General features: G+C 31.6%; 3 protein-coding genes across 5 annotated transcripts in view; 1 reads left to right on the top strand and 2 right to left on the bottom strand.

Annotated features, from left to right (window-relative positions):
* Positions 1-6615, top strand: part of LOC134695790 (regulator of chromosome condensation-like) — a 21256-nt gene extending 14641 nt beyond the window's left edge. For all 3 annotated transcript variants that reach the window (XM_063557218.1, XM_063557209.1, XM_063557201.1), the window contains exons 5-11: positions 1-30; positions 413-484; positions 1084-1242; positions 1499-1618; positions 2554-2709; positions 3202-3307; positions 3843-6615. The exon at positions 1-30 is cut by the window's left edge and continues 115 nt beyond it. In XM_063557218.1, the coding sequence (XP_063413288.1) occupies positions 1-30; positions 413-484; positions 1084-1242; positions 1499-1618; positions 2554-2709; positions 3202-3307; positions 3843-3903 (704 nt within the window). In that variant the 3' untranslated portion in view covers positions 3904-6615. The remainder of the gene's footprint in view (positions 31-412; positions 485-1083; positions 1243-1498; positions 1619-2553; positions 2710-3201; positions 3308-3842) is intronic.
* Positions 6616-13529: 6914 nt separating this feature from the next.
* Positions 13530-16563, bottom strand: LOC134695778 (membrane progestin receptor beta-like). The gene is made up of 2 exons (XM_063557192.1): positions 16134-16563; positions 13530-15063 (listed from the first exon to the last, which is right to left on the bottom strand). Exon 2 carries the CDS (start codon positions 15054-15056, stop codon positions 14034-14036), a length of 1023 nt encoding a protein of 340 aa, XP_063413262.1. The 5' UTR covers positions 15057-15063; positions 16134-16563; the 3' UTR covers positions 13530-14033.
* An 82-nt stretch (positions 16564-16645) lies between these two features.
* LOC134705611 (uncharacterized) lies at positions 16646-58875 on the bottom strand. Its single transcript, XM_063564336.1, has 6 exons — positions 58800-58875; positions 27624-28795; positions 25293-25350; positions 19626-20638; positions 18578-18704; positions 16646-16947 (listed from the first exon to the last, which is right to left on the bottom strand). The coding sequence occupies exons 1-6, from the start codon at positions 58873-58875 to the stop codon at positions 16646-16648; spliced, it is 2748 nt and encodes a 915-aa protein (XP_063420406.1).
* Positions 58876-72089: the final 13214 nt, after the last annotated feature.

Below are 72089 nucleotides of genomic sequence, written 5' to 3'. Positions count from 1 at the left end.
TTACTATCAAAGGGGAAATATTTACAGGAGGTTGGCATATTATAACTTGTCCTTTAACATGGAATATCTTAAAATAACAATACTGTGTATGAAGACTTATTAAAAAGTAATTGCAGGCTGATTGATACTAGATGTACTAAATGTAGCTGATGTTTCTGTATTTGTGATGTAAAATTGCAAGTGAAATATGAAAGATCTTGAATATTTTCAAATACAAATTTTGCACAAATGTTAAATTAAAAAAAGGTTTTATTCCTTCCAGTGTTCCAGCCAATAGGAACATTGTATTGCAATCCATTTTTATCACATTAACAGTAGAAGTGCTATACAATAATTTAATTTCATTTGCCTTTTTAACTTATGTATGAATGATGATGAATTTACAATATATGATTTTTGTTTATTTTTTTAGGGTGTGCAGAACAAGGCCAGTTAGGAAGAGTAGCTGAGTGCTTTGCTGGTCGAGGCAGTAGGAGAGGAGTAGGTATGTCACTCATATTAAGGGTGGTATTAACTCATCTTTTAAAAATAATAAAGATTTGAGGGCCCTGAGTATTTACTTCAAATTAATCAAATATGTTATCTTTTGTTTCTTAAATTTAAGATTACTGAACCAGTAATTTTGTTTGCTGTCCAATATATATATATTATATATCCAACAAGAAGGTAACCCTTCCCCAAACGAAAGCTGATTTTTATCAGAGGAGGAAATGAGACACCTGCGCAATGCTTGGCAGTGTTGTCGTAGAAGTATGAAGTGAAAAGTACCCTTTTCAGCCCCTGTCAGGGAGGAAGTCAAAAGATTGATTCTCAAGGTTCTATTAATATTACAACACCTTGTTTTTCTTAATCAAAAGAAATTTGATGGACAAGGTATAATTTACAGGTGTCATTACAGAAAGGCAGAAATACATATACATTTCAAAATAAATCTAATAGAAAAAAAGAAATATTAAAACAATTCAATTTAATTAACAGCCCTGTACTATTTTATTGTGTTTATGCTATCTAGATTTTCCTTGTTTGATATAATTAACAGTAGCTTTCAAAACATTATTTTTCACAAAAGTATGTTTTTTTCAGATTCTATATTAAAAATGGGGCCTGTACGGTGCAGAAAACACAGTAGTAGAAAGCATGCCACATTTTCAGACATCTGGGCAGGACAGTACGTCACCTTTGCAAAAGAAAAAGAGTCCGGTGATATTTATTCTTGGGGACTTAATAACTACTTTCAGATAGGTTAGTATGACCAATCCATTCATTGTACACAAAGAAAGAAAACATGATACAAGTTAGAGGTTATTAAGGGTTTTAAAATGATTTAATAAACACATCATGATTTTGTTTTATTAGCAGATTTATTGTGGATATAGAGAAATTTATTGTATGACCATGTAAGTGTGCACATTAAGGTTTTTCATGGAAGATAAATAAATAATAAGGCGACTAGATTTAAGTATTGTATGTAAAAAGCTAATAAATATTTTAATTTCAGGTTTTGATGATATGCAAAACAGATTTATACCAGAGTGGATTCCATCATTTGCAGCTCATAATAAACAATGGACCAAAATCCAAGCTGGCCAGCACCATACAATGTTGTTAGATGAGGAGGGTAAGTATATAACAGATAAGGAGGCAATAAGCATAGGAAATGCCTCACGCTACCAATTATTAAATGTAACAGCTTCTTGTTCTGACACATACTTATTTCATCTCATGAACATTAATTTGAAAAAATAGATAGGGTGAAATCTCTGGGTGCAGGAATTTCTTGTTGCATGGAAAACCTGTTGGTACCCTTCTGCTGTTGTCTGTTCTATGGTCGGGTTGTTGTCTCTTTGACACATTCCCCATTTCCATTCTCAATTTTACAGTTTGTTTTTTAGTTATCTTTAATTTTTTAAATCTCTTGTAAAAAAAAAATGGATGTAGAAAAGATTACAATGGTAGCATTTGCACCTTGTATGTGGGAGGTAATGGGTTTTATCTGACTGGGCCATACTAAAGACAAACAAATGTGTATTAACTGCTTTTCTGCTAACCAAGCAGCAATAAAGAAAAAGTAGACCAGTTGGGTTGAAGTATGAAAAGAGTGCTTAGATAGGGTGACATGTCTTCCTGCGAGCTATCACACTTATAATCTGACTCAACACAATAATAAGAATTGCATTCTGGAATCTGATACATATATCAGTATGCAGCTTTTCCTATAATCACAATAATTAATCTAGCATTTTTTTTCAGTCTTTATATATCTTATTACATGTATCAGAGTGTGAGTTTTGTATTTTCATGATAATCACCAGGTCACATTTATTCACATTTATAAAGACTAGCAATAATTTTTTAACTTGCAGTACTCTTTAAATGTTCCAAAAATATACATTACAAATAACCCATAAATAATTTACAGTATGCACAATTTGTTGCTGACATTAATCAATCATCACAAATGCAAATTACTGAATAGACAGTTTTTTTAATTTTCTAGTCTTTTATTGGGTCAAATCATAAATAATTGACTAATGTGCTATTTTATGGTTGTAGGAAAAGTGTATACCATAGGAAGAGCCGAGTATGGCAGGTTAGGACTGGGTGAGAATAGTGGAGAAATGAAAGAGCCTACACTAGTAACAAAATTAAGTGATAAAATCATAGACATTGCTGCTGGACAGTCAGTGTCACTGGCACTAACAGCAGATGGTAAGTTATATAATGCTTTTACTTGGGTGAGACGTTGTTTTCCTGTCTGTCTTTTTTGCTGTTAAAGTTAAGATATTGAATTTATTTCTTTAGATACTTAGATTTCTTCTTCCACCATAGAAATAACCACAGATCAGAATAGATTATAAACAAAATTTGTACATTTACAATAATAACTACAGAGGCATGAATGGCACAGCTGACTGAAGAATCTATCTCAAAAGTCAATTACGCATTCCACACGCATCAATGAACATGTGTAAATTGCTATTGATTTTTGAGTAAAGATTGCATGATTTTCAATCAAAACCCTGTTTATACTGACTTTATATCTAAATATTCCAAAAATGGAATTAAATGCATGTTAGTTTTTCTTTAAGAAAATGCTTTTCCTTTTGATTACAGTTCCACATGAATTTAATCATCTAGTTCACAAATTTAGACTCCATTATGTAAGGTTATGAAATTAACTGTGTATTCAATTTCATATAGGTACTGTGTATGGATGGGGTATGGGAACTAGTAGACAGCTGGGTACAGGAGATGAGGAAGATGTATGGGAACCAGTCAAAATGTCGGGGAAACAGTTAGAAACAAGGTAAGAACAATTAGTTGCTTCAGATAGAACTATATATTGGTCTTTATAAATTTGGTACATGTCCACAGTCAAAATATGTTTCCATTCTATTGGCTCTTTACAAGTTAGGTAAGATAGATAAAACAGATAAAACCAGAATATTTTAGTTGACAAAATACAAAATACACATTTTTATATAAAAATAAGAGAGACAGCAATTATGATATTTCCATATACGAAACAGGTTCCATTTGGAAAGAAGAAACTTGAAATAAACAGATACAAAAAGGTTAATTAAATTAAATAAAGTACTATTAAAACATTGGATTAGGGACATTTTCAGTTAGCAAGATTGGATGAATTGGAAACAATTTTTCTTCATATAGTGGTCTTTAATTGTTTCAAATTATTATAATGATTAGTGTCATGGTAAATGAATTTTTTTCTGCATGATCCATCCAGCCTCTAGTTTCTTCAAAGTTTTATGGCTTTAATTAATATTGATAGTAAATAAATAAAAGCAATTGTTGTTAAAGCATTGATATTTATTTTTCAGAACTGTTGTGGGTTTATCTGCTGGAGGACAGCATACAGTCTTATTAACAATAGACCAATAGACAACTGTTATAGCAATAGAAAGCAATAGGTCAATCTTATTTGATGAATGGAATGAATACAGGGTGAACATGTCTGTCTGGTAGGCTCATAAGACCTTGAACTCATTTTCATGGTTCTTTGGTAGATGTTAAGTTTTTGTGCTTTCTTCTGTTTTCCAGGTACTATAAGCAAAACTATTATGACCCCTGTATTATAAATATGAATTCAATCACAAGTAAAACAGGGGAGACAATTCACCATGTGCACTCTTGTTTGACACAAGGTTAATGTGTTACAATAATTTATAGTGTCATTGTTTTTATTAGTGTAGTCTGGTTATTTTAACATCCTTGTTTCAAAACGATTTTTTTCATTAACAGATATATCTTGTTGCATAGCTCCTTGTCTGTCATTAAATCTAATGTTTGCAACATGTTCATAAAAAAATTGTTTAATCATTTTAAGTACTTATGTTAGCCTGTAACTACTAATGTTTGCATCAATGCTGTTAGAAACACTTTTTAGTCTGTCATATCTTTTGTTAGCAACATGATAGTCCTCAAATCTTACATTAGCAATGCAAAGATAATCTTTTTTTTTTAATTTTTAATTGGGACAAGTGTTACAAAATATTTTAAATCAATTTGTCTTTCTTTTTTTTAAACAATACATTTTTAAGATATACATTGAAACTTTGAAGATATCAAGATTGACCATTGTTCATCTTGCAAACAATAATTTTCTGTCAAAATGTCTGTCCATATTCTTATGATAACCACATTATAATTAACATGTTGTTTATTTAAAAAATATGATGCATATAAATTCTACTTTTGGTTAAAAATCTCTTATTTATGTCAGGATAATATGTATTCCAATACAGAATTTATTTAATTAGTGTTAATTATTGCTAAACATGCTTATAAGAGTATTTCTTATTTGGAAGCTGCCATTAGACATTCTGTGATCTTATCCTAGGATTTTAACCATGGTTTTATACAGTTTTATCTTTTTACGATGTTCAATCAGAATCATACAAGGCAGCAAACACAATATAAATCAATGGTGATATTGATGATTACATAGAATGAAATGGTATTGTATGTATTTATGTATATGTGAAATGCCTTGAGTAAATTTGACAAATTTTATAGCTTTACCAAATAGTTTTATATATTTTTAGTGTCATTGTTTTCTCCAGATTTTCAATTGACTTCTGTTTGAAAAAATATTGTTTAGGCTATTTTGTTCCAACAAAAAATGTTTTGTGCTAAATCGTCAGATTTAACAAACAAAAATAAATATATGTCATACTGGATTCTAGTGACATGTTTTTCACTTAATATTTACTCTATTCAATACTATATAAAAACTGTTCGCTCTTTAAAAAGTTAATTTATATATTTTGGTTTTTGTTTCCTTCAAATGTAAAACTTTTACTGATGGCATATTTATGTCCAACTTGAACATAAGTTGTTGAACTTCTGCTGCTGCCCTAAACTAAGTTAAAAAAGAAATAATTTCTTTTAATATTCATTTGTTTACCTCTACTTCTATATGTAAGAAATTATGCTCATGTTTGCATGGTAATTTTTGTCAACCCTTGTTCATATTGAAAAGAGATTCAATTAATTTGTCTTTATTTGTTTGATTTTTTTTAAACCACCTGCAAGGAATCTATTTGTACATCATTTAGAATGAGTGTTATCAAAATGAAATTAAGTAATATGTTTTGTTTTGATTAAACCTGTCCTATGATAATTTTGTTTCTTTAACAATAAAACTTGTGGCTCAGAAAATGAGGCTGATATTTTGATACCCAATAAATTTAAAGTAATGTCCTTGAAAAAAAAACCTCAATAACATTCTGCATTTCCTGATTTTGAATATAAATTGAGATAGGTTGGAACATAAAACAAGCTGTTCTTTTAATTACCATACATGTGGATTTATTTTAATTCATATATTTTCTGTTAGTTTATCATTTACTGTTTGTTCTGGCTTAAGAACATCGGATATATTCTGACATCTCAGTAAGAATGAATTTGACAAGAATTAACGAATACATTGTATGTACCTCAGGGTCAATCATATGTCATTGTACAACATGTAAATAAGATCTTGTTAATATTTTTAATTGTCAAATAAAGTCATTTGTGAAATTGTTTGTCTACAACATTAATAATATGTATGTTACAAGCTTTAACCATTATTATGTTTGAGTAGATAGAAGATACTTCCAGTTCCCTAATTTTTTTCTGGAAAATTCCTTATAGAAAAATTATTATCATTTATAGCAGTGAAATAATTGTATGTGAGGAAGCTGATAGAATGAGTTTGTTAGCAATAATACAGCAGATATTATTTTTATAGTCCACATGTACCTTATTCATTGATAATCATATTCATTGATTGAACATGAACCACCTCTTTTAAAACATGTTTATTTACATCAATCAATTCATAATGAATTTTTAGAATTCACCTATTTTTATATAAATTTGAAATAATCTTTGCTGAAAGTGAAGATACATTAATAACTTGATTCATTTTAAGAATGTTACAATTGATGTATGTTTGTTTATTTTTGAAATCTGCTGCTCTTGGTGGATATGTAGGATTTTTTTGTCATAATTTTGCCGGTGCTCATTTTTTCCCTCAAAAATTGTATTCAGTTCAACATTGTAACGTTTTAGCCATAATGTTTTAATGAATTAAAATATAAAACACAATTATTGCATTCTTTGTATTTATTTGGAATGGAATGAACAGAAAACCATCTCATCTGTAGTCGTCACTATGCAGCCTTCGATGGATTGATACTGTGGGCCTCGTAGCATAAGAAAATATGGAAATTAATGAGTTGAAACATTTATCGGTATAAATACAAAAAAGTGAAATCACAAAAATACTGAACTTAGAGGAAAATCAATTAGGAAAGTCCATAATCACATGGCAAAATCAAATAACAAAACGCATAAAAAATGAATGGACAAGAACTGTCATATTCCTGAATTTGTACAGGCATTTTCAAATATAAAAATGGTGAAGTAAACCTGGTTCTATAGCGCTAACCCTCTCACTTTAATGACAGTCTCATCAAATTCCGTTATATTTACATTGATGCATTAAATAAACAGACACAATAAATAAAATAGTCAAAATATGGGTACATCAGTCATCATCGTATAACAATTTTAAAAGGGACAATTTAACAGAACTTAAAAACATTTACTATCTATGAACACATTCATTGATTTAAGTGTCTGAAGTCAGAAAATTTTATGCATCACATAAATTTGTCGTTCAATGTTCATACAAACAATTTAAAAATTTACATGGGCATTGTTAGCATGCAGACATTGAAGAAACTTTTGAAGAACCAAATGTTGAAAAATCACTAGTCATCATGATTGCACATATTTGTTTTTTTTCTCTGCCCACAAAGCCCTAAAAGCCCTAAACAATGTATTGTTTGTAAATTGCAAGAAGTAACCTTGGTTGATGAGGTCATCCAATTTTAATAGTTCAATTGGAATCCCAGTAAATTGTTATACCTCTAGTTATAACTATTTATACATATATGATGTACCAGTCAGTCTCACAGGTTTTATTTTACTTTGACCTCATTTTCACAGTTCACTGTTCATTCCTTAGCATGAAGTTTTTGTGTTTTGGTCTGGGTTTTTTTAAGCTATAAGTAATATGTCAACTAAATTTGTTGTATGGAAGGATTGCAAGGTGTACATGACATGGTTAAAAGGTCAATGTTGGTTTAGTCTATTTCTTAAAAACTATAAGCAACAGGTCATTTATATTTTTAATGTATTGAATGATTGTAAGTTGTACATGTATTTCTTGTTTGGTTTATATGACCTTGATCTCATATTCTTGGATCATGTTAAGTTTATGTGATATCTGATTATTCTGTACTTTTTAGCTCACCTGGCCCGGCCAAGTGATCTTATGCCATCACTTGGCGTCCGTCGTCTGTTGTCGTAAACTATTTCAAGAATCTTCTCCTCTGAAACTACTGGGCCAAATACTTCCAAACTTTAACTGAATGTTCCTTAGGGTATCTAGTTTATAAATTGTATCCGAAGTTTTGATCTATCAACAAACATGGTCGCCATTGCTAAAAATAGAACATAGGGGTCAAATGCAGTTTTTGGCTTATAACTCAAAAACCAAAGCATTTAGAGCAAATCTGACAAGGGGTAATATTGTTCAACAGGTCAAGATCTATCTGCCCTGAAATTTTCAGATGAATCAGACAACCCGTTGTTGGGTTGCTGCCCTTGAATTGGTAATTTTAAGGAAATTTTGCTGTTTTTGGTTATTATCTTGATTATTATTATAGATAGAGATAAACTGTAAACAGCAATAATGTTCAGCAAAGTAAGATTTACAAATAAGTCAACATGACCGAAATGGTCAGTTGACCCCTTTAGGAGTTATTGCCCTTTATAGTCAATTTTTAACCATTTTTCGTAAATCTTAGTAATCTTTTACAAAAATTTTCTCCTCTGAAACTACTGGGCCAAATACTTCCAAACTTTAACTTTAATCTTTCAACCAGGTGGTTGACTATGCGGTATGCCATTATGACAATTCATAGCTCTGCGTTCTTTTATGGTGGTCATTGCAGCTGGTGTAAAAGTTTGCTTACACTTGTGGTTCGATTGTTCTCACCAGTAAAAATTTTCACCGCCTTAAGTTGTACCATTTTCATGTTATGAATATCATTGGCAGTGTGTGGATCCCATATTCTATCTGTGTTCTCACAAGGTCTTATAGCAGAGTTCATTGGTCTTTTGTGTGTATATGTTTCTCTGCAAGAATACATTGGTGTTGCTTGCTTGCCTCATACTTGGTATATGTGAATTCTCCAGTTATATTTCTGTTTGAATGTTTGCTGACAAATATTTTGCGGATTCAACTTCCTCTTACACATGTATTTCATATGCTTGATCTATAGGCTTCTTGTTTTTGGTAATGTGTAGAACTTGGCAAACGTTGGGATGAAATTCAATGAGACGGTCTTTCTCGTTTGATTGAAGGGTCTCCTGATCTTCAAGATGTAGGTCTGCTACTGTTTTTTTTAATTTGCTTGTACAAGACGCAATTGTCGGCAAAGAATCATACTGATGATTTGTAGACTGTGTAATATGATAGGTCCTGAATGTATAGTAGGAATATTGTACGGGACACACGACACGGCTCTGGGGAATTCCAGATTGAACAGATGCAATGTTGGAACTACTACGAAAATCTGTAAAAATTAACCCGCATACCATAGTGATGTAATACATGCATTAGAATGATCAAGAGAAGTCAAAACAAGAACAACTGTTTTTATGATGTTATCGACTGTTTTGACAATAAGGTCCTCCTAGATGTTAGGCCATCTCTTGTTTAAAGCGATGCTACCCCACTGTTTTCCATGTGATAACTGTTAATATAGTACCAAAAGCTTTTCGGATTTTTGGAGCAATCTAATGAGTTTATGTTGGTGATATAATCATTATATGCATTTTTTACTTGCTGTTTTTATTGCAGATTCAAGTTGCTGGTATTTTTCTTGTCCCTTTATTTGTTTGAGGGTCTGAACTTGACTGATAAACGTCCTTTCTTATCCGAACGCCGTGACAGTGCTTTTATCTCTTTTTTGACCCACGGCTGGTTAAATTATCTAGGATGTTACTAGTAGTTAGTGCGGTTATAATTTCACACCACATTTTTTCTATAGACGACAGAGTGGTGTCCTTGCTTACGAATTGATGCTAAACTCATAAACATTCTTTTTTTTCCTAATGTTTATTAGTTGTCTGCTTTTTCCAGAAGATTATTTTTCGATTTACTGGTTTCCCTCGACTTCCAGATGCTGGAGATTCAACGTAGACTTCGTCAGTGTAAATCAGGAAAAGGAGAGCATCTATTTATCAGGCTTCAAAGCTAGTCAAAGAACTAGGTTCAACCCACCATTTTGTTCTTAACATGTCCGGTATCAAGTCAGGAATATGAAATTTGTTATCTACTAGTATCTATTAATTCGTTTCTATGTATTTTGACGGGTTTGTTTGGGACTTCATTGTTCCTGTTGATCCTTTGTTTACCCCTTATAAATTATGTGTTTTCCTCGGTTTTAGTTTGACACCCAGATTTGTTTTCTCTCTAACGATTTATGACTTTTAAACACTGATATACCTTTTTAATTCGAGCGTCACTGATGAGTCTTTTGTAGACAAAACGTGCGTCTGGCGTAAATTCTAAACTTCAATACTTGTATCTATGATGAGTTTATATACTACTGTTGTCTTTATTCGACGGTTTTAACGAACAAGGTCAGTGTATTGAGACTGGTGGCATAAGTGATAGTTTGCCTCATATGCCAGTTGTGGATCATGTCTATAAATAAAGACAATCGCTGTTCAGAATTTATAAATCGATTGTGAAGAAAACAAATCAAGGTTACTTTCAAATTTTAATTTATTTTTAGTTTATTTACTTTGATAGATCTACTAATTGATAGACTAATTTGTAGAACATTATAATCTTACGCATAGGCTTTTTTCCTGAATTGATGACCACTGTAGTGAAATAATTATGACTGTAAGACTACCGATGCTATGGTACATGTAACTGACATATCTGGAAGCTTGTCGTTGAACGATCTCGGTTTTAGAGGTTTTGGAATTTTGGGTCCTCAATGCTCTTCAAGTTTATACTTGTTTGGCTTTTTAACTATGATATGAGCGTCACTGACGAGTGTTACAAGCAATATTACAGCTAGAAATTTGATGTAATACCTTGACAATCCTTGTGATCCACATTACCATTGTCAGGGTCCTAGCACCTCGTTTTTTTCTGTGTAAAAGGCATTTGCAATCAACCAGCAAGATGAATAAGTATTTCTGCGCATAGTGAAGAGCGTTTGATTTCAATGCTTGTAGTACGGGGCGCCGAATGGGACTCTTGTGGTTTTGTACAAAATTCAATTCTGTCATAACAAAATCATTTTTGTCTTACAAAACTATGTGCTACAGACTTGTTTTGTGAGAACTTCAATTTTGTGATGACAAAATTCATTTGTGTAGACAAAATTCATTTTTGTCATGACAAAATTCAGTTTTGTAGACAAAATTCATATTTGTCATGACAAAAGTCAATTTTGTCTAAAAGGTATGTAAATATAAACATAATTGCATACACAATTGACTTTTGTTACCTGATATGGAAATTAAATCACAAAAGTCAATTGTGTGAGGTAAGATTCAATTTTGTCAGACAAAATTGACTTTTGTGAGACAAAATAACCTTTTGTGAGATAAAATTACCTTTTGTGAGACAAAATTGACTTTTGTGAGACAAAATTCAATTTTTTCAATTTTGTTGAGACAAAAGTCAATTTTGTTAATTTTGTTGAGACAAAAGTCAATTTTGTCAATTTTGTTGAGACAAAAATCAATTTTGTTGTGACAAAAGTCAATTTTGTTGAGACAAAAGTCAATTTTGTTGAGACAAAAGTCAATTTTGTCAATTTTGTTGAGACAAAAGTGAATTTTGTCAATTTTGTTGAGACAAAAGTGAATTTTGTCAATTTGTTGAGACAAAAGTGAATTTTGTGACGACAAAATTCATTTTTGTGACGACAAAATTCAATTTTGTAACAACAAAATTGACTTTTAAGAGACAAAATTGACTTTCGTGAGACAAAATTGACTTTCGTGAGACAAAAATCAATTTTGTTGAGACGAAATTCAATTTTGTCAATTTTGTTGAGACAAAAGTGAATTTTGTCAATTTTGTTGAGACAAAAGTCAATTTTGTTAATTTTGTTGAGACAAAAGTCAATTTTGTCAATTTTGTTGAGACAAAAGTCAATTTTGTCAATTTTGTTGAGACAAAAGTCAATTTTGTTGAGACAAAAGTCAATTTTGTTGAGACAAAAGTCAATTTTGTTAATTTTGTCTCACAAAAGTCAATTTTGTTGAGACTAAAGTCAATTTTGTCAATTTTGTCTCACAAAAGTCAATTTTGTGTAACAAAAGTCGATTTTGTATGCAAATTAGTTCACAGAAACCAAACTTAACTAATTTGAATACAAAGTTGACTTTTGTCGCCCAATTTTTAAATTAGGTAACAAAAGTCAAGTCTGTGTAACAAAAATGAATTTTGTCATGACAAAAGTGACTTTTGTCCGGTGATACATAATTTTGTATGACAAAATTTTAAATTTGTAGTATGATACAAATTTTGTTAAACTGAACTAATTTTTGTTGAACAAAAGTCACTTTTGTCCGTACAAAATTGAATTTTGAGTACAAAACCACAAGAGTCCCATTCGGCGCCCCGTATGTAGTACCTTGATTTTATTTGGCTCACCTAAGCTTCTTTTCTATAGTGTAAATACACCTATGATGGGATAGTAGTTAGATGCTTATATTAATTAGTTTTGTTTGTTGTGTAATACTTGCCCGTAGAAGATACATTATAATTAAGATGATCATTATTACTACTAAAGTCTGCAACCCTTCCCCATATACTTCACACATGTCGAAAGCCAAGATATTAAAACATGTTCATTTTTAATCAGTAATGAGAAGTAAATAGTTTCCATCTACCATAGATATAAAAATATGAGCGACAATGAGACAACTCTTCACCCAAGTTACATGTCTTATGTCGTATTAAATTATAATCCTGGTACCTTTGATAACTATTTACAATTGATAAAAGTAAACCATTTTGTTGTGCCTTGGTTTTCCACTTTTAATTGATATGTTTCCATTGTTTTGGTTTGTAACCCGGATTTGTTTTTTTCTCAATCGATTTATGACTTTTGAACACCAGTATACTACTGTTGCCTTTATTTATAGATCACAGTACGGTCTTCTACACAGAGCATTGGCTTACATATTAAGGACCCCCCAAAATACTAGTGTAAAACCATTCAAACAGAAAACCCAACTATCCAATATATATATATATATATAAACCAACGAGAAACGAGAAACACTTATGAACCACATCGACAAACGTCAACCACTTGACATCAGGTTGCTGACTTCCTGACAGGTGCAAACAAATGCATCGGGTATAAACGTTTTATTATGTACCAACCTTTGTCCTTACTTGGAACAATAGTGTAACCCCGCATAGATATCAACACTATAAAATATCAATTGAAATGGCTTAATTCAATCAAAAGACATATTAACAAAAACAAGTGAAACTGAACGAATAAATTTGATCTTTGACACAATATAAATACAAAATCAGTAAAATATAAAAGGGGTGAACAATATCAGAGAGACAACCATAACCTTGAACAAAATACAGCCAAATAAAATAGCGTACAGAGGAAAATAAAATAGTTTTGTTGTATATATAAATATGTGTTAGCACACCACATTTTAAAAGCATCAAGAGGTCCGGGTTAGCACTCGGTCTTCTTTAAGTCCTCATAAACAATTTACGGATAGATCTCATTTTGAAACACTACCACTGAGTCGGACACTAATCGCCTTCGTCGTATTTGACACACTGTCTCCTTAACTTCACTTTTGATTTGTTTAGAATCGAGTGTTACTGATGAGTATGATGTAGACAAGCTCGCGTTTTGTGTACCAAATCATAAGCCTAGTATTTCTGATGAGTTTTATTACCTTCTATTTCTATTTTATATACGAGTACCATTTAAATCTTTCAACTGCATTTTAAATATATGATATTACTTAATTCGACCAAAAAAAATCACACTTTGCTATTGTGTGTCTAGAACAGGCGTTTTTGACAAGGTACAATGATGGGCTACGTCACAGAAATTGGTAAACGATATCATACAACTTTGGCCTGTTGATACTTAACTGAAAATCCGAAAATAGAATAATGCATTTATTACTTTTATTAACATTCATAATTTACTTAACCAATACCCTGTCTGATTTTTTTCATAAATAAATTGTGTATTGTTTGAGGCTTTATGCGTACGACGTACTTAAGTGTAAGTCAAACATTAATATGATTAATCTGACCAGTCCACAATTACTGTGCTACCTATTTTTATAATGTTTTATTATAAAACCACCAATATGAGGTATTTTGTTTACCTTTTTCAAAAGCGTAAATTAATTTCATAAATAAATCCCTATTTTTTCCTCATTTGCTCCAATTTGGAATCTTCTTTAACACGATTTTGTATTGTAGGTCTAAGAAAATAAATGGTAGTAAGAACCAGCACTGTATATGTAAGCATAGCCAGTAAAATCTGATCGGCATGAGGTTTGTGATTGGTCAGTAACGGAGTCTGATACCTGATATCTATCATAGCTGCGTTAAATTGTTCAAGAGTTCCAAGTGAAACCATTATGTGGAAAATTTGATGTCCTTGTCCAATGAAATCAAATTTTCCAGGATAGAATTTCTCGGGTATGTGACTAGAAAAAAACAAAACAGATACAAGAAAATAAACAAAAATAAGAGTGTGATGATTCGGGGATAATATTGTATTATCCATCAAACTATCATAATATCTAGCAATCACTACAAAGTAAACTATCACACATTGAAATCCTAATGAACATATGCTCCATAATTTTCGCTTAAATGGATAAGGTCGTCTGTAGTGAAGTTTGGAAACGGTGCAGCAAAGGAACCCAAACCAGCTCATTACTACCACCACGGGAAGGAAACAGTTCTCCAACATGGCGTAGTATCTCTCATGACAACTACAGTAGTATACGAGTATACAAGCACCTAACGCGTAGTATCCTATTCCCATGTAGTCAAGAGTATAACATGTATAGTGATATGTAGGAGATTTGGAGTGTAAGGTGTGCGCAAGGACGCTGAACAATGTGTACATGATGGAACCAAATGCAAAGCATAACAACACAGAAAAATATGTAGCGTCTTCTAAAGTGTTGATGACACTATATGTTTTCAAAAATACGAAACAAAATGGCATTAGATGAGTCCAAATATTAACGGTTTCATTATGAAACTGAAATATGCTCTTGAAATAATAAATAACCGTCTGGTATTCCAACCGATATCCATATAGAACTCCCGGTTCAGCGTACGTTATCGACACTTTATCCACAGTCACTGTTGGTATATGAATCAAAACTAACATTCCTTTAATGAGCTTTAGTATTTCACAGTAAGCCATGATTTTCCTGGAAATATTAAATATATACATTAAAACATTTGTTTTCACGAATAACGCTTAAATTGCTTACAGAAATTACCAGAATAATTCAAAATTGCAAACTAGGGTAGAAAAAAGGACGTTAGATAAATCTGTGCGGTCATCATTTTTTTTTATAGAGTATCTTTTAGTTAAAGTTGCCAAGGGTATGTACGTAGACATTACCGACCGGAAAAAAATAAATTGTTCGAACAGCATTATCGATATATATATCAAAATAAGAAATTAAGAGATAATGTTGTATCTATTCCTTTGGTTTTAATGAAAGTTGTGTTTAAAATTTGTCTGATATGAGAGGACAAAAAACTGCAGTGATAACAATGGACGACGTGCTATCGTGTCTTTTGAATTTATATCAATCATCATTGTTCCTTGCAATATTTACACCGGAGGGTGTAGAAAAGATATAGAAGTATGCAGTTTGTGCTTCTCAAACATTTTAAAAATCATTCCGATTTATAGAACAAAACGTTGAAAATGGTGATGTTTGCATATGAAAACAAGATTGTTTTATGCATTATTAGCTGGGTTAATAGCTTTCAAACTGCAGAATGCTCAAATCAGTTCAAATCTATGGCTTGCTAAAATGTTGGGGCATTTAGTTTCATCGAACTTGTTCATAAATGAATGATTGAAAAAGTGTGAATTCATTGACATGAAGTGTTATGCTGATCTCTTCAGTAGAGTATAACGTTAAGTTGGTGTCCTCCTAACATATACACCACATCTTCATTAAACTTTTATTCTAAATAGATAAAATTATTTCGAAATCACTTAAATTATTTGTATAAAATTAAAAAAAAAAAATGAACAGCACGAATATTAATGCACTAGAGGATATAGACAAATAATGTTTCTTCAGAGATTCCAAAATATTGTATATATATATACTAATATCCAAAACCGTTTTCAGACTTTGCAGCACCAATTTAACCGAAAATTAGTAAACAGTAAATACCATCTATTTAAATATATGTGTTTTCGGGCATTTAAAAATATGCAAGTTGAATCAACACAATTGCTTTATTATTAGTTTACCTTAATCGTGTTTTCTCTAAAGTCAAGTTTGGTTCCCTTTCACTGGAATATCGCTGTCCGATAATGGTTCATTTCAGATCGTTGTTTGTGTACCATTCGTTTATTTTTCATTAATATTTTAAAGTTATATCCTTGGAGTCACACAGTAATAAGTTACACTTTGTCAATGGAACAAGAAAAGGTCGATGAATCGAAATAAACAAACTATATGTTTTTACTAATCGCTGAATCGTATCAAATAAACTATATGTTTACAACATATATATAGGGTATGGTTTGTATGTATGATTTCCTTTTAATATTTGAATAAGACAGGAAGGAAACATGGCAAGATATAGATACTTGTCTGATTAATTACAAAATATCGTTGTCATTTTCACCAAAACACACGATAATCTGTGTAATAGGATAAAAAATTAACAATCGTAAACACAAATCTCGCATACATACAATTAAACAAATATTTGTTCATTCAACAACGACTTTGAAATTAAGAAATAATAGAATATAAATTATTTTTTGGATTGGCAACGTTGGAAGCCTTCCATGCAATTTGCTTTTAGAATTTTTAAATGTGAAATAACCATAGGGATGTCAGATATGAGAAGAATCACAATTAAAGTGGCCAAAATGACGGCAGCCACAGATCCTATGCCACGTGAGCTTGGTCTGGGGTCAGCGGCAGAAATCTTTGTATTTTTATAACTGGAAAGCGTTGTTTTATCTATGGATAATTCTTTCACCAGTTGATCGACCTTTTCCTGAAGTGTTTCATTGGATTGTTTTGGAGTCTTGTCACAGTTACATTCACAGTCTATCAAAAGAAAATACATATAAATGACTATTAGTATTTTTAACATAATATATTTATGTTATTTGAAATACTTTAGATATTATTAGACATCAAACTTAAGGTTCCATGTGAAGTAACGTAAAGCACAATATTCATTTTTTTACACTGTAATGAACTGCTAATTTGTCTTATTGTCTTATTTTTAATTCTCAAACCACACAAATTCAGTTTTAAAGTTAGCCTGGGCTTTGAGTAACTTGTTTTAATTATGTTCTGATTGTTCGTGCTTATTATTTTTAACATTTTTAACTGGATATTTTTTCTTACAGGTTATCAACCTAATACCGTAGTACAATCTTTAAATATTGTTTTATAGGTCCTGACATCAATTATCTTTAAGAAAAATTTCTAACAAAGTACTACAATGTATTCTGTTTAATTATCACACAGTTATTTATAAAATATCTACGTATTGCTTTGATGAGAGAATGGAAAACGGAAACGAGGAATGTCTCAAAGAATCAGTGACTAGACCAAAGAGCAGAAAAAGCACAAAGCTACCAATGGTAGTTTTATATGTATATTCGAATACATGAAATTTAAATTTCTTTTAAATAAATGAAGAATGAACACCAAAATCAAATAAAAGTTATTTATTCATTTTTGTTGTTGTTGGAACATACAAAAGAACGAAGGTTCTTTTTTTTCCCTTATATAAATCAGAACACGTGCTATGTCATTGATAAATCTAATAAATAGTTATCATTGATGTAAACAGGAAACACTTATACCCTGTTATATTTTTTTATGTATTTTTTTTTACCTTAAATGTGGTATTAAGATTTTCCATAGCAAATGAACTTTAGAAAAATTTCCAAATATGATTCTTCAAAAAAAAAAAAAAAAATCAAGTCAGTGTTTACTGTTGTCAATGGCCATTTGAAAATAACATTCATATTTTTTCTTTTCCCCCTATGTTTCTATTGTAGTTATTGTACCTTTGACTATGGGTTGGTGATAAAAAAAAATTTATAAAAAAATCCAATTTTCGTCGCATTTCACTTTTCCAAAGCAGTTAAAAATTGATTAAACAATTTGATTTACAAGATTTTTTTTTTTTAAATCAATGTTTTCTGTTTTTGAAATGCATACTCCAAACATCCGTTCGACCGATGTCTTATGTACAGTATTCAAATAGATTGACATAATAGAAAGGTTGACTTGATAATAGTTTCTGCTTTGCCCACTTTCATTATTTAGAAATGACAATTGGTAATTGTTATTGAAAGATTTGATACAGAAAAATGTATCAAAATGACGTATTTTGTCAATGAATTTGATATGTACCGTGGCCATGATATATTTCGATAAAAAAAATGTACAACAGAATAACACAGATACATTCAAAACAGAAGTTATGTCAATTTACCAAAATTATGAAAACTTGATGTAAATACAATACGATATATCATGTGTCATAATAAAATTATATCTCGGTGAGCAATTTAAAAATATCAGAGTATTTATAAAAAAAAACTTAAACAACTTGGGTTATCTCGGTTGGAAAAATGCTGAAATATACTTCATCTAAACCCTGGTGGTTTACTGATACACTGGCGATCATACCATATATCCTTATTTTTATAGTTACCTGTATTGTTGTTATTTATTGCTGTATTGCTGTTATTAATTGCGGTACTGCTGTTATTATTTCCTGTTCCATAGAAACATCCAACAGTATCCAGGAGACCATTTCCTATTTTTGTCAAAGGACATGCCTAGTAAGAAAAAAGCAGTCATAACAATTATATAATCTTGTTTTATTCATGGATAAGTTACACTTGATGAATAAATGAGGGAGGCTTTAAACGTTTAGTAAGAAATGAAATGCACATAGGGACAGTAACATGTTGATGTGATATGAATAAGAACTCCGCTTTGCATTCGTTCAAATTTTTAATTTGCTATTTATTCTTTTCGGACACATTCTGATTCCGAACTGACACATTTATACTCTTAATCCTAAATGCTTCATGCTTAGGAAAAACGCGTTAACTATCGATTTTCACGTCCTAGTACACCCGAGACGGGTAGAAATCTACAAGACTGGTTCTAGATCACTGAAAAAAACAAGACAAAGTGATGTCCGTCCCCTCCATCCGCACTCTACTCTGAAGTAATTATATTATAACAAAGTCATCGTAAGACTTTCTTTGAGATATTATGGTGTCTGAAAGTAAATACTCAAACAAATGACAAAGTTCAACTAATCCCAAACAGAGCAAATATATACTGATACCTATTTCATTGTTGAGCCACAACTCCTTTGAAACCATACCAAGTCGGAAATATTTGTGATATGACACATACATGCATTGTTTTGTTCTTTCTTAATTTGTCTTTGAAACACCTTATTTCAACAGAAAACGCCAATTTTTGAAAATTTTCAAAATAGAAACAAATCTGGGATTATTAATGATATTTTTAAGAAGCAAAACACAAATTTTAATTTTCTTTCCCTTCCGATTCTTCTCTAAATATGAAAAGATACGTTCAAATCACAGTGTTTAGAAAGACAAGACATACACACTAACCGTTTAGTTGTCGTGAAGTAAACACAATTATTTCAGCGGATTAAATAGAAGGTATAGCCTTCCCAACTCCTTGATATTATCTTAATAATTATGAGGGATTTTTACCAAAGTGTTAATCTGTATTGCTGCAATATGCGAAGCGACCAGTAATTCATCCCGATAAAACAAAATCTTGCGTCTTCGAATTATGCTTGTAAAGTTGTCGTCGGGCGGCTTTTGGGGCGTCACAGTGAGTTGTTTATTTGACGGTACTAAAGACAATGAAATATCTCCACCATATGATCTACAAATAAGCACCACAAGAATAGTTAAGTTTGATCTAATATATTGTTCTACTGGAAACAAGTCCAAGTAATCCGCGCGGTTGACGTGATAGTTAGATATATCTCCGTTTGCATCCTCGATTTCGATCTGATTATCGGTCTCTGAACTTACTACTCTATAAAAACAATCCTGATCCGCCATATCGGAAACATCTCTCAAGACATACATATAGTCCCAGGCGTTCAGAGGAATTAGTTGTTCGTAAAATACAGAAGTTGTGGAATAACCTCCGCAATATAACTGAAAAGGTTTGTTGCCTTTGATATACATCCCAGTTAGATCAATTGTTGATGATTCTAATGTAACTGTCTCATATTCGTTTAGATATATTTTTTGTTCAGATCCCATTATATTTCCATCATAGTAAACTGCCTCGAATCCAGACTTAGGTAACACATGTATTTCAGTATTTGTGTATACAGATACAATATAACAGTTACTCCATTGACTATTATTTATGTCTGTATGATTTAGATATGAAACCACCATATATTCATATCCTAGAATATTTATTGGAAGTGCTAAATATCCAAACATTCCGTGTAGTAAATATCCAATAACATAAACAGATATGAGAAAGTTTGTCTCAATTCTTAACAGCTTACTAGAAACACTAGTTTTAACGTCAACACTGTATGCCGGCTCTGTGTTATTACAAAGGAGGGACTCATTGGTTATTTCATCATAGTATATGGTAATATTTGTCATGTCTGTACATGATAAGAACAATCTTAGGGTTGCATTTGGTGGTTGTAGTACAATAAACTCTACTCCATAACTGTCGGTTGTATTATCTGTTCAAAATAAATAGTATTGTTGTTTACAACATAATAGGTACTACAATGAAACGCATGTCTTATATTTTCACTTTGAAAGACTGACAAACTAAATACTATTGAACATATGATGAAAAACTTTTAAATTACTTTTAGAAAAAAAATCTCTGGTACGTTATTCAACTAAAATGGCGGCTTCTTCTCTTAGGGATATTAAGTAATAACTAACATACTGAATAACGCGAAACGTCATGTCCTCTGATACATTATTACTTTGTGTATTCAATTGTTTGCTAAAAGTCTCCATAGACTTTTAGGTTTAGTTCTATGGGTTACTATCTTAGTTCATAGTTTTCCTGGCATATCAAGGGTCTTTTTTATCATTTTTTTTCATTGTTATTCAAACCATAATACATGGCATGTTTTATATTAGTCAAATACCATTAAATAAGGATGGCATATAAAAATATCTGTTTTTTATAAAATGAATTGTCTTTAAAATACATAACGGATTCTTAAATTTACCTCGTTCATATTCTAAGTTGATGTTTTCCTCTTAAGAATAATTTTAAATAAGGTAAAATAACAAAAATACCGAACGACAAGGAAAATTCAAATCGGTCACTGATGAGTCTTTTGTAGACGAAACCCCTATGTACAAAATTTAGTCCTGGTATCTATGATGAGTTTATCCATTATCAAATGTCCCAACAAAAGATCAAACACGTCAAACTAATCAATAACAACAGTCATATGCTTGACTTGGTACAGACGTTTCGCCCCCGAGGGTACCACCAGCCCAATAGTCAACACTTAGGTGTTGACATGAATATCAATAATGTGGTCATTTTAATAAATTTCCTATTACAAAACTTTGAATTTTTCGAAACACTTATCCCAGGCATATATTACCTTAGCTGTATTTGGCACAACTTTTTGGATCTTCAATGCTCTTCATCTTTGTACTTATTTGGCTTTATAAATATTTTGATTTGAGCGTCAATAGTGAGTCTTATGCAGACGAAACGCGCGTCCGGCGTACTAAATTATAATCCTGGTACCTTTGATAACTATTCATATAGCTTTATAGCTAGCTAAACCTCTCAGTTGTATAACAGTCGCATAAAGTTCCATTACATTGACACCAACGTGTGAAAAAATAAACAAACATAATGGTTAAAAACGTTTTAAAAAAATAATAGGGGTACAGCAGTAAACATCGTTTCATTATCTTAATCACTATATTAAAAAACAAAATGACAATAAATAGATATAGGAAGATGTGGTGTGAGTGCCAATGAGACAACTCTCCATCCAAATAACAATTTAAAAATTAAACCATTATAGGTTAAAGTACGGCCTTCAACACGGAGCCTTGGCTCACACCGAACAACAAGCTATAAAGGGCCCCAAAATTACTAGTGTAAAACCATTCAAACGCGAAAACCAACGGTCTAATCTATATAAACAAAACGAGAAACGAGAAACACGTATATATTACATAAACAAACGACAACTACTGTACATCAGATTCCTGACTTAGGACAGGTGCAAACATTTGCAGCGGGACATGACTACAAGGTAAAATAAAAACACATATAGAAAAAAGTACGAAAGACAAGAGTACAAAATTTTACCATAGCACATTAACAGAATGAAAATTTTGGTTATTTATGCTTCATATAGAGTTGCAAAGATTAGATTAGTAGTCAGCACTTCAGCGTTAGCATACATTGACATGGAAATATTGATAAACTTTTTTTTCTCAAAAGTTTAAGTAATAAAGAAACTCATCATATACACCAGGATTCAAATTTTGTATTTGCGCCGAACGCGCGTCTTGTCTACAAAAGATTCATTCGTGACGCTCGAATAAAAAAAAGTTAAAAAGGCCAAATGAAGTACCAAGTTGAAGATCATTGAAAACTAAGCTTTTCTAAAAGTTTTGCAAATTCAGCAAGGGTAATCTATTCCTGATGTAGAAAAACCTTAGTATTTCAAAAATTTAATGCGCTGGAAACACTAAAGGAGTATGTCCAGACAGACCCCTTTTTGGCCCCAAAATATAGCTGTTTATAAAATTGTTAAAATGTAAACATTAACCTATTAATTGGAAAGTAGAATACTTCTGTTACCTAAATATTAGCTGTTTTTGACAATGCAATGCACATATATATCGGATACTTGCATCATCAAGTCATGCTATATTACCGAAATCTTTATCACTTAAGCATTTGAGTAAAATTTCAGACGGTTTCTGTGTTAAATATAAGTGGCCGCATCTGTGTTCATTATCCATATTTAAATGTAAGTTGTATTTGATGATAAAACATAACATATATAAAGGTTGAGGATGAGCTCGGAGTCGGCCACTTTCATTTTTTACAAAAAACATCTGAAATGTGACATATTATGGCATATTTGATAGATTTTTTTTTTTTATCCAAGCTTGAATTTGAGAGTTTTTAATGACAAAATCAGTTCATTCTTCACACAAACTAATTGATTAGACTGAAGTAGACATTTAAGTGTTTAAAAAGTGTCCAAAATCTTTCATCAGACGAACCTGAAATTTGAGGTCAAAATCGGCCCTTACCGGACCGGTCCTACTCCTTTATATTAATGACCATATCAATAATGATTTATGACAAATAATTAGTGCTGAATACCTGGCTGGTGACGAATTGATTGAAAAAAAAGGAAATTTTTTACCCAAGGAGAAGATTACCTTAGCTTTATTTGGCAAAATCCGGCGTAAGTTTTTGTTCTCAATTCTCTTCAACTTTGTTTTTAAGTTGTTATTTTTAACCTTTTTTTATTTGAGCGTCACTGAGGACTGACGTTACAATTTCAATCCTGATATCAAAGATTATATATGTCCATGTATACTCAGTTTATTCAATTGGTTGTTTGTAAAAAAAATCTTTGTTGTATGAGAAACTATTCTGTGGGTTTCTATCTTAGTATTTAGTTTTCCTGGTCTCACAACGTAAATGGGATTATCTATTGACTTGGGACAATTTACATTAGACACACATCATTAACAAAGAGGATTGCTTCTAAAAAATATCGGTGTTAATAGTAAATGACTTGTCCTCCATACTTTTAATTTTTACTTTTTACTATTACCTAAATTAACCTAGTTGATATCATTAGTTGTTATTTTTCTCCTTAAGAACAGTTTCAGACATTGGCTATTAACGCTTCAAATAGAGTAATAAAGATCGTTCTTTAAAAAATAATACTAGTTTTTTTCGAAGCAATACACCAACGTTTTATCGGACGTGTGTCTATGCATAATTTAAAAAAAAATCTTCGTTTCTCTTTGACACTAATTTGTATTTCATTTACAATTTGTATTATTTTATAATTGTCTTCTCTTAGAGTTCATGCGACTCCCTCCTTTTAATTTTTTTACCATCGATTTGTATCTCTACTTAATGTATTATGAGAATTAAAGATCGGTTAACTACATATGCCTAAAATGATTGAAGACTTTTAGTTATATGACAGTGGACATCATGCTTTACATTTGGATCAGTATTGACGACTGCATCACGTCTCCAAAAACAGACCACCAAACATCCGAGGAATCAAGACTATAATGTAGAGATTGCTAGGGTTAATATAGTTTAAAATTTAGACTGTATGTACAGCCCAAGGATATAAATAAAGTCAACAGTAGTATATCGCTGTTCAAAACTGATAAATATATGGACAAAGAACAAAATTGAGGCAACAAATTAAAACTGAGGGAGGATATATAAGAGGAGAACACAACATTAAATGTAACACACACAGAAACGGACTAAGCATTAGACAAAATCCGATGAGAAACTATAAGATATAATTTAGATTAGTGTAGTTGATAATGCTTGGAATTCTAAAACCTGCTTTACAATAGCCATTTAGACAAGTTTTTAAAAGGCTGTTAAAAAAATTAAAAAAAATTGGGTTATTAAATCCATGAAAGATATATAATAGTCTCACTCTAGCTTACCGATTGAATCAGTATTTTAGAGAATGTTTTCTGATGCCTACCCCATACTTAACACATGAATAAGGTTTTTAAATATAAACAAGAAGATCTGGTATGATTGCCGATGAGAAAACTGCCCACAAGAGACCAAAATGACCCAGACATTAACAACTATATATCACTGTACGCCTTCAACAAGGAGCCAAGCCCATACCGCATAGTCAGCTATAAAAGGCCCCAAAAAGACAATGTAAAACAATTCAAACGAGAAAGCTAACGGCCTTATTTGTTTAAAAAATGAACGAAAAACAAATATGTAACATAAACAAACGACAACCATAGAATTACAGGCTCCTGACTTGAAATAGACACATACATAAAAAATGTGGCGGGGTTAGAAATGTTAGCCGGATCCCCCCATAACCTGGGACAATGGTATAACAATATAACATAAGAATGTTGGAATGAAAAAGAAATACTACACTTTTTTACCATTTGGACAAGTCTTGTATAGGTTTGCCTACTATAATCTTACCTTCAGGGGTCAATACATGTAGTAGCCTGCATGATGGGGAGAATATTTCATACTTACGAATTGGTTAATATTGTAGAGATGGCTAAGGAAACAACATTCTAACAATTATTCAGTTGTATACCATCAGTTCGGTATATTATAGTCTACCCCATACTTACCATTTGGATCAGTATTATAGAGACTGCTTGGAATACTATAATCTTCTTCTATGACGACCTATCAAAATAAAAGTAAAAGTCAGATTGATTTTATATATCGGAGAAGAGGATAATTAAGGTTCAATAGCTTCTTTTGTATGCAGCACTTTTGTGAAAAAGAAACGGAAGCTCTGTAGAATTCTATCATCTTTAAGACAGACATTCTTTATAATGGCTTTTCTGGATATTTGCTTCACACAAATGGAAAGTGCACGGCATGGGTTAATCTCTTAAGTCGTAAATTTCTTAACTGATCCTCGTGTTTTATTAATATAAGTCATGTTATCGCACTTTTGTGCATTTGTCCTTTGATCTCTTTTTGTGATAATTTTTCAAATCATGCTACTCGCTAGAGATGGAAAATTATCGCTAGAAACTAAAGAGACACGTGGTTTTGGTTATGAAATTAACATGACATTGACAGCGTCTTCATAGGTAAAATAGCGATAAACAGATTATCATTAGTCATCTCAACTCCATTGCTTTTCTCGCTTTCACCGTAACGGCTCAAAAGAGAGGAACAATTTCGTTGAGACGATCAACCATAATCTATTAATATAAAACAGAATAATATAATTCAGAAGAAAGGATAGTATGAATCGCGAGAAATACCACACGGAACAACAGATCAACCACCCAATACTGACTTCTGGGGAAAAAAACAAAACAAATAAAAACAACAACGATAACTTCATAGTCCATATAGCCTGATTTGCTACAGGCAAAACTGTTTGTGGTTATACCAATTGTATGTGCGCTTATAAATTATAATTGTGTTATCATTTACTTCATAAAAATAAAATCTATTTATAACTTATAATGGCTGTAATATGATTTTGATTTTGTAACCGGTAAACAAAATATAATAGTAACGTGAGGGTACCCAAATTGCACCGATTACCCAAAGTGCATCTATTTAGCCAAAAAAAAAAAACCAACGTTCACAGTATTTATCAGCAGATGAAGTGTTTATTGAAAAAGCAAAATGTACAGAAACGTTGCCCTGCGACGTCATCAAAACGTCATCTTTTAGAATAGCAAACACAGTAGGTTACAAGTATCAATTTCTTAAAAAATGAAATGTAAGCATGGACTAATAGTCTAATATCCAATTGTTCAAAATATTTGAAGAAATTAAACAATAATTCTGTTATTCGACTTTTGACGATGTGAATTTAAGCATGGATGCAATTTGGGTACTCCTCATTACAGAATCATTTATGATTTGGAGGTCAGTTCAGTCCAGTTTTTCGATGATTCAAGATTGTGTTCTTTCTCCTCCAGACTACTAAGTTATTGATAAACAATGGTTATCGTTTTTATCATGTTCCTGGCTCTTGTGGAAAATGTTTATCTATTGTGGCATGTTCCTGGTTTTAGGGATGCTTACGCTTTCTTAAAGGGTCTCGCTTTTATCAATTTTCTACCCACACATGAGTCTTTCGATTAGCGGTATACTAATGTTGCCTTTATTTTTTTGATACCTCTAATATTTCAAACAGGATGTCATCTATATTGAGTCTAAGATACTGTTATCCAACTTATTTTCGCGGATACTTTATTACATGTTTATTTATTTTATAGTCCACTTCGCGGCGATTTAATTTCCCGATTTTCTTATTTACTTGATGAAGTTAGATTAGTAAAGATCCAAGTTTGATATATTCGCAACGATTTATATGCGCGTTATTTTTCTACTCGCGGAAGTTGCGAAAAATAAATTGCTCATGAAATTTCAATAGTTTCTAGTACTTATTTTGTTTATTAGTAGTTACTGTCTTGAACTATTGAGTGATGCATGAATCACCTATCACGTATGGTCCGTGGTTTTGTTAGTTGTTTTTCTGCTTGTATCGATCGGATGAATTCAGCCCTTTTCAACAAATTTTAAGTATGTTTTTATGTTGTATTTTAACATTTCGATCCCATGTTAGGTAAGGGTTGGTGTCTTCAAGCATGTTTAACCACGCCACATTTGTAATTTGTCTGTCAAAAGTCGGAAGCATGCATTTTAGTGGTTGCAATTGTTTGATGTTTGTAATATTTGTTTTTCGTAATTTGTTTCGTAATTAAGGCCGATATTTTTCTCAATTGAATTGTTTTTATATCGTGGTCTTTTTAGCCGGCTCTATGCTATGGGTTTTCCGCATTGTTAAAGGATGTTCGTTTGCCTTACATTTATTACATCTACTTCATTTAAACATCAGTGGATAGTAGTCCCATTGTCATTCTTACCAAATCACCTTATTTTTTAAACCACTAGATGTTCGAGACAAATAAGCAAATACCCACATGAACTCTTTGTCCCATGGTCTGTAGTAAGTAACTGTCGCCGTCAAAAATCAGCGAATATCCATAGGTTTTTCCAAATGTGTGAATCTGGCATATTTTATTATCTCCATATACCTCAGAAACTGTGTATGGTATTCCATCAATAGATAATTGTGTGTCATATCTGGTTAAACCGTTTGTTTGGTTTGTCAACTCCGTGCAATTAAATTCAACACTACCAGTGCCATTTTGAAACATGTAATATAGATAAACAGAACCATTAGTAGAGTCAAGACATGTATAAGTGTTGTTCATGGGTGGATACAGGTTAATTATCAAATCATCATCTGTATCATTGACATTACCAGAGTGAAGAACCAGTAATGGATAAGAACCTTTCACATGTAACGTGGTGCCTTGGTCAAAACGAGTAAAGATGACACTCCCAGCGTAAGGCACATTTACAGTAGCATGCCCTGACACTTTCACAAAAGTATTTATAGTTGAGGTTATAATCATCACTTCCTCGTCTATAACTGCATTGCTCATCGATAAAACACTGTATTCCTTCTCCCATGATTCCATTGGCGCGAGCGGTAATATAGTAGTATGATTATAATTATGATAAATGACAGAAAAGGCGCTTACTGGTACGTCGCTCTCTATATGGGCCCCTGTAAGGTCACAATTGCATGAAAACTCTACAGTTGGCGATGACGTAGTGAGTACCGAATAAACACTGGAGGATGATATTTCATCTCCCTCCATTGTTCTATTGTGAGTAAAAGAATTATTTGTAAAGGTTACAGTTATATGAGCTTCACCTTGGACTTTACCAATAATAAAACTGCATCGAAAACCATTGTACCGGCAAACTACATAATAAGTTACTCCAAGCTGGTCTTTTCGGCGTGCTTGATATCTTGAACTCTGTGGTGGAGACACAAAGAACTGAATATCGACGGCCATGCATGCCTCTATATACCCTGAGGTAACATTGCTGGGAAAATTTACTGAAGTGCGGCAGCAGGTTTCATTTTGGATGCATAATTGTATCTCTTCAACTGGTGATTTGTTGAAACTTATGTTTAGACTGGATATTTCTGAGTCAACTGTTAAATCATAGCTTCCATAATTTACAGTTGAGTCTAAAAGAGGTCGGTATATGTAGTAACATGACATGGAATAGTAACCTGTAATATAATTGTTTTTTTGTTAATAAGGTGGATCACACTAAAAGTAAATACGCGAATCTGTCATGTGTTTTATTGGCGGTTATTTGTCTGGTGGTATTTTGTTGTCTTTAGTCATTTTGTTATCTGTTATTCTTCATCTTGTATATTTTTGAAGAATCTGTTTTTATCTATTTTAACTAAGTCAACTGTATCTGCAAATTTTCCAGGCGTTACATTCCCTGATGAATTCAATACGACCACAGTATTTCGTAAATAAGCAAATCCAGCAAAGAATGTCTTGCATCTGGCTTCTTCAAAGAATTATTTCAACGATTTACAAATCATTTTAAAGATTTCATCTTATTTTCGAACTTTAATTTCGAGCATCATTTATATAGAAACAGTTTGATTGGACAATGTTAGGTGGAGGGTTGGGATCCCACTAACATGTTCAACCCCGCCACATTATTTATGTATGTGCCTGTCCCAAATCAGGAGCCTGTAATTCAGTGGTTGTCGTTTGTTTATGTGTTACATATTTGTTTTTCGTTAAAATTTTTTTACATAAATAAGGCCGTTAGTTTTCTCCTTTGAATTGTTTTACATTGTCTTATCGGGGCCTTTTATAGCTGACTATGCTATTTGCTCGTTGTTGAAGGCCGTACGGTGACCTATAGTTGTTTGTGTCATTTTGGTTTTTTGTGGATAGTTGTCTCATTGGCAATCATACCACTTCTTCTTTTTTATAAATACGAAAAAGATTATTGGAAACTGTTTCAATATTTCAAGGAAAGTTATAAACACCATTAAACTTCATGATAAATGTTTTCCAAAGCTAAACAACACAAAAATAACAGGAAGGGCATTTCGACTATTTAGTCCTCTTGATTATGATGTTTTTCGATTTTTTTTTAAAACATGGGTTTAGTTGGCAAACTTGGTGATAGGTTGCCTTCGCGAAAGTGTGTAATGCAGTAGACATTTTGAACTTATGGATAAAATTAACGGTACCAATTTTCTTGCACCAGATGCGCATTTCGACAATACATGTCTCTTCAGTGATGCTCGTGACCAAACTATTTGAAATCTAAAGCTTATATTAAAGATGATGAGCAGTCATGAAAATACGTATTTTTGTGCTATTAAAATTTTGCTTTTACAAAATATAGGAAATTATTATAAATTAAGGAATATATCTCCTTCATGTAAATTATTTTACGTAGACTGGTTATTTCTTATTCATTATAAACCTTGAAATCAGTGGAGGTTTCGCTGAAATGGCAATGAAATTCTTCAAACATACAAGCATAATGACAACTGAACACTTAGAACCAGCAGGATATGAATAACTCTTTGGTATCTTTCGTCTCTTTTTTACCAAATGTAGTTAATGGAATGAATGTTGGTAATAATTGTCTAATATTAAGTGTCATGTTCGTATGCACTTCTTTTCTTTGAATTTTATGATTGTACTAATACAATGTACACAATTAGGTGGCTCAAATTTACATTAATCTACATCAATAATGTATAAAAAGCGTGTTTTATTTCTAAACCTTTAATCAAAACATCAATTCGATAAAGTATCAAACCTTCAGCAGGAAAAATTAACGCCAATATCCATACAATATTTGTAGTATCCATCATCTGAAAAGCAAAATGGACAGATATCATGAACAGGAAAAAATCAAACTAACGTTTATTGACATACTTGCCATAATTTCTTTTCCTATTGTTTGTTTTTCAAAACCTCAATTTCCATCTTGTTTAGATCATGATTTGATGAATGGTAGATACAATATGTCATTCATCGTGTCGATAGATCGTTAACTTCATGAAATCAACCCTTCTGGTTTAAGTAATGTTTGTTTTGAAACCAAGTATAGAAACAATGTTAAACTATCGTTACACTATTCAAATTGACCTGTTAATTACATAACCTTGCACTGTGTAACACTGAACATACTGCTCATACATTTTCATATACTAGTAAACGATATTACATCTTCAAACAATACATTCCCGGAGATACTGCCATTGAATGAAGCAAAATCATTTTATTAAACTAATTTACCTATAGGCCTGCAAACTGTTCTGTTTAACTAAAGAAATCAATCTAACATATATTTCTAGAAACACGTGTTTTTTTTTATTTAATTTGAAAGTTCCCGTTTACATGCATACTAACTGGCACAGATTTTTTATGCATTTTTCAATAAATTTTGCATTTTTCTCCATCCATAAAAAAATCGTAATACCAAACGCACGCAATAATTTTCGAATTAACAGTAATTCAAAGAGTCGACGACAAACAGATGATTATAGTTCTTTCTTATGTTGTACTGTTACACCGCTGTTTAAGGTTAGAGGGAGGGTTGGGATCTTGCTAACATGTTAAACCCTGCTAAACTTTGTATAAATGTGCCGGTCCCAAGTCAGGAGCCTGTCATTTAGTGGTTGTCATTTGTTGCTGTGTTACATATTTGGTTTTTTTTTCTTCATTTTTTTTTACATTAATTGGACCGTTATTTTTTCCGTTTGAATTGTTTTACATTTGTGATTTCGGGGCCTTTCAGAGCTGAAAAAAATTACCAAACGATAAATTTTTCACTAAACACAAATCAACATAAAAAAAAATATAGTCTGAGTTACACAAACCAAATCAAATACTGGGAGCGATATCAGGTACTCTGGAAGGGTAGGCATGTCCCGCTCCACATGTGACCCTCTGTAAATTTTCTAATTCGGTGATGTCACAGATCATTTAATAAACGTTGATATTTGACTGTCCATACATCATTGTAAATTTTAGAATATTTTATCAAAAGGGCTATGTAATTCAGTAGCATAGGCAGAAATTTTAAATCACTAAAAAGTTGGGTTAAAGAGAACATTCGTTAAATTGTTGGTGTTAATGTATGTCAACTGGATATTCATGGTTCGACTTTTAAAGTAGGAACAACTCAAAATTAACAAAAAATCAAAGTATCATTAATATGAAAAGAGCTTCTTGAAATTTTAATGTTATCGAAAAAAGTAAAATCACAAAAAAACTGAATTCAATCGGAAAGTCCCTATAATCACATGGCAAAATCAAATGACAAAACACATCAAAAACGAATGGACAACAACTGTCAAAATTCTGATATTTTCAAATGTAGAAAATGGTGAATTGAACCTGGTTTTATAGCGCTAAATTTCTCACTTGTACGACAGTCTCATCATATTCCGTTATATTTGCAACGATGCGTGAACAAAACAGACATAATATGTAAGATAGTCAAAATATTGGTACCTCAGTCATCACTGTGTTACAATATCAAAAGGTATCAATTTTACAGAAAAGCACAAAAGCTTCCATAAAATAAAAAAACACATTCATTGCTTCGCGTGTCTGACGCCAGAAAATGTATACGTCACAAAAGAAGAAATTTGGTCGTTCAATGTTACTATAAAAAATAAACATGATTATGAGATCTCAACCCCCCCCCCCTATACCTATAGCCAATGTAGAAAAGTAAACGCATGACATTACGCAAATTTAGTTTAAGAGAAGACAATTTTATAATTTCACATGGGGAATGTTGGCATACAGGGTTAAAAAATCTAAAGTATGTTAGAATAAATTTCAGAAAAAGACCGAGATTTAAAATTTTCTAGAAGTTTTTAAGAATTTTTAAGAATACACAAATGGTTCACACCACTACGCGATTAAAATAAATTTGTCATTTGTCGTAAAACGTAATTCAGAATAGAACTATAACATAATGACAAAACAGAACCATAACATAATGACAATGACGGGAAATTATTGAACTAATGCAGGCATGTGCACTTAACTAAATATTCCATGGACTTTTTTTTATATATCTATATTTATTACACTTCTACAACTTAGTATCGACAAATAAGATTTCATTCATTGGTTGTTGATCGCAGGTGAATTCATTTATAAGTTTGTCGCCGAAGCTTTCCGGATCGTGATATTAATAAACAATAAAAACCGAACGAGTCGAAGGCGCAATAGGTAAGTAAATTGAAAGAGCCCCGACATTTGATTTTATATCATCCATGTCTTCCAATTTGTTTTATAATTATTCCTTGACAATTGTTCAAGGATTTGTGGTAGAAAAAAATTGTTCCTTAAGAATCGTGTGTTTACATTCGTTCATCACGGTTTTACCCCTCGCATTTGTGCTGTGTCATGGCCGAGGCTATAACGAGATGTTTCGTAGTTAAAGTGACTGCACACTTGGAAAATATTAGCGAATAAGTGTCTGGGAAGCCAATAATTTAATATCGGTAAATTTATGAAGATTTTGATAATATAAATGATTTTTCGAAAAAAAAGTTAGTTCACTTCTTTTAGAGTAAAATTTAGCCATTCAAGTTAAAAAAAACATGTTCAACTTTTTTTTTCATTTTTAAGTTTCATTTTTTGACACAAAAAATGAAAAACATCACTAAATATTTTTTTTTTAAATGTCATATTCTATTACATAAACCTTTCAAATCTATTAAAAGAAAAAAATGAATGATGCCAAATATTGATTTTGATATGGGTTTCTTGAAACAAAATTGATGGTTTCACTTAATATATATTATAATAGTTTAACCTGGCTATCAAGTGCCTTTAATGACTAAATAACGGATGCAGCTATATTTATAGAATATTAAAAGCTTGTTGATAATGGTTCAATATCAGAAACAAAAGCGACCAAACTGAATGTAATATGTATTTTTGTAATTTGAATTTTGATTTGCACTCTATTTGGTTTAATTTAGAAATATGCATAACTGGTTTTAAATAACAGAAGCAGATGTCGGAACAAACAGATATATATTACAGTCATGTTTAGTTTGAAAACCTCCTGTGAAACTTTTGAAAGGTTGGTAGTTTTGTAACCCTGTTACATTAACTTAACCGTTCAGAAAACATTTACAAAATTGTATTGGTTAATAAAAACTTGAAAATGTTATTACTGGTGATTTAAACATAATTCAAAATGGTCATCTACGAAAAGTTATATCGCATGGTCCTTAGTTTAGAGAAACCCAACACATCAATGGGAATCATAAATTCAAAATTATTATGGATTCCATTGCGGACTACGCCGGAGCATGGACTAAACGAGAAGTAGTTGAAATGGGCAATTTGTCGAAATTGGTAAAACCAATCAGGTCTCGGATAAAACGTCGCATTCATAAATGATTTTTTTTAAAATCTGTGAATGACCAAATCCGTTTTCAGAATCAAAGATGCTGTGAAATGTTTATCATCGCTTCTAGATAAGTATGTTGTTGTTCTTGTGGACAAAACTTCAAATAATATAGTCTTTGTAAATCGTACTACCACGAGTATCTTGTATAATATTTAGGAATAAATGAGCAGTCAAGTAATCTCAAATTCAAAAACATACAATTTTACAAGGATGATAACTTGGCGAATCATAAGTCATTTATGTCTTCAATGTTATGCTGTTCAATGTAATCTTTATACATTACATTGAACAGCAAATCGGACGACTTACCTTGTTTGTATTGTATACCCCTAAGCTTGGCAAGCATCCGTACAAACAACGATACATTGCCGGCTCATCTACATGTGTGACAAAAGACTTGTTTAGTAGATTGACAAAAATTATGTCCACAGTGAAAAATGGTCTTCAGAATTACTGTGAAACTGTTTACTCGCGTTGTGCTATTAACCATAAGTGGATTCTGACAAATATACTTTTTTTTTTTTATATATGTAGGACTCAAATCTATGATGGGTTCCAATTCTGTGGCAGATCCCTAATCTATGGCAAATGTGACGTCATGCAATCCCAAATCTATGGCAGATTTTCTACAATCCTAATCTATGGGATAAGTTTTGTAGTATCCTAGTTTTGGGCGGATTTTTGTTGTTTAAATTATAAATCTATGGCAGATGTTGTGCACATGGAAAACAATGCAGTACATATACGACTAATAATTTGTCCTAAAGAAGTTGATATGAACGACAACGGGAGCATGTCTATCATAAACCTTTGCGAAATAAACATTCCATTATGGTCAAATTGTGAACATTGAAATGATGTGTCACCTGTTTAACCTATTCTTTAATCCAACTAGTAAGTCCCTTTACAAACAAAACGGAAGGTTTTTTTCCAAACAAAAATGATAAATAAAAGTGAACAGTTTTAGTTGTTTTCAAATAATATTTATTTCATCGTTGATAAATTTTTTTATTGGAAGACGATTTCAATCAAATTGGTATCGGTAATTTTTTCTTTCACTTTAAAAACTTTGCCAGCCGTAGATAACTTATTTTCTTATAATATTATGTAGGCAGTTGCTATTTGTCCGGCTAGCCGGACAAATAGTACCAGGACTATTTGTCCGGCCAATACAATGCGCATGTCACTATAATATTAGTGTGTGTGTGTAATATTATCTTCAGCAGCACCAGGGGGTAACACATGTTTGTAATCTTAAATGTTAGGGCCTAATCTTGTTACTTGTTATTGAATTTATGTTCTTCATACTAGTACATGTATATAGACCAATGTGGATAAACAATACATCGAAAAAAATCATAAAATATCCTATATTTTTAATATAAGAAGAGAGAAGAAATAACTTGTAAAACAAATTTGGGTAGTGTTTGACTCGTGCATTTTAAGTTGACGTAAAGGATTTTGTCTAGCTGAAAAAGGTACAAAATTATTATGTCTGTAGCTGTCAAAGAGAATTATAGACCCCTTGCCATAAAGTTATCCATATTTTGAGTGAAAGGTGAGAGATTTTTCTATAATGCCCCCCCCCAACATACCCCACTTTTTATAATCATATTTCCAACATCCGCACTTCAAAGTTGTAGCCTCAACACCCCCCCCCCCCCTTCCTAAATGTACTACTTTGAAGGCTACTTGCAAGATGCATTTTTGGAATAAAACTATAAGCTATATTTCATTCAGATAGACATGCAAAATTTTAAAGGCCTTTCTCAACTACTCTTGCTTTGAACATATTTTCCATCATTTACATAGCTTTAGCGAGTCGAATAATGTTGTAAAACCGACCAATCATCTTTTATTTTCCATCTTCCTTGTGATTTCAATTTTTTAGTGTCACTTTTATAAGATTATATCATTCTTGGAAGTTTATATATATCGTATTCCATTGTCAAATTCCGAAAACTGCAAAAAATATCACAAATATTGATATCACCGTTTTCAGCCATCTTAAAATTGAATATCAGTGATCAGATTACACGCGTCCCCTTGGTGCTACTGAAGATAATATTACATCTGAAGGCACATGAAGGCTACTGAAGGCACATGATATGACATGCGCATTTCCATGGCCGGACAAATAGCCCTGGCACTATTCGTCCGGCTAGCCGGACAAATAGCCACTCCGTATTATGTACTGAAAAAGAGGTGCCATTTATCATCACGGGGTTCGGACGGTACAGCACATTATGTCCCTCTTCCGGATAATAGGTCACATCTTCCTGTAAACCTTCCTCCAATTGTTTTCGATGGACATATCTTCATCTGGAATGGTGCTAAACTCATGGGTTTTGCAATCGTTAGCGGCAGCGACGATGTAATACGGCGTTATTCAATTGTGACTTTATGTGTTAAATCTGCCATAGATTTGGAGAAAACAAAAATCTCCCATAGATTTGATTTGTTTGACTTTTGTAACGTCACATTTACCATAGATAAGGAATCTGCCATAGATATGGAACCGGCCATAGATTTGAGTCCTACATATATATTTTTCAACTCTGTATACCCCCATGTCCTATTTAAAAAATCCACAGTGATATTCAAAATTAAAATTCTAGCATACGTTATAAAGGTATTACTTTGGGATACCATACGGCATATTTTGTTAATAGTTAACAAAAAGGTAAAACATGTTCCTACGTCCACATTGTATTTTTATCAATCTGATGATTAAAGTCTTTTTCAACTGATTTTAACAGTTAGTTTGTTCTTATGTTGTACTGTTATACCACTGTCCCAGGTTAGGGTTAGGGTTGAGATCCCGCTCACATGTTTAAACCCGCCACATTCTGTCTGTATGTGCCTGTCCCAAGTCAGGAGCCTGCAATTCAGTGGTTGTCGTTTGTTTATGTGTTATATGTTTGTTTCTCGTTCATTTTTTGTTACATAAATTAGGCCGTTAGTTTTCTTGTTTGAATTGTTTTGTGATATTTTGGGCCTTTTATAGATGACTATGCGGTATGTACTTTGCTCATTGAACAAGGTCGTACGGTGACTTGTATGTGTTAATTTCTGTGTCATTTTGGTCTCTTGTGGAGAGCTGTCAATTATTGGCAATTTTATTACATTTTCTTTTTTTATATATACACATTGATTTGGAGGTACACGTATTAAAAAATTGTCGGCATTCGTATGGGAACTAACTGTGCACCTTTCTTTATCGACCTCTTTTTACTTTCATATGAATGGATTTTATTCAAAGAAGTCAGATAATTCAATTCCACATTCATATATACTGTTGATGCTCTTTCCATTAATAACGTAACCAGTGTCTGAGCAGAAATTTGATGTACCAGGGGTATATCAAGGAACGTCTCGTCCTTTTTCTAAAAGCTCATTGGAAAATACCAGGGTTTTTCTGATAAATATACCGTATCAACTCCACAGATAATGCACGATGGTCTTGAGGTAAAGATTCTAGAAAATGACGTTGTTTATCATCTGAATAACGAGTTATAGTGTTCTTTTGTTTGTCTTTGTAAATCATTACTATACCTGTTTTGTCTACTTTTAGAAAAATCCATTTGACATGGTTCGGTACCTATACTTCACGTTATTGTGTTATTGTGCTCTGGTAAATTTTCTTTCCTGTCTTAAGTTTTTGCTAATGTGCTTTGTCTATATGAACTTTTGTTTTCCTTTGTTGACATATTTGTGGTTTTTATAGTGATTAAGAATATAATACAATGCTGACTGCTGCATCTCTTGATTTTACATGTTTGTTTGTTGTTGTTTTTTCACATATCGTTATCAATAAAATGAAATTGTCTGTGACTGTCATACAAGTAAGAGTTTTAGATTGCTAGAAAACCAGGTTAAATCTATTATTTTTTACATAGGAAAATGCCTTCACCAAGTTTTTAATACGACAGTTGTTATCAATTCGTTTGATGTGTTTAAGCTTTTGATTGTGCAATTATATAACGTACTGACCGTTTTTATTTGCCCTCGGATATTTTAATTTTTTTTAATTTTATTTGACTTTTTCAACGATACCGCTTATCTATGATGAGTTTATTTACCATCAGTCCCTTAGGGCATCTGACATGATTAATTACAAACCTTTAAAAATTATCTGTTTTTGAATTTCTAGATTATAAAGAAAGTAGCCCAGGCAAAGTGAATCTTAGATATATTTTACTCTTTCTGTTATGCCTTTTTTGATAATATAATAACTTAAACTGGTTTGATTCTTATACATCCTTGGTTTTCAAATATTCGGCTGTGTGTGTGTTTCTAATAAAGGTTAATTTGGGAAAGCGCTTTGGACGCAGGATATCGGTAAATTGACGTTTTGATTTTTCTTCTTCAAATTAGATCTTTGATTTTGAATTTAGCATTTTACTTTTTTCAGTAATTACCAAACTTAACAAAAACTGCTAACAACATATGAAGAAATTCCGATAATTCATACCAATTCGTAAGAATAAATAATTGTTCATGATGAAAACATTTTTATGCATGGAATTCACGCCGTTAAAAAAGGCGAAGTATTGAAATTATCTGTTCCAGTTGAACGCCGTCACCCCAAGTTAAACTATTTAAACCAACACTCTCCTGATTTATCTGCATTTATAAGTCCTTGATTAGTTTGAATCCATATATTTTTTTATTTCGTGTGGGGTTGAGATAATTGCATTTAACAGTAATCAATAATCCCCACTGGTGCACTTCCATTTCACTAGTCTATCTTACCTTTATAGTCTGTTATCCTTATTGGTTTTTGGTTTAGTGACTTGAAAAGTTTTCAGTTGACTAAAATAACTGACATTAGTCAAATTTGTATATCATTGCACCGACCCAAAGAATTTTTATGCTTTGTTAACCATTCAGTTGATTAAACGCTGTCAAATGATTTATTCTATGTTAATTCTCTGTATATGCGTTTTAAGATTGTTTAGAATTTCCTTGTTGTTGTAATTTTAGTCCATTGCTCTCCAACAAATGCAATTTTCTCCCTTTTCACTACTTACGAAAAATCAATACTCAAAATAAGCACGTGGTGCTTGAAATCATTATGGGAATGTTTTAATTATGGTTGGCTCAGTTGAGAGTCTGGTTAATAAATTTTGAAAAAAACTTCTTACACTTTTTTTCAGAAACTATCACACTGCTTGAAACGAAGTGAGCACACGATTTACGAGATAAGAATCACAATTTCTAATCACATTGCATTTCATTCTGCTATTGAATATAATTTAAAAGTTCTGTATAAGTTTAAAGCACACTATAAAGACTATATCACAGATTTTTTTTTTATTCTATATTACTATGAGCTACATTAAACATTTATGAATTGTAGTAGAACCCGAATTGAATCAATCCTGTTTAGACCAAGCAAATATAAAAGTGATGACGTGCAAATAAAATAGTACCCGGGTGTTTGGGGTTTTAAAACATTCGTGTACAATTTGGAAATTAGTATGGCGTTCATTATCACTGAACTAGTATATATTTGTTTAGGGGCCAGCTGAAGGACGCCTCCGGGTGCGGGAATTTCTCGTTACATTGAAGACCTGTTGGTGACCTTTTGCTGTTGTTTTTTTCTATGGTCGGGTTGTTATCTCTGTGATATATTCCCCATTTCCATTCTCAATTTTATTTTATAGTCTTTATTGTTTCTGTTACGATATGAACAACTGACTTTTGTCTAGAAGAAAGATTCCAATGATGAATTTCTAACAAATTTTTAGAAAATATATAGTTTATTATTATTCCTTTACTCCCCGCCATAAAAGGGCCGTTAATATCGATCTGAAAGAAGACACTATTAATGCAATTCTTAAATAAGATGAATACAATCAAGAGTATATATAATATTCAATAAGAAGTTAAAAAAAAAATATATTTGAATTTTGTATGCTGGATATATTCGTTTGATGTTTTCAGCTTTTGATTTTGTCATTTAATTTTCATTGGAGTATTGTTTATTTTCTTATTTTACTTCTTCCATATCAAATAAATATAGGCAACAGTAGTTTATAAACTCATAATAGATACAAGGATTAATTTCACCCTGTTCAATAGTTATCAATCAATTTAGGAAAAATAAACCCGAGTCACAATGCAAAGTCGGGGGAAACGCACCCTCTTTATGAGGATATCAACGGAATAACATAAACACCGAACTGCCATAAATACAAACGGCAAAATACATAAAAACGAACTATTTGATAAAACTAATTTCCTTTTCCTAACTTTGCACAGAAAATTTAACAAAAATGGGTGTTGAATGGCTTCCAAAACATTCTGCTTATTTTGCAGTATTAAAAAAAAACATTTTAAGGTGGCACGGTAGTATTTGCTTTCCAGAATTTAGGTTGCTCTTTTGTGTACCCTACTTAGGTAAATGTATCTAAACAGTGTGTTTGGACAAAAAATACAGTATCAACTGAACATACTTTCCCAAACTGAGTGATGAATCAGGTGTAGAAAAATATGAAATAATTTTATATACAGATGAAAATGAATTTTTGAGAATTTTTAAAAATTTTGCATTCACTGCACCATAAAAGACCTAAAAGTACTAGTGGCCTTAGGATTTTAAACATAGCAAAAAAAGTAAACGGTCATGGTACATATTCAAATTCATTTCTGAATGGTAAAATGAAAGTACTTCAGTTAACTGTGAATGTAGAATTTTTTGCAGTGTTAGAAAGTGGTGAAAATTCCAAAAAGGCTATCATTATCCCTTATGGCCAGGAAATACTACCGTGCCACCTTGACAAGAACACAGTACAAATAAATAAAAAAACAAATCAGGGTAGAGAAATACTTCAATATATAATATAATATTACATTACAACATGTAAACCACATAATAAAGACGGACACCTTCCACACACAGTACACAACAATAGAAATATGAACTGTGAGTCAACGCCATCAAAAGTGACGTCAAAGGTTAATACTAAAAAAACAGCATATACAATTGAGATTTATTTCGTTATGGTGTTATGTATTTTCTCACCATTAAAAGAACTATGTTATTTATGCTGTATGTATTTATAATATTTTTTAACAATGTCGGCTTTTCTTGTAAATGAAAAATATGCAATAACAAATAAATGTGCATAAAGTTGCTTTGTAATTAAAAAAAAAACAAAACCAAACGTTAACAGTATGATATTCAAATACGATTCAAGCAAGTTTCGTACCACAGCAATAATTCTTTTACATGTGGGATGCAACGTGGTAAGATTTGACAGATCAACGAAATCGAAATCTTTTTCTTAAAAAGTTCAGTAAAGAAATATAGCTCAGTCATTTGGAATAAGTAACTGGTCAATATAAAACCCTTCACTTTTCATTATTTTTGCTCAAAACGTTAGAACATTATGATGAACAGAAACTTTAAAGAAGAAGGAGACATAAACAGAATAAACAGATTATCCCGAACGTCTTAATTCAATTTGCCTAGCTGAGGGTGTTGCAGTCTTGCTTCCGAGATATTAAATACCTTTTAAGAATGAAAAAACTGAGCGTTAACAATGGTTTTGCTGTTGTTTTCATTTATGTTTGCAGGTACTGTACTATGACGATAAAATAATGTCATCAACTGTTTCAATTTAGTTATGACCTCTTTATGTATTGTTTTATCGTATTGCTTACTTATTTGAATCAACAAAATTAAGCCTGTGTTCATTCCTATCATTAACAAGATATTTAACATTCATTCTAAGGAACTGCCTATAGTAATTTGAAGGTAAGTTTTTTATAATAATAAAATAAAAATATATAAATTATCAGAACTTATATCCTTTACGCAGACATAAAGCCCCAGATGGTACATACATATCATATTATGTTGAAAGGCACTAAATTTTCTATGTAGAAGTTAAATAAATCTGGACAAAATCATGTTCTTCCATTCATTTGTATATAAAAATTCTTATTTCAATAATGTTGACTAACTCACTCCTTTCATTCCCATTTTAAATTTGAACTCTGGACTGGTTCTGAAATTGTTGGAGACGGAAGTTTTAAATTTTTTTAAAAATACTACTGTCAAAATACTTATGATGACTTTCAGAGTCTTCAGACATAATAGATATAGGAAGATGTGATATAAGTGACAATGAGACAACTCTCCATCCAAATAACAATTTATAAAAGTTAACCATTATAGGTCAATGTACAAGCTATAAAGCGCCCCAAAATTACTAGTCTCAAACGAGAAAACCAACGGTCAAATCTATATAAAAAAACAAGAAACGAGAAACACGTGTAAATTACATAAACAAACGACAACAACTGTACATCGGATTCCTGACTTAGGACAGGTGCAAACATTTGTATCGGATAAAACGTTTTAATTATACAAAACCTTCTCCCTTTTTCTGAAACAATAGTATAACATCACAACATAGAAAAACACACGATAAAATATCAATTGGAAGGCATTCCACAATTCACATACTTAGCAAGTATGACAGTCATAAATAAAATGTATAGCGACAATATAGAAAGAGAAATTTTTAATTTCATTTGGAGCGGTAAACAGGATAAATTAAAAAGGTCAACTCTCATAGCAGATTACAGCACAGGAAGGCATTAAAAAACGTAAATTAACACACTATCAATGAATAAATTTGATCTGCGATACCTGAATGCCAATTCATAGTTGATAAAATTATTAGGGACAAACAAGTCAAAACAAAGCCATGACAAGACAAGTATATTTTAACCAGGCTTTCAAAAGTTTTGTCGGTCAATTATTCAATATTTTTGGGTTAATATATTTATGTTTTTTATATACAATTATGGGAGTAAAATCGTTTCTCCTTATGATTTTCTTTTATTCAAATTTAATATTTTCAATCTGGATTTTTTTCAGGTTCAGGCTTAATCATATACAATTATGAGACTAGAAGCTCTTTCAGTCTTTTTCTATTACTTTTTTTTTTGTTTATCAAATTTGATATATTTATTTTTTTCATCTAAATTTGAATTCTATTGTCGATATTTTTGGAATAACTGTTAAACACATATATTAATAATAAATACGCTATATATATCATGTTACTATTAATTCGTAATTCTCTTTTAGAACTAGTTTGATTATTTCATTCCATTTATATGTAGTTGGAAAAGATATTTAACAAAATCACCTTCCTCTAAATATATATATATAAATGTCTTACCTGTTTCATCAACATCCGATTGCTAAATGGTTATGCACAGAGCTTCGTTATCGGCGTTTAAGTGTTTCAATTAAGGAAGCAAACATTTTTACTGAGCAGAGATATACACGCACCATTGTATTTTTCAATTATCTAACGCGCTCAAATTTGATTAAAACCCTGCTTAATAGTCAATTACTATTTTTGGTTTGATGTTGGGCAATGATTTTCTATCGTGGAGATTTGTTTTCAATCTATAATGCTGTTAATGTATTGTTTGCCGTTCATTTAGAATTTTAAAAATTACGTCAAACTTTAAACTGATGAAAGCACGTTTTATTTGAATAAGTAAAGGGAATCTTGTATACTAACTTGAGTAGCTGTATTTCATTTATAAAATCCATTGTTATAAATTGTTATCTTACATTGGAACATAGAACAATTGATTCCAACTATATATTGTTTGTAGATAATTCATGATTTATTTTTATTTGATTGACTTAGAAAATTTAAGTTGAGAAACAGTTTTGATGTCAAATACAGCACTTTGTCAGACTCCATTCTGTCGTTTGAATATTAAATTATTGTTGATTATTCTAAGTATGGGTTTAAAATAAATATTTGTACCAGATGAAGGATCAGGAAGCGGGGCTCGCCGAGCTTTACTGTTGAAACTTTTTAGTGTGTACAAACCACTAAAAAATGTGCGTTTGTTGTTTTAATCCTCAAGGTAAAAATTCAAGGATAAGTATTTACAATCATATAAATCGACATAGCTATTGCTGAGTACGAATATTGCAAAATTTTATTTAAAACTCTTGTTTGCATAATAGTCAACGATCATCATGCAAATAAACGATGCTGAACACAAAAAATAAATTATATTTGCCTATTTTATAAATTTGATTCCGATATAATCACCGAACAAAAAGGCTGTGCTGCCGATGATGAATTGATGTGTTTTAAAGCGCGGCAACTCTGACAAAAAAAAAAAAAAAGAACATGCCGGTTCAGAAGAAAAAAGGTTCTCGGATATCATTTTATTCGTGGGTTCTCGGATATCATTTTATTCGTGGGTTTTCGGATATCATTTTATTCGTGGGTTCTCGAATATCATTTTTTGCATGGCATGCAAAACAGATCCTCCAGTACATTACAATTACCATGTATCACTATCTTGCAATTTCATGCATACTATATATCACTAACGGAAAGCTGAATACTAAAATTTATGATAAAAGGGATGATCTTTCATTTCCTATCGTTAATTATCCGTTTTTAGATGGTGACGTTCTCTTGTCACCATCTTACGGTGTTTATATATCTCAACTTGTACGATTCGCTCGTGTATGTAACAATGTTTAAGATTTTAACGACAGAAATTTATGTATTACTGAAAAATTATTACACCAGGGTTTTCGATATCACAAACTTGTCAAAACATTTACTAAATTTTATCATCGGTCTAGGACATCATTTGTAAATATAGCTCAACATGCAGACTTCTTATACGTTCAGGTATTTCACATCCATTTTTTTATGGAAATATTCTTTATAAATCACAAATGTGTCAGTATTCACCTCAGAAACTTACAAAACCTTTGAATAGACTTATTAAGAAGGGATATAATTACGATACTGTTGTCAAGTCATTAAAGATTGCATATTTTGGCGTTAATATTGAGTCATTGATAAGGTCTTTGCGTCGGAACTAAACACATTTATTCAAAACAGTTGTTGGCATGACACGGGTTATGTGCTTCTCATATATGTTATGATGGTATGATACTAAACCCCTAACGGGAAGGATTGTGCCTGATGTTCATATGATGAAATCATAATCTTTCAGTCAGTTTAATTGAAATCTGGAGCTGGCATGTCAGTTAACTGCTAGTAGTCTGTTGTTATTTATGTATTATTGTCATTTTGTTTATTTTCTTTGGTTACATCTTCTGACATCAGACTTGGACTTCTCTTGATCTGAATTTTAATGTGCGTATTGTTATGCGTTTACTTTTCTACGTTGGTTAGAGGTATAGGGGGAGGGTTGAGATCTCACAAACATGTTTAACCTCGCCGCATGTTTGCGTCTGTCCCAAGTCAGGAGCCTCTGGCCTTTGTTAGTCTTGTATTATTTTAATTTTAGTTTCTTGTGTACAATTTGGAAATTAGTATGGCGTTCATTATCACTGAACTAGTATATATTTGTTTAGGGGCCAGCTGAAGGACGCCTCCTGGTGCGGGAATTTCTCGCCACATTGAAGACCTGTTGGTGACCTTCTGCTGTTGTTTTTTTATTTGGTCGGGTTGTTGTCTCTTTGACACATTCCCCATTTCCATTCTCAATTTTATTTTATACTAACACGGCATGTAATGTACGACAGGTGTTATAGATCGAAACTTAAAACGAGAAGCCTAACACATGTAAACCTTTATAACATATGGCAGTCGTGTTTTGTAAAATAAAAGATAGTCATTGATGATTTGCATTTCAAAGAATTCAGATTGAAGCTTGTAACAAGCTTCTATTCCAAATAAATTTACTTTGCGTTTTTATATTAACTTTTCCTGAGACATCTAGTACAGTGGACTTAACTATGCCGTTAAAAATGTTCGTTTTTTTATAAATTAGGTTCAGTCAAAATCAATTTGCAATATTGTGTACCAGGTTAAAAATCGAACTTTGTAAAATATGTGATTCTTTAACGGTGTATATCTTTTGTAAAAGATTTCTCATGATAACAATCTTGAATAATGAATGAACGTATGACCAAAATTCTCAAAGCACAGTCAAAATTTAAACAATTAAAACGAATAATATAAGTTTGTTTTTTTCTTTGATGTAGTAACAGAACTAGAAAAAAACTTTCAAGTGTTCGCTATTTATAGATATTGGTATTTATATTTATATCGGGTTATATGACCGTCGGCATTTTTTGGAGACAATCTCGATGGTTAGTTAGATAGCTTTTAAACAAAAGTTCACACGAAATGCTGATACATATAATCCATGCAATGTTAAAAAAAATGAAATAGGAAATAGGGGAACAACAACCCGACCAAAGAGAAACAGCCGACGACCACCATGGGTCTTCAATGCAGCGAGAAAACTCCCGCACCCGTATGTGTGCTTCAGCTGGCCCCTTAAACAAAAATGTATACTAGTTCAGTGATAATGGACATCATACTAAACTCCGAAATATACACAAGAAACTAAAATTGAAAATCATACAAGACTAACAAAGGCCAGAGGTTCCTGACTTGGGACTTGTTTATTTAAGAATATTCGTAATTTGGATATTTGGTAAATATCACATTTGCGTTGCTATCACTCTCACTATTATTTATATTTTATAGAGAAAATTGAATGGTATTTTCAGATTTTTTTTAACAATAATCAGACGACATTGATCTTCCTGCTGTCAGAAAATTCATATGAATGAAATATTAAATTTTAAAATTATGTACCATGTTGCATGTATGGATAAGTTGCATCGTAAAAATTGTGCTTTGTGGCTTTAAGTTCAATTTCAAAAGAGTGGCAAAAAATACCAGAGGACATTCAAACTCATAGATAGAAAATAAACTGATATGGCTAAAACACCTTCGCAACAAAGATGACAAAGGAAACTTCAAAGTCGAAAACAAACTGGTAAGTTTATAAGATAAAAAATAAGATGCTTTGTATAATTCAATAAAGCAACCTAAAAGAAACCATTATGCTGTCCTTAATAACAGGGAAAAATCTTATACATGTGTAGAGCGCAAAACCGCCATGACGTTTTCCAGACAATAAGCCTGACAACTAGTGCTAATTTGTTCTATAAGGAAATAATTGTTATAAAAGATCAAGAGCACAAGTTAACATAAAAAAATGACAAGAAATGATTATTTCCGAATCAATACATCACAGGACCATTTATTGAACAAACATGTTGGAAAGTCAAATAGATTCCATAAAGACGTAATCACAAAATGTTTTCATCAAGAATGAGATGATAATTCTTTTGATCTTACTTTTATCAAAGTTCTTGCAAACTAATTTTCCATTGTCATTTAATTTATCTTTAGAATTCAGTACAATCGATAAGTTTTATGGCTATGACATTCAGACAGCACGATTATGTCAAAAGACAAGGTATGTAGCAAAAGTGTCATACAAAGGTAGATTTTATTTATGTTTTCTCCTCCCATAGTCAGTTCTACCAATCAAGGGGGCCTATGGATAGGTTGGAGGCATTGGGCTATTTTCTACACTTTGTACGGGTTGTTGTCTCTTTGACACATTTATCGTTTACACTTTAAACTTTACCTTATTTGACCTAGGAAATAAATTCTTTCACTTAATCATGATAAAATTGAGAATAGAAATGGGGAAAATGTCAAAGACAACAACCCGACCAAAGTGTATGCTTTTAAACTCATTGTTGTAAATATAATGGAATTTGATGCGACTGTCATATAAGCGACAGGTTTAGCGCTATAAAACAAGTTTCAATCCACTGATGAGTCTTATGTACACGAAACGAAACTATTTCTACATTTGAAAATGCTTGTACCAAGTCATGAATATGTTGTCCGTTTGTTTGATGTTTTGATTTTTTTTTATCTTTTGATTAAGGACTTTCCGTTTTGAATTCTTCTCTGAGTTCAGTATTTTTGTGATTTTTAGCTAAAATAACTGAGCAAAACAAACGATGACACTTGTGTTCCATAACAGTCATTATGATGACAATAGTTAAACTATTGAAGGAACCCAGGGAACAAACTCATGAACATTGTGTCGTCTATAAAAATATATATTCCACATCATGTTAAGTTTGTTTTGTTCACATATCGTTGTCAGTATAATGGAATTTGATGAGACTGTCATACAAAAGAGAGGTTTATCTAGCTGTACAGCCAGGTTTAATCCACAATTTTCTACATAAGAAAATACCTGTACCAATTCAGAAATGTGACAGTTGTTATCCATTCGCTTGATGTGTTTGAAATTTTGATTTTGTCATTTGATGAGGGACTTTCCGTTTTGAATTTTACTTTGAGTTCGATATTTTTGTTGTTTTACTTATGACGGTTGAGATCTGTTCGTACATCTGAAGAAATCTGTACTATAACAGTCACTAGAACAGTTATTATGACACCTTTTAAACAGTTTATGACAGTTCTTCTGATGGAACTCATTCTGACTGTTGCACCCTTTAATAGAACAATCCTGGAAGAATAAAATGGAAGAATAAAAAAAAACTCATAAAAAAATATCCGGTAAAACATTGTGAACGCCAGACACGCGTTTCGCCTACAAACAAATGTGATAATGAACGCTTAAACATTTGAAATCAGAGTAGATAAATAGTTAACAACAATATCTAATACTTATTGACAACCGAATATACCAAACTAAAAGGCAAGACCAATAGAAAAACATAGGAACCCAACCGACGAAAACAAAACACATCAATGAATGGAAAACTGTCATATTTATGATTTGTTTCTGGCATTTACACATGTAGAAAAATGGTGGATTTAATATGGCTAGTTAACCTCTCACTTGTATGACTGACGCATAAAATTCCATTAGATTGAAAATAGTGTGTGATCAAAACAAAATGTGGAGTACAGCATTCTACATTGTGTTATAGTTCTAATCACTACAAAACGAAATACATTATTTAACAAAGAAAAACAAAATGACATACAGAAACTTTAAAGACAAAGTACATAAGCAAAAATGAAACACAAGAATACAAAAATAAAATTGCCATAGCACAAGAATACAAAAATGAAATGGCCATAGCACAAGGACACAATGGTGGGATGTATAAATACCGAGCCACGCCAAAACTATATTACCAAAATGGACTTAAGAGAAAAGTTTAATAATTTACAAAGAAAAATGAAAAGAAAATCATAACACGTAATTAAGACAATAAATAATGACATTACATAAAATCTTTACTTTCAGACAACCATGTTTTATTTGTGAAGTTGGTACAGAATATTTATCAACAAGGTATTGGTATCTTTCGATGATCTTTTTCAGAAAAAGGACGAAACTTTATTTTACATAACCTTGGTTTATTTAATTTTTGTTTAGACACCTTTAATAATGGGTAGCAGCTGCAGTTACTTGTATACCGAATAAGTAGGGAAATGTATATCCCATATGAAGGTGAAGTTTGTTTATTGCTGCTGAATTATATCTCATCTGTAAAGCACAATCTGTAAATTAAAAATTGATTGGAAAGTTCATAAATTGCTTTTGAAATGTTTTTCTCGTACTTGCATTTAACTAGTTTCTCATGTTGAACACTGAACTAGAAGATTTTATTTTCATTTTCTATATCTATTTATCTGTTGGGATCTTTTATATTATCATACTAAGTGTTATTGTCAGGATTCATGTATGATGTTTAAGTTAACTTTCCAAGCTATTGTTCTAATAAGAGTGTAATTTGTCATTGGTGGAAAGTTTCCTCATTATCAAAATTACAGCACCTTCACGTGTTAAGGTCTGGCATATCGTTGGCATTTCAGATGTTTGGGTTTAAACTTTTGAATGTCCCTGATTAAAGTAAAGTCAGAAAAGCGCCGCGAATTCACGTAATTAACAAAAAAATATTTTTTCAGGAACAGAAGTTTAGAGGAACTAAATATTAAAAAAAAAAGGCAAATTGCATAGAACTATGCTGGCAATCCATTTCCATATACATTTATAAATGTGTTGTATAAACTACGTATGTACGCAAATAAAATACCAAGAAATTTCAAAATAATTAGTTGAATAGATATATTTCAGAATTTCCGAAAAACAATATTATATCCTTATCTTCAAAGACCGTATTATAACTAATATTGAATATTCCCCCTTAATTTTCATTTTTAAATTATTAACACTGACTTGCATTGTCCGAATATCAATTGTTAACTATTATATATTGCACACAAATATTCATGGAATTATTGATAACCCGTTTCTCTTTGATTTAATTGTTTAATAAATAATTAATGTAGTGTAAAAAATACGTTATGAATGATTTATGATCTAAATGTGTTAATGAAGATTTGCTAGTGATAACATTGTTCAAAGTCAAAACCATTGAAATAATTTAATTGCATTCATAATATCCAAAGTACTTCGTTTTACAAGATTAAGCATCTATCAAACAAAACTTATTTAGACATCACTAGTATTTTTAATAAATGATAAAAAAAAAGCATGTCGTTAATTAAAACACTTTCTCTAATTCTTCGTCAATTTATCCCTTTCTGCACTCACTGTAGAAAAAAATTAATTAACGTGTGGTACGTTTGATCTCAGTTCTTCATTGGTTAAAATCCGATTGTGGCGTCGAATTTTCTTGTTTTCCTCTGAATTTCCCATTGTGACGGCATGAAAAAAGCCGACCATGCCTGATGACGTCATATAGAAAGAACATATCTTTTTGTAGATCAGTCGCAAAGAAGGGATAAGTTTGCCTGCGTATTGTTTGAAAATCATTAGAGAAACAGACTCCATCAGCAAATCTCGTGTAAAACGATATTTATCCACTCTCGACAGTTAGATTTTAAATATTTTAAACGCTCGGCAAGCCTCGCATTTAAAATTTCAAAATTTAACTGTCTCGAGTGGATAAATATAGTATCACACTCGATGCAGTGGTAGGATCTATATTTATCCGATAGCTTTTCACAGTAGTGCAGATATAATACAAATATTTGTGTTTTTTTAAAAATAAATAGAACCTGATGTTCCAAAAATCTAAATTACCGTCTCCTAGGTAAAGGTTATCAGCCTCGTAGCGTATTGACTCCAATCTGAGGACGCTTTGATGATGAACTCATCATAAATACCGGATTGAAGTTCATATTGGCGCCATACGCTTGTTTCGTCTACAAAAGACTCACCAGTGACGCTCGAAACCAAAAAAGTTAAAAACGACACACAACGAACGAAGTCGAAGAGCATTGAGGACCAAAATTCTCAAAACAAGTTCCAAAGACAGCTAAGGTAAACAATTCATGGGGTAGAAAAGCCTTAGTATTTCAAAAATTCAAAACATTTTTTTTAAAACAGTTAAGTTAAAATATGACCATATCAATGATAATAGTTATCAAAGTACCAGGATTATAATTCTATACGCCAGACGCGCGTTTCGTCTACATAAGACTCATCAGTGACGCTCAGATCAAAATAGTTAAAAAGCCAAAACAAATACAAAGTTGAGGAGCATTGAGGACCCAAAATTCCAAAAAGTTATAACTTATGACAATTCAATATTCATGTGTTACTCTCGTCACCAACATGTTAACACTTTAGTTATTGATTTATAAGAAACTTATGATGAAAGTCAACGCAAAATCCAAATTAAGGAAACTGCTACTCCCACTCAATCTTAAATATAAAATAAAAAAGACGAGCGCACAATTACAATTCAAGTAACTAGGTCAACCATCTTGTGAATAAAAATAAATCCTATGGAATATTGTTTCTAATCTTCGTGCATTGCATATCCACCTTTATGAAGATTGACCAAAACCCATAGATGGGAAGTCTGTATAATCAAATCGAAAGCTACCTAGGCGAAATATACCTTAAAAGAGGGTCAAAATCATTCATGAAACAGCTTTGCTTTAAGGAGATTGAGATTTGTAAATTTGCAAAATACCGCGGAATACAGTCCATCAGATACGATATTTACCAGTTAAATGTAATCTTCGTGAGTGAGACAGACAGAATTTGCTGCTTCTGATTAGTTACTTTCATATACGAACTCCCCTTCAAAACAGGTAAACAAAAATACCGCAATACGAGGAAAATTCTAAAATGAGAAAGTTCATACAAACAGACAAAATCAAAGCACATCAATCAATGGAACAAGTGAAAAACAACTACACTTTTTGTTTTAATTGGTACATGTATTTTTAATTGGTACATGTATTTTTAATTGGTACATGTATTTTTAATTGGTACAGGTATTTTCCGGGGAAAATGGTGGGCAAAACCTAGTTTTATAGCTAGAGTGCAATAAGTTGAAACGAAAAGTTAATACTATAAACTACATACATTTGAAAAAGTATAATTTCTTATAGTTCATGTCATGCGTTTGTTATGCCTGTTTCTTAGTACATGGAGTTACAAAAAAACTTAACTGTAGCCTCTGGTAACCTTTGACAATAACCAATTAGTTTTGTTGGTTCTCTTTGTATCATGGTTGGTTTATTTTTTCAAATTATTGCTTGAAATAAATGAGCGGTTATTTTAATGAGGAAGGTGCATACTTATTTATCAGACTTTCCCTCTACCATTGATACAGTGTCTACAGTAGTCGATCAAATATTTCTACATACGAAAAAGATGGACCACCTTTTACTGCTAATGATAATTCTGTCAGTAAAATGATGATTACATTATAAAACATAACACATAGAAATTGAAAATGCACACTAACTTCTCTTGCATATTCATCACACAACAAACTAAGACAGAACTACTTTTAAAAGTTCGGATTATTTTGTTTCGTATCTTAAAATTACTTATGGAAAAGCTCTGAAGCTTCGGTAGCATGCACTTTATATCATGTTTTTATCCATTTTTACAGCATTGAGTCAACCCTGCTGGTATACTATCCGTCCCAGACAAATTGGTACCGTTACGTTTACTACTACCACAAGTTCGATGCCTCTACTGCTGGATTATTAGTCCCCGAGGGTATCACAAGCCTAGTTCCCAGTAATTTGATAATGTCATGAACAAACGAATTTTATGTTATTAAAATTTGCTGTTACAAAATTTTGGAAATTACCTAAAATTAAGGAATGTATCTCCCTCATGCAAATCTGTTATTTCCTGCTCAGCTTTGGCTATACGTTTTTGTCTTTTTTTGTTGAAAGCTCTTCATATTTTTAATTAGCTTCGAATTTTCAAATATTTCGGCCTCGACCATCACTGATAAACAGTGATTGTCTAAATGGGCATCTGGTACAGAAACATTGTTACCGTTTATGTTATAACTACCACATGGTCAATTCCTCTGCGGATGGACTGGTCGTCTCCGAAGGAAGTCTTTAAAATTAAGGAATATATCTCCACCATACAAAGCTCTGATTCCTTAACCAGCTTTGGCTATACTTTTTGGTCCTTTTTTTGTTAATAGCTCTTCATATTTTTAATATGCTTTGGATTTTCAAATAATTAGGCATCGATCAACACTGAATATATATTCATTGTCGAAATGCGCATCTGGGGCAGAAACAATGGTACCGTTTATGTTATTGTCGTTATTCAAAACAATGATATTTCACTAGGTAATGTATAATAGTTATATAGTCTTTGATATTGTTTATGGACTATTTTATATATGAGTATTATGTATAAAGCCGTGTTTCCACTATAGGAATGTGATATAGATATTTCTAAAAATGAACTATATTGCTAACAACAGATCCTTTATTTCTAATGAATTAGAGGAAATTAAAAAATCTATTAAATATATTTAAATACATAAATCCACGAATTTAATACCTTATAATCAAAATGTTGAATGTTTCAGGTAAATTTATCTCATTTGAAACTCATTTGATTTCTTATTCAAAGGTGATTCTAATAGTAAATCAGCGGCATGATAGTAGAAGTCAAACTGCCTGATTTGCATGTTTCTGCTGTGTTTTACTTTGGTTGTAATTAAACTTCGAATCCACCATTGATATGCAATGAACTTATCCTCTTAGCTGAAGTACTTTTACTCCGGAAATGCAAAATGTGAAAATATAGTCTATAATATAAATAGAATATAAGCCAGTAGTTCTCTGAAAGTTAGTATCTTTAAAATGATGAAAACATTGAGTTTAATTAAATCTGTTTTATTAACTATAAATCAGCATAAAAATTCCATCATTTTTTTGGTTTCAAAACATTAGATAATTTTCCAATTAAATGAAGAAGAGCTATTTGATCATTAGTCCATCACTGACAAGTTAAAACAGACATTGTAATGAAATTTTGTTTGGATAAAGGAAATCCAACCATATATAGAAAGGAGGATTATTTTTTCCCTTAATTGAAATTTCTGGTTCAAACAACTTAAAAGGATAGTCATTGGTTTTATCACAGAATGTAGTTTAGATCACCATACCTGATGAAATTATGACAATGCTGTTTACAATAAGGTTGACAAATATGTAATCAATTAAAACTTTTATTAGTGGTACAATATTCGAAAAGATTTCTTTTGAAATTCTAGTGACGATTATAAAGCTCATACATATTCAATGATTACTCTTTAATTTTGAAGGGAAACTGAAATAATATGTTACCAATCAACTATTAAGTAGTAGAAGTAAAATACGATTTTTGTATACTTGAAAGCAGGGAATTGAATTATTATCCAAAACAATTCCAATTGTCCATATATTTGCACAGTACTCTAATCATCTAAACCAGTTTTTCATTAGGACAAAAATTATTGAAACAGAGATTATGTATAGAACACAGACAAATACGATTGTGAACACTAAACTTGCATGTCTTTAATGTTGCCATGCTTTTCATCACGTAATAAAATATTACAATAATTTACAAAAATATTTTTAAACAAGTCAAGGTTATTTGAGAAATTGAGAAAAATCACTTGAAGGCCATATAAATAAAGGCAACAGAAGTATACCGTTGTTCAAAATTTATAAATCTATAGAGATAAAACAAATCCGAATAACAAACAAAATCTGAGGGAAACGCATAAAATATTAGAGAACTACGACACAACAGAAACACAACATTTAAATGTTACACACACAGAAACGAACTATAATATAACAATGGCCATTTCCCTGACTTGGTACAGGGCATTTAAAGATAAAAATGGTGGGTTTAATCTGGTTTTGTGGAATGCCAAACCTCCCGCTTTAATGGCAATGTTAATTATTACATTAAAATGACAATATTACATGACAGGACTAAAATACAAATAAATGGGAGAAAATGTAGGACAGAGAAAAAAAAATTGATAGCCAACGAAAGTTACCTGGTTAAAAATTTTAATACGTCAGACGCGCGCCACGTCTACATAACACTAACTAGCGACGCCCAGATGAAAAAGTTTGAAAGCCAAAACAAGTACAAAGCTGAAAAATTGTGACCAATACGACCAGATTTATTCACCTTTATTAAAACCGAGATCACATTTATTCTTCACTTTGACACAACAATTAGGGGGATTGTGTGTTTCAGCATAGAGCAATACCGATATTAACCTTACCTATTCTTCGGCTGCATAACATTTAAAAAAATAAAAAGAGTCCATTCATGTTTATAGAACTTGGTCCATACCCCTGATAGTGTACCATTAGTCCCCGAGGATATCAGCAGCTCAATAGTCAGTGTTGCACACTGATAGGATTTATAACAAACATTTTTTTTAATTGTCCCTATTATTTTAGAAAAAAAAGGCAAAGTTGACCTTAGATGTATATGGCAATTATTTTTGTTCCTTTTTGATGATAAAGCTCTTCTTCACTTGTTTCGGTACTTATATATTTACATTAAATGCTTTAATTCGAATAATGGTTAATGCAGAAAAGCACTTCGGACGGATAAAATAAACAGTTTTTATAGCTGGAAGAAGTTGAAGTGCCTCGATAAATACACTGACTTTCAATAGGAAAACTGACAATTCTAGTCGAGTGCACCCCACGAGAGGGATTCGAACTCACATCAGTGTTGACTAGCTAGTGATTACAGTAGTAGATCTACTTAGACCACTTGGCCACCTAGGCCGATAGTATGTCATCTAATAATCATACATCCGTCATGTTGTACATATGTGAACATCTATGTATGGAAAATGTGTGTCCAATCAGTTCACTACCGTCGAGAATTCATGGCAAATTGATAGAATATCCTCATGTTTCTCAAATGTAAATAACCTGAGCAAAGATACTATGATTAAATTGTGTACGACAAACATTCGTTTCGTCTACAAAAGACGTCCAATCTATTTGAAAACCCAATAAAGTACGAAGTTAAACATCATTGGGGACTGAAATGTCGAGGATTACACATGTGTAAGTTCTTCATATGGGTCACTATCCCTTATGCTCCTCGAAATGAGGAACTCAAAAGTTGTGTGTTAACAAACAATCTCTGTGTAGTGATAATCTTATCTTATTTCTTAGAAATCATTTGTGGTAATTAGGAAAGTAGAGGAACATATATAAACGTGTTAAAACTATGAAGCTCTCAAATGTGTTCAAAGTATTAAATTTTCTAAGACTTTATTTTGTTAAAAAGGGATGTTTTACCACGAGGAGCCGCAGCTCGAAAGGATGTTCGGGATATGCTTATTTACGGAAAAAGTAATCCCACTTCATACCCCTAAAATTCAACCACATATGTCAAAATGTCACAGCTTCGAAAAGAGCTATCATACTTATCCAAGTTTTCGATATGGACTGAACTACCGGAAAAACGTTACCATTACCGCCTATGGAAAAACAATTAAAGATATTAACCCATGTACAAAAAATTGAAATTTCTCGGTTGCATTTAACTACCGTTATGTTTTACAGATGTAAACTTCTGTAAGGAGAAGGATTGTTATCCATTCATGCAGTTTCTGTATTTATAAGTACTGCCGTCCAATAGTATGGAACCGTCATGTTTTATGCATGTGTTCATATCTGTATACTGTACACCCTTGCATAGATGAGTGTTATCCAACAGTATACCGAGCGTTACGTTTTATAAACATGGCAAGTACTCACAGATCTAGTTATCACCAGATACTTTGTAAAGTCAAAGTTCATGTCTATCAAGTTGCTTATCTTTGTTTTATAGTTTCAACATGGAATGTCTACAATGTCTCCTGACTTCCTTGTATATCATTTTACTTACGAGTATAACCATACATAGTATATACTGTATAAGTGCAGAACAATCTGAACAATCTCTGGAGAAAAGAGGACCGATGTCATATGTAGTTAACAGAGGCTGTCCTTATCTAACTCAGTACGTACTGTATGTCATACTATTAAATGCGGAATAGTTTGTTCCTTTTATTACAGCTATTTTAATAAAGGAAATAGAATTACAGAAGATGGGAGTCTGTATTTTTTGTTTATGAAAAGAGAGACAAATAGTTATATACTTTACCAAATATAATAAAATCATGATATCTAAAATAATGAAAAAAAATATATATAAATGGGTTACGGAGCTTTTTTTTTCAAGCTAGGCGTTGTGCAAAATTGTCAAAATGTATTTAGATGTCTATTTTTTAAATCTAATTGTTAAAACAGTCATAATACTAAAATGAAACACATATTTTTTTTCCTGCGTACTTTTAAACCTCCCACAAGGCCAAACGGACGTCCGCCACGTGCGCTCCACTTCGTCTTTTTTTACTGTTGGTCTGACGAAGACCAGAGTGGCCATACGTATATTCCCTAGTCACCCTTGATGTTGGTAGTAAATGAATTTAACGTAAGGTTTTAGAGAAAATAATGACACAAGGAACAATAAAAAAAGTTCTGAATATCAGTTGGTTTATTGAATTTCAGGCCAGCGTGCAGATTAGCTTAGTGGTCCCGCGTCAATTCACGTATAACCAAACATTTGACGTATACTCAGATAGGTCAACACTTTAAAATGTGTGCAGGTTATTGCTCTGAAGAGTATTCATTAATGGCAACAAATTATTGCATCTGACTTCCTGTGCCGCATTTTGTTCGAAGTATAATCCGCTAATTGAGGGATATCTATGACGTATTTTGGTTTAACTAACAAAATGCAGCATAAAGTGTCAGAAGCATGGTCATCAATAATTGGCCATCAAAACTTGGTATGATATAAGCAAATCAATGCTTAAATATCACGTAAACAACTTTTTGTGATAAAAAAATTGTATTATACATCAATTAACAATTGTGGTTTTAGCTTGAATTGAGGGATAGATAGACTAGTTGCTGGTATCACTGACCTCTTATAATCATAATGTGTTATACGAAATTCATGCGCGCCGTTGTTGTGAAATAACTTTCGTCAAATATACTCAAACCCTTAAGATATGCCCAAAACAGAGCAACCCAGTTAAACTTCGTTTGGACATTTTTCAAGTACAACCAAACAATTTATTTAAAAAATTAGCATTAATAAACCAATAACTTTCGATAATGATAGAAGCGTTGACCATTTCGAAGAAGTTGATATTGTGGAATGACAGTCCATGCACGGAGTCACTGTCACAATATAAAATTATAAATTAAAAAAAAAGTTAAAAGATAAGTCCATTTTTGGCATCAGAATTATCTTCAGCTTTGGTTATTTATTCTATCACCTAGTCTGGTGCTGTACTTACTTTAAGGAGTAAAAGGAAAGAAAATAATATCTTATTATTTGTTCTTCAACTAAAGATAATTACAAAACACTTCTAACAATCCGATTGATATTTTCTCTCAACTCTTACTTCGGTAATGGATTTTAAAGAATCGAAACACAATTTCTCTATTTCAGTTATGTGCATGACAACTACTTTCGAGACTCGAAGACAATTAGCCAAACGGTAACAACCGATTCAAACTGGGTACAACTAGTATACCAGACATTTACTGACAACTACGTACCTTTGGAATTATTCCATGGACTTGTCACCTGTGGTAAAGCTTTCTCTTTGTATGCTATCAATCCATCAGAGAACATTATCAATGTCCTGAAGACAAACTTTACAAACATTCCTGGGGTGGGAAAATAATATGTATGTGTTTGCAGTATTAAAAAACATATTATTTCGTTTGACACATAGTTCGTATTATTTTATGATCAGAATGTTTCATGATTATCTGTATTTAGAAAGAATTCTTAATGATTAATAATATTAACTCTGTTGTTGTGTTGTTTAATGCACTTATCCAATAGAGCCTACATAACCATGTGTTGTTTTGGAAATGTATTGCTCAAGTATCATTAGAACCGAATACTCGAAAACATTAAATTGTATAATTCGAATGTGGTATCAGTAAGGGGAATATTTTGGAAATAGGCAAAGAATAAAAAAATATTCTCTTTGTTTGAGTTTTAAATTCCTCAACATCTTTAAAAGCTGTATGATTTACGGTGTATATCATTATGCTTCACGTGGACATTTTGTTCAAGAAGCGATTTTTTTTTGTTGTAAGCAAAATTCGATATTTATATATATTTATCGTTAAAGAAATGTTGGCTTGAAATTTCCATAAATGATACGTGAGTGAGTGTATATTTATTGCGATGTTTGAGAACAGGAATAATTAGAAATAAAGATTTGATATCGTCATATTTCTACAACTGTATATCTGTGTCTCCAAACTGCAATTCATACATTTTAAAATATGCAATGTATCTTTGAGTGCATTTTTTTCTTACGCAAACGATGCAAACGACTAAGCGCGCACGTGTTTTGATCATTTCTTTCAAACATACGTTTGCAAAGTTTACATTAACTTTGACAAATTATGCAAACGATAAATGTGCGTCTGCAGTTTGCAGTTTGTCGTTTGTTAGTACAAACGTTACATTTGTTTCTTACTTCAACCAAATTAAACGAAGCATTTTTTTCTACGTTTCTAAAAGTCTGTTTACCAACATCATTTGCATGCATTATTGAAAGTTCAAACATGGTCAGTAAGACTTATTAAACGATGAATTTGTTTCTACTTTTGTAGAATTTAGAAAACAACAACACACGCGACACAACGTTTACAAAATTTTGGTTAGATAGAAATGAGGGCTTTATTAAATGATAATCATTTGTGTGATATGTTTTCCATTTCATGAATCCGGTTACAAAAGCTAAAATCAATTTTGAACGGTACTTGCATGATTTATAGCATAGCTTTATTAAATTCTCCTTTCAATCAATATTATTTTTGTAAATTATATAAATCGTACTTTTACGAGTGTCCTGTGGCAGTATTTAGACAAAAGAAACACTCAGATAGTTCCACATATAAAAAACGTGTAACGAAATTTTGACGACTCATAAGTCCTTCGTGGCTTCAATGAACATTGAACAGTAAATCTGATAACTTTCCATTTTTTGCCCTTAATACCTACTCTTAATTCAATTTTGTCAACCAACGGTAAATAACCAACTTATCTGTATGTTCTACAAGGAAATTATCCATTTGATTGACAATAATCATGTCCGCAGTGAAAGGTCTTCAGACAAATTACTTAGAAATGGTTAACTCGCGCTAAAGTATTTAAAACAAAACTCTAAAGAAATTTTGGATAATTTTAATCTCTATCTTTCTCTAAAATCAATTCTATCTAATCCTTTTAATTATTTTCAACTCTTTTAAAAAACAAAAAGATCAATGAAGTAAAATCACAAAAATACTGAACTTAGAGGAAAATCAATTCGGAAAGTCCATAATTCCATGGCCATGGCAAAATCAAATAATAAAACGCATCAGAAACAAATGGACAAGAACTGTCATATTCCTGACTTGGTACAGGCATTTTCAAATGTAGAAAATGGTGGATTAAACCTGGTTCTATAGCCAGATCGTTTAATCTCAGATATGCTGATGATGTCCTTTCCATTAAAAATCCAAACTTTGTTGATTGGGTTCCAATAATAAAATCAACCAGAAACCGCTTCCTGGTATCTATGATGAGTTTATTTGCGACCACTGGGTCTATTCCACTGCTGGTGGAGATTTATTTCCCCGAGGGTATCACCAGCCCAGTAATCAGCACTTCTGTGTTGACTTGAGGTATCATTGGTATGTTCATCATTATAAATTAACTGTTAACAAAACTTTGAATTTTTCATAAACTAAGGCTTTTCTACCTCAGGAATATATTACCTTTCAGTATTTGGCAAAACCTGTATACATTTTGGTCCTGAATGCTCGGCAACTTCGTACTTTATTTGGCCTTTATCACTTTTTTGGATTCGAGCGTCACTGATGAGTCTTTTGTAGACGAATCGCGCGTCTTGCTGAAACTCAAAATTTAATTCTGGTATTTATATTTTTATATCAATTTTACCTGCCTATGGGATAAACATTCCTTATTTATTCACTTTTTAAGAGGTCGCTGCTGATAGTTAGACTTTATAAAACATCACCAGTGTCTAAGCAGAAAGTTGAAGAAACAAGGTTATTTCAAACAACGTCTCATCCTTTTTTCTTAAAAGTTCAAGGGAAATACAAACTCTTGTTGATGAATATTCAACTATATTAACCAAATAAGTATATTATTGCCAAAAATTACTATTTAATAAAAATTACTTATTTTCTGTAATGACCCTGTTTTTTCTGTAATGGCCCTGTTTTTTCTTTAAAGGCCTTGTATTAATGCCCAGTTTGTCTGTATTAAGCCCAGTTAGGGCTTTTTATCTTGGATATTTTACATTGATAGCTTTATCATGGTGAAGTAGTAATAATGGCATTGGATGTCTGTAATGGCCCTCGGCGTTGCCTCGAGCCATTACAGACTTCCTCGGCCATTATTACAGATCTAGACCTTGGACATATAACAGGGCCATTTAAAAAACAACCGTTTATTAATACTATAATATTTAGTTAGGGACTTTCCATTTTGAGTTTACATCGGAGTTCATTATTTTTTATATTTAACATTCAACTTCACAAACAATACATGATAGTCTTGAAGTATAGATTCTTGTTATTGACGTTGTTCCTCATCTTAATTGCTTGTTATTATGTTTTTTTCGTTTGTGTTTGTATATTTTTAAACCTAACTCGTTTGTGTTTTTACCGTATTGATACATCCCTTTATTGTGTTATAATGCTAAGGTGATTTTTTGAATTAATGTAATTCATTTCTGCTTCTGTGCCTTTTCTATAAAGTAAGCTTTTCTTTGTTGTAATAGTTGTTAGTTTTTAAAGTACTTGGGTTTATATTACAATGTTCACGGCTGTTCCTTAATTTATGAATTGTTTTACTTACTAGTGATATGTCTGTTTGTTGTTAATAAAAAGGAATTATATGCGACTGTCCTACAAGTGAGATGGTTAGCTAGCTATAAAACTCGGTTTGTTGTACCATGTTCTATGTTATTAAATACCTGTTCCAAATAAAGGCAACGGTAGTGTAACGTTGTTTAATAGTCATACATCGATGAAGCAAAAACAACCTGGGTCACAAGCTAAAATAAAGGGAAATACATCAAATATAACAGGAAAACAACGGAATATTCACAAAAAACTGTCGTATTCCTGATTTGGTATAGAACATTTTAAGGAAACATGGTGAGTTGAATCAGGTTTTATGGCTAACCAAACTTCCTTGCTATATGACAATGTTAAAGTACCAACGCTAACATTACGTAATAGGAAGAGAGTAAATGTAAAGGAATATAAGGAAATGCCTGCAATAAGTCAGGTATATGACCGTTGATTTCTATTCGTTTGATGTGTTTGAGATTTTGATTTTACCCTGAAAGGAATTTCTGTTTTGAATGTTTACTGATTTTTTTAAAAGGTTTCCGAGAAGAGTAGCAAAAGATACCAAAGGGACATTCATATACATACAAATTATAAGGAAACATAATTATGTCCAACATCCCAAGGTACCTTCGATCTTGTATTTTTTTCAGATTCTTTGTAGATATTAAAAAAGTCGTATAATCTGCAAGTTAATCAATTTTGTTTTACTTCCGATTGTGAAATTTGGACTTGGTCTGGGATCTCAATGTAGGCGATGCATATGCAGAAGGTCATGCTCACACCGACTATTACTGATTGCCTAAGCTGTATTTGGTAAACTATTTAGAATTTGAATTCAATGTTCTTTAATTTCGTACTAATTTTGGCCCTTTTAAATTTATTTTTTCAATCGTCACTGAAAAGTCTTTTGTAGACGAAACGTACGTCAGGCGAAAATACAAAATTTCAATCCTGGTATTAGTTTCTATGATGAGTTTTTTTGGTACAGGAAACTTGGACATGGTAAAAGAGAAATGTTCAAATTGTTTTGAATAATATCTATAACATTATAATGGTTTGTGTTTTCATACTCTAACTATTTTAAAGAAGAACTGTATATTTGGGAGCATTACTCCACCAAAAACTAGGCGGGATTATGGGATATATATTCAAATAACGTTTATACTTGTGTTATTATTAGTTTGATATTTGGATTTTTGGATGTGAGAGGGGCACAGTAAACTGTTAGAAGTTATTATCCTGTTAGAATTAGTTATTGCTAAATGCTTAGATGCTTTATTTTCATCCTATTGCAAATTTTGTTACATAGATGAAAATATTTTCCAGTGGTATATCATCACAAATTAACTGATTGTATATATATGATCGTGAATCTGGCAATTATATTGTTCTGATATACTGATTTACTTGTGAAAATCATCGTGTTGTCTTAAACACATGTTTTATTATATATAATGGAGTTACTTCCCTTGGAATACACAATATTTTGATATTTGTTTAGTAGATTGTTTAATTGTTAATCTTTGTTGTATCTATTATTGATTTATTTTTATAATTGAACTCTCTGAAATAAAATATTTCGTATTTTGCGTTTCGTATTTAATTGTCTGCCTAGTTCAAAAATTTTATTTACACTTATTTCTTGAGGATTATCCAAAACTTATATGTTTGCAGTAAAACTAATATGTATCAGTCGTGTAAACCGTAAGCAACTATCAATCTGTACTTAAAAAAAAAATTGTGATGTGAAACTTTAGAACTCGTTTATGTTCTTAATATCATAATGAAAAATTTAAGATGTTAAAGTATTTTTTAATATTTTGTTTCCTGTTGATAAAAATTTTATGTTGTTCATTCAAAACATCATAAATGAAGAATGAGCGAAACCATAACTACTAGTTGTATTGTAGTCATTATGAACTGGTAGATCATTACAGAGTCTCAGTGTATACTCCAGTATGCCTACTCTCGTGAATCTGGCAATTACAATTTGATTCTGATATTCTGATTTACATGGGAAAACCGTCGTGTTGATCACCTGTGCTAAACTGGTAATGATTGTAAGTCACATTTGGATAACAACTTTAAAAAAGACACGATATTGTAGTTACGATGATTGAAACAGATATTTCATTCGTCTGTAAAATGTGAATTCGCATTACTATAAAATGTGTTACGGTACTTGTCTATCCCAATTTCATGTGTTAAGTTTGATATTGTATTTCTGGATCTCGTCGGATTTTGTCAAATTTGTTGACGTCTTTTTTATTATATACATGTGTCATGGTAAAGAAAATTAATCACCGCCTTCATTTATTAGATTTGATTTTGTTCAACGTAATCTGTACGATAATTAACGGTTGAAGTTGGATTCATAACAATCTTGACATATATATATTATAGTTAATTGCTATTAATAAGTATTGCAATTTGCATAGTGTTTAAAAGTAATACCAGTATTTAGTTCTATTATAATCTTAAGTAAATCCTAATTCTATCTTACTTTTGAGATATAGTTTTTCAAATGTGACGTCATTTTTGTGCTGTTTCAGAAATTTCAGAAATTCAAATGTTACGTAATTTTAGTGCCTTTTTACCATTTCGTATGTGACGTCATTTTTATGACTTTTTGCGTTGAGGCCTGGACTAAGTCGGTGTGTCTATTTTTCTGTGTTGGTCTTTGCATTATGTATTCGGGTTTTGTTTTCTGTAATTAGTTAATACTTCAGTTTCATTATGTATATCTTTTATATTCATTTGATAACATTTACTGTCTGCAATAGCATAAATTGTTCTAAATAATAATAATGTTTTTATCCCAAGCATAAAAACATAGCCGTATTTGACACAACCTTTTTCAACTTTTGATCTTCAGTGCTGTACAACTTTGTACTTTTTTTCACTTTTGATCTTTTTTATATCTGGGCGTCACTGTTGAGTCTTGTGTGGACGAGTAGCGTTATTGGCGTATTGAATTTTAAACCTGATGCCTTTTGTTATCTATTAATCATGTGTTTCTTTGTCTAATACGTTCTCCTATTTATTTGTATTGTAGTCCTGTAATATTATGTTGTCATTTCAATGTTATATTTAACATTGCCATTAAAGTGCGAGGTTCGGCATGCCACAAAACCAGGTTAACCCACCATTTTTATCTTTAGAAATGTCTTGTACCAAGTCAGGAAAATGGCCATTGTTATATCATAGTTCGTTTCTGTGTGTGTACCATTTTAACGTTGTGTTTCCGTTGTGTCGCTTGTTTTCTCATATATTTGAGTGTGGATTCACATTACTATAAGACCTAAAGGGTACTTTTCTATCCTAAATTCATGTATTTGGTTTTTGATGTTATATTTGTTTTTCTCATCGGATTTTGTCTAATGCTTAGTCTGTTTCTGTGTGTGTTACATTTTAATGTTGTGTTGTTGTTCTCCTCTTATATTTAATGCGTTTCTCTTAGTTTAAGTTTGTTACCCAAATTTTGTTTTTTTGTTCATAGAGTTTTGAACAGCAGTATACAACTATTGCCTTTATTTACGCAGGAATAATTTGATTTTCACCAATTGGATCTCATTCAAGCACGCATTATATTTTTTCTAAATAGTAAAGCACATTCTTTGAGCATTTATACGACATAAGAAATTGAAACACATTTTAAAATTTATTTCAAAATTCCAAAAATAGGAATGTGTATATCGCCGATAAAATCTAAGTATTTGGAAAGTTTTATTAAAGGTTTTTTAAAACAAAAACAGAAAGAAAAAAACGTTTAATTGAGACAATACAATTTATTTATAAAACATGTAATTTTGCTCTCTAAATTTAAATTGGTGAATTTTAAAAATACAATGTTGACAAGTAAAACAATAGAGCTCGAGTTCGGGATAAATGCAAAAAAATGACCCTTTGAAATAATAAGGATATATAAAAAAAACACTTTATAACTTCCATGCCGGAGTAACAGTTTTCTGTGCTTATCTTCTTCAAAAACGCTTTTATTTTCTAAATCGTAATGGTTGTTCTACAATCAGTAGAAATGCAAATTTATCATAGTATTTACAAGGTAATGATTTTTTAAATTCTTCATTTTATAAGTCTAATTTGGTAAGCAAATTTAAACAAAAATCTTAAGAAGATGATGTAATCGATTAAAACAAAACATTTTTTTAAAATTCTTTTATTAGAAAAGGCAATCAACGATTAGTCATTTTCAAATATATCACTATTCAGATTGATTACTGAAACGTGTAATCATAATAAATAGGAATACCTATATCATAACACCACTATTTCTTATATGAAAATTTTCATTTTTTTGTATAAGTTTGTTTGCTTACTAGTATTTTAAGTAACATCAAACTGTTGACACAAAAAGTATTGTATTTAAGGATATTGAAAAGAATTCTGTAAAAATGTTCCGATTTACCATTTTTATTTTGATTATTGCAGGATTGCAAACTAAAATATCCGGAGCTCCAATTCTGTAAGTAAACAACCTCATTTAAGGCCACGATACATAAATCTCTGTAATAATTCAATATTGAATGTTTTACATTTTTAATTTTAACCTCTGGAACCCTTAACGAAAAAGGGCTGAAGTAGAGTGTATCATAAGGAAAGAGTATTACTTGATTGCCCAAAAATGAAAACTAATTTGGATGGATTTTGATAGAATTAAGAAAACAAAATAATATGGAGTAGACATCGATGAGATACGAAATAAGTTGTAATTTCGGAACCCCTTTGCATTGATTTTTTTTCAAAATTCATTATCATGGGATGCAGATTTGTTCTTTATTGCTAAATAAACTATCGTATTTAAACTTTTTTTCAGGCAAACGCAATTTGTGAAACATGGAGGAATATCTCAAAATATGTTTGAACCCCAGAAAGTAGATGAGTACGTTCCTCAGACTACTCTTCAATATCTTACTAAGAACTACAAAGAAGAAAGTAGCAAGAGAAAACCACGTCGTAATAAGAGGGATATGACACAACTGCAAACGATATTACAGACAAATGATTTACCAGTTTTACAGAAAAGGTCACGCGTTTTAGATAGCATCCTGGACAAGATTATGAAATTTCAAGAACTTGCTCCAAAAGATACTTAATCGACTTCATAAACTTCAGAACTACCGAATGAAATATATTCTGATTATCATCTGCAATGGAAAAAAATTAGAGTACATATATTACTGCCCGAAATGCGCATTCCACCAGATACAACGGTCTCTCCGGTTATATTTGATACAATTACTTAGAAATCCTAACTTATTCAGAATTGAAGAGCAGATAAAAACTCAAATCGTCTGATCATGTGCAACAAGTGTGTTTATGATCTATTCGACAATCCAAATCCAGTTTTAATATGATATGATGACAAGTCAGAATATGTGCCGTCAATATAAATCAAAATGACGGGAATTAATAAATGGCTCGATGAAGTGTTTTCGATGCAAAATCTTAACAGAATTACAATGCAGTGAGATGGAAAAGCAAAAATAGGTAGTAAACTTCGAAGACGACTAAACACTACTCAAATATATGACTATAAAGTTTGGTGAAATATGATTAATAACACCGAACTAAGATAAGGACCACGAATTGTAAGATGTTACAACTATTTGTGAAAAAAGTATTTAAAAGAAACACGTAAATTTTTAACATATCGTACGTTTTAAGAAATGCATATTATGAGACGTTTTGTGCAATTTCTTGTTTATATAGTGACAGTTTGTTATACTTGCTTTTCCATAAAGTATCTATATATAACATCAGATTAATAATTCTAATAAAATTAAAGTATATACTTTTTATTCCTCTATGCATATATGATAGTTCCGTTTCTACTTTACTATGTTTTCACTAGTTATAGTCTTTGTGATTCGGAAGCGGAGATTTCAATTCATAGCTATGTACTCTGTACTTGTATTGTATAAAGAATATCTGTTTAGGTTAGATTTCAGACAGTTTATCGTTGCTGATAATGTACTGAAACACATATTGAGACTCCTTTAAATCAACACTATTATCTCTTCTTTTCAGTTTGTGATCTCACAAGAAAAATATTATTAATATTTATCAAAGGTACTAGGCTTATAATCTGATACACCAGACTCGCGTATCGTCATTATATGACTCATCAGTAACGCTCAGATCAAAATAATTAGAAAGCTAAAGGAGTATAAAGTCGAAGACCTTTGAGTACCAAAACTTTTAAAACGTTGTGCCAAATACGGCTAAGGAAATCTGGCGTCTTTCAAACGCAAAAAAAAAGTTCTACTATCTGATATACTGATAATGTGTTGTCATTCAATAAACCACATTTCAGTATGGTTTTTCAAGTATACCCGAGTGAACGTGAGATAAAAAATACTAAAAATACTAAAAGTTAAGTGCAATGTACCAAACTCGATATATTACCAACATTATTATTTCAAATTGTCGAAAAGAGGGGCGAATGATAACAGGGGAACGTTCAAACTCATAGATCGAAAAGAAACTGACAACGTCAGGGCTAAAAAAGAAAAAGACAAACAGACAAATAAAAGTACACAAGACACAACATAGAAAACTTACGACTAAGCAACAAGAACACAACCAAAATATTGGGGTGATCTCAGGTGCTCAGGACGGGTAAACAGATCATGCTCCAAAAGTTGCAACCGTCGTGTTGCTCATGTTATTACAAACCCGGTTAATAGTATAATTTGGTAGGTCACATTCGTGAAAGGGAACGAGACTATAGTTACAACGTAAGGAATATATCCGAAGGACTGAAATCGATACACAGCTCACTATCTCGAATTGGCAACATGTTTATCTCAACCCACCAGTGACATGTTTTCACAGTCTTTATTATATCTTCAGATACCGAAATAGTCGTCTTTTCTGTAACTTTACCTGTTATTTCATATGCTCGAGTTTGACCTGTTTGAGTGATAATTATCATGGCCCATCATGCATGCATTATATGAAATGCTTGGTTTTTCGACGCATTCAGTTTTGCTACTTTGGAGTTTATGCCATTCCATCAGTTTTGGTTCTAACCTTGATTTGTCTTATTAACATATTTAGGGATTTAAACGAAGATAAACTCCTGTTTTCTGCATTTATCTCACCATTTGTTCTAAGAATAACGGTATTAAGTGATAAATATATTAAGAATTGTCGGTGGGCATATAAATATATTTGAAATAACTTTCTACTAGCTAATTTTATAAGATTGTTTTGAAGTACTACTTCTATATTATTTGATCAAGTCTGTGGTAAATTCCAGACTTTGTATTGTATGCGCTTTGGACACATAAAGTTTATAATGTGTTGTTTTCATTTTTTAAAAGCACCGGGTCGATATCATCTGCTGAATCGGTCACCGATGGCATCAACAGCTCAGTAGTCAGTATTTCGGTACTGACATGATTCAGAACAACCTATTATAAAATTGTTCGTTTATAAGGTTTGAAATTATATAGAAACTAATTACACTATCTCATGACAGTGAATTCGCAGGTTAAATTTATTGTTATTAAGTGAAGACTATCTACTGGACGAGAAAGTTATGCAAAAATACCAAAGTGACATTTAAACTCATAAAACGAAAATAAACTGACAACGTCATGGCAAAAAACAGACAAACAAAAGTTAACAAAATTCAGCATAGAAAACAAAGAAGACTGAGCAACACGAACCCACCAACTTGATGATCTCAGGTGCTTTGGGAGATCTTTTTTTATCATCTAAGACAGGTCTTGTTCATCATGATTGATAGCTATGAACCAGAAATGGTGTGATATTAAAACGTACACACCAGAAAACATATGCTTGTTCAGTCAAAAATTAAACAAAGACGCCGGATAGCACATAAACTAAAAGCTGAGACTACTTTAAACCAATTGTGCTTTTCGGTGTTTTTTATATTGAGTCCATATCTAGACATTTGCATCTTGTATTCTCATACGTTTCCTTATTTTTTAATCAGCAAGTTATTTGTAAACATATTATCCATTTCAGTTTTCTGAAAATCAAACCTTTTATTTTATGATTGTGTGGTTTTACAAATTAAGTTGTCTCATTGTCACTCATATCACATTTTCTTATATAAACATATGATCGAGTTGTCTCATTGACACTAATATCACATTTTCTTATATAAACACTAAATGATCGTCATGCAATCAGTAAAAAAATAATACAAAACGTTAAAAAATCGCATGCGTCTGAGGCGCTTTTCTTGAACTATCTTCATCAAGAACGCGCCATGGTAAATAGTATATTAGAAGGCCAACAATTAATAAAGAAATAGTTTTAAATTTTAAAGATGATCGTTCAAAATGTACATTTAATGCTTCCATCTGCCAACATAATTACAGATAGTAAGAAGTCGTAAAGCAAAACCAAAAGTAATACACTTGTATTGAGCCATTTTATTGCTAAAACTTCAGTAGAAATAGATAAATACTCGTCCTTCCATACTATTTGGCTTACTGCAAGTTGATCAGTATTCGCTGTTACTCTTAAATGCAGCTTTAATAGCAGATTTATTTCTATATTGCTATGAATCTCAGTTTATGACCAAACTCAGTAAAGACCCATCATTGTTATATTTGGTTGATACATTCAAAAATACCTACAGTTATCTGGATAATATTTTTTCGTTGAATAATCCAGAGTTCTCTAAATATACATCAGAAATTTACCCAAAAGAACTTAATGTAACTAAATCTAACTTAAACAGCAGCAGTTGTCCTTTTCTAGATTTAGACATTTCAATTTCAAACGGGAAACTTCATACTAAAATTTACGACAAGAGAGACGATTTTTCATTTCCTATTGTTAATTTTCCTTATTTTAGACGGCGATGTGCCTTTGACTCCATCATACGGTGTTAACATATACCAACTCGTTCGGTTTGCCCATGTGTGTTCTGATGTCATAGATTTAAACGAACGTAATCAATGAAATCACTGGGAAATTGTTGTGTCCGGAATTTCGATACCATATTTTACTTAAAACTTTTACTAAATTCTTTCATAGATACAAAGATTTGATTAGAACACTTATTAAAAATGGTATCTAACATCCTAAATTTTATGGTAATATTGTACTTAAAGCGATGAAAGCACTATGCTATCTATGTAAACTCATCGAACCTTTAAACAAACTTATAAGTAAGGGTTATCGTACCATTATTGTAATTAGATCTGTGAATATAGTTTACATTGGCACTAATATCGATTTTGTCATAAGCAAATTAAAACATAGCTAAATTGTATCTTCTTTAGAGGCGGGATGTATAGAGAGACAGACACGTTAGTTTTTATCCTTCAGAAGTTGCTACTCACTATCCTACTACCTGTCGATACATTTATTTTTTGGCATTGCACAAGTCATGTCTTCTCTGACTGTTCATGACGTTAAAATACTAAATCCCTGGGATGTGTTTTAGTTGATTTTAATCTCTGATGCATGATTTTTTATTATTAATTGTTTTTTGGCTTTTAACTAACTGTCAGTAACTGCGAGTTTTTTTTTGTGGGTTAATTCGACCTGTTGATACTGTTTATAATGCTTTTACGTTGTTTTATATTTATATGGATCTTGTCTATATACCCGCTTTGATTATTTGGAATATCTTTAAATTTTCACTTCTTACTACATTTCATTTGTATAAACTTCAAGATTTACCTGTATTATTAAAACTGTATTTTTTTCTAAATTGAATATATTTGAAGAGTTAAATATTTCGAAGTGGTGTCTTGCCATGGCTTTGTTTGGACTTGTTTATTTGCTTTTTGGCCTTTAATGTTTTATTTTAATTTATCAACTGTGCATTTGCATTCAGATATCGCCGATCAAATCTTTTCGTTCATAGTGTATTAATTTACGTTTTTTGATTGAGTTAAACCTGCCAATTGTTATTTAATCGTGTGCTTTTTCTAAGTTGTAATGTTA

This window comes from Mytilus trossulus, chromosome 1 (assembly GCF_036588685.1).
Source record: "Mytilus trossulus isolate FHL-02 chromosome 1, PNRI_Mtr1.1.1.hap1, whole genome shotgun sequence".
NCBI lineage: Eukaryota > Metazoa > Mollusca > Bivalvia > Mytilida > Mytilidae > Mytilus > Mytilus trossulus.
This window is presented reverse-complemented; position numbering and strand designations above follow the sequence as displayed.

Bases quoted from the DNA above. Each gene is read 5' to 3' on its own strand.
- LOC134695778 (XM_063557192.1), bottom strand. From the start codon at position 15,056: ATGGCTTACTGTGAAATACTAAAGCTCATTAAAGGAATGTTAGTTTTG.
- LOC134705611 (XM_063564336.1), bottom strand. From the start codon at position 58,875: ATGTTCTCTGATGGATTGATAGCATACAAAGAGAAAGCTTTACCACAG. The intron at 18,705-19,625 runs GTAAAAATCCCT...TTTTCTTACTAG, and splicing joins CAATACAGATTAACACTTTG to GCATGTCCTTTGACAAAAAT. The intron at 16,948-18,577 runs GTAACTATAAAA...TTCTTTTGATAG, and splicing joins AATAAATAACAACAATACAG to ACTGTGAATGTAACTGTGAC.